This window comes from Barbus barbus, assembly GCF_936440315.1.
Source record: "Barbus barbus genome assembly, chromosome: 37".
NCBI lineage: Eukaryota > Metazoa > Chordata > Actinopteri > Cypriniformes > Cyprinidae > Barbus > Barbus barbus.
Genome location: NC_136715.1, coordinates 18,839,190 through 18,907,331, shown reverse-complemented (window position 1 = coordinate 18,907,331; position 68,142 = coordinate 18,839,190). Strand labels below are relative to the sequence as shown.

Here is a 68,142-nt window from a genome sequence, read left to right as displayed (position 1 = left end):
TTTTCATTTACAAATGAAACACGAATGATTCATTCCTCAACAAAACACTAGGCAGTAGGCTGTAATAATAATTATTAATTTGCAGAAATAAAATGTTAAATTCAACCTTTAAACTGCACTTCCAATAGGGCTTAGGCTATTTACAAAACTAGTCAGAAAATTATGTAAAGATATCGAAATGAAGGGAAAAAAACGAATATAATAATAGGCTTATAATAATAATATACAAATATTACAGAAAAAGACGATTAGTTAATGGACACACAGCTAGCAAGACTGGGATGGATAAAAATGTTTTCATGTAGGTTTATTTGATGTACTTTGTAACATTTATTCATGATAAACTTTAATTTGAATGCTGTTTACGTCGCGTGCAATAGCCTACAGTCAGGTAGCCTGGTCAATATTATAATTTAATTATGTAATAATTTCTATAATTACTTAATTCAAAATAAAATATTAATGAATCCATCTCTGATAATCCCGGGTTGCTATGGTTATGTAGGTTTGTGTATGCATTAAACTGAGAAATGGATGCCGTTCCCTGAACTTAGCATCTCGAGGCCACGACATAATGTGACGTTCCTACGAGTTAATATGCTGTGGCCATGACAAAACTAAGTGAGCCGAAGACGTCACCGTAACCCATTCAAGGAAAGCACCTTCTTCACAGGTTAAAAGACTGCAGCGTGATGCTAAAACCTCACATATAAAAAGTCATGAGATTGGTGTTTTTGAGTTTGTGTTGAAGTTACTGTGGAAATAAAAAATCCTGTCAACATCTGCTTAAAGTGAATATCCTAAATGTTTGCCAGCATCATATAAGCAAGCGTAAATAATATCTATAATCATCACTTAAATGACTGAAACATCAACTAGATGATATTTCTGAACTATGATAGCAATCAGGTATAATATTGTCCAAGTAACTCGGAGCTGAACGTTTTCAAGTAAGATTCCAAATTTATGACAAGATCACATTTATTTCTTCAACATTAAACTTAATTCAAACAGGCAACCTGGCCATTCATATGTCCATATGAGTTTATGGAGGGAAAAAAGGTCAATAACAGTAGCAGTTTTGAGATCAGACACAACCGAGCAATAAAATCAGTTCCAAAGCAGCAAAGTCAATGTTCTGTTCTACCTTTGATTCCATGACGAGGCCTTGGATGCAACAGGGGTTTAATTCCAATCCATATCCACCAAGAAAACAACAGCCGGGCAGAGGGAAAGCTCCAGAAATAAATAAAGCTCTGAGAGGAAAGTATGGACTTGCTCGGTGCTTTCAACGGTTTCAAACGCAAATGTCCAAATCCAGGTAGCTCCTGCTGTCACAGCGGGGCTTTAGAAAATAAGCCACATGAGGCCTTGTTAGCGTTATCATTAGCAAAACGGTAACAAGGATCAATGTTGCCTTAGCATGATGATTTTAAAAGAGTCCAGGGAGATTTTTTGGGGAGGAGAAAGATAGAAAAACGTCCATTGTCATGTGTACCGTGTTCACTTCAGACATTGTGGGCATCACCTTTTCAAATCGGCTGGCTCTTTGGTGAGGGCGGGGCATATGGTGGCTGTGACCGTGGGCGGAGCTGCTGTGGTGGTCGCCGGGGCGGTAACGGCAGCCGCTCGTTCTTTGGCCAGTGTAGTCTGAAGCTCTGCCCTACGAGCCAGAGCGGCTTTCAAATGGCCACGGATTTCCTCGATCTTGGCCTGGAGCTCCTCAAGCTCGCTCTCTCTGGAGGGGCTCGAGGCTCTCACTGAGGAGGAGGAGGAGGCGGGCCGCTGAACAGGCCCTCCGTTTTCACACACTCTGGCCAATAAACTCCCAGCCCCAGAGGCAGAGCTGGCTTGACCCCCCTCCGACAAGACACGGGGCAGGAGTCGGCGCGTATTGAGGGTCTCCAGGTTGAAATGAACCCGCTTGTTGTCTTTGGGCTCCTGCACCGCTTTGTCGCTCTCGTTGTTCCATCTGGCAAAGGATCCGAGGGGAGCAGGTGGAGGTGGCGGATGCGGCTGGGCTTTCTGGATGTTACAACTAGGAAGACCGAGCCAAGACAAGAGATTTTGTTAAAGGGATAGATCGCCTAAAAATGAAAATCCTGTCATTATTTATGGACTTTACATACAATATCATTTTCTGTGTAATGAAGTGAATGGGGACTGGGGCTCTCAAGTTCCAAAATGACAAAAAAACACCATAAAAGAAGTCATCCAAATGACTCGAGTGCTGTATTTGAACTTTTCTGAAGCTTTTTGAGTCACATAGACTATTTTATGGTACTTTAATGGTGCTTTTGAAGCTTGACAGCTCCAGTCCCCATTCACTTTTATTATAGTGAAAAGAGCAGCCAAAATATTGATCAAAAAGTCACAATGTCTTCCATAGAAGAGAGAAAGTCAAGGGAAATAAAAGCTTCAGTTAAATTACAAAAATTACTAAAGCTAAACAGAAATATATAAACATAAAATAAAATGTCAAATACATAAATTACTCAAACTAAAAAATGTTAATGAAAAGTGAGTATATATTCAAAATATGAATAAATCACCCAATATAATAGCATTTATATTTGGGTGAACTATCCCTTTAAATGAGCTACACTCAGGGCCATCTTTAGCCGACTGACTTGCTGTAATAACATCAGCAGCAGCGTTATTACTTAACTAAATAAATTATAAAATATAATAAATTATAAACATTAGATGAAAAACTTAACATTTAAAAAAAGTTGGGAATTTGTCTGGGAAAATAATTAAAATAAGCAAATATTACTAAAAATGAAATAAAAATATATGGAAGCTAAACAAAAATATAAAAAACAAATACAAATAAAAATGACAGCACATAAAATTACTAAAACTTTAAAGTAAAACAAAAACACAATATGAAAAAAAAATTAAAAATGTTAGTAAATATTACAGTATAATATTAAGAAACATTTTCACTAATTGAAATAAAGCTAATTAAAATAAAATATAAATATTAGATTTAAAAAATTAAAAGGAATTAAAATGGGTTTCAGTTGAATTACTAAAACTGAAATAAAAATAAAGCTAAAAAAAAAATTTGTAAAACTTAAAATTAAATTAAAATGAAAACTAAAAATATAATTCAAAATATTCATAAATACTATAGTAATATTTATTTTGGGGGTGAACTATAACTATTAAAAGAGCTCCAATATTATAACAATATCCTCCTCTTTCTATAATAACATCAGCATTCTGAGTAAAAACAATGAAACATCATTTAAACCCAAGTGCATTTTTGACATTCAAAAGGAAGTAAGCTGGCATAAGCTGTTGTTAAAATGAAAAATAGATTAATAAAACAAAGTCAAAACCTTTTCTCTGTGTTCGCCCGCTGCCGTTTCACATCCTCATAAGTCATGTTCAGTGCTCTGTGGATTTTCTGGAAGAAAAAAAAAAGAAAAAAGGATTTATCTCAGCAAGGGATGAATGAGAGAGATCAACATCATGCTTTTGAATCAATATTCCAGAGATGGCAATTACTGACTCGGCTTGGCAGTAATCTCTCCACAAGCCCTCAAAGAAAGAGCTCATTTACAGAGGCAAAGCTTCACCCCACGAATAACAGAACTGTGCCATTCCTAGTCTTAGTTATCAGTGGAAGGAAGAAAGGAAACATTCTGATAGAAGAATAAACTTGGCGACAGCTGACAGCTTTGTAATCATTGCCCAAATACTTATTAAAATAAATAATTATTTACTACACCAAATATACAGATTTAACTGATATATTAGTTTATTAAAATAAACAAGTTTCAGATGAATCACAAAAATAAGGTTAAATATACGGCTCACCTGACTGGTGTGAAGCCAGTATTTGAACTTCTGTTTTCGGCGGATGTGTGGCAGAACCAGGCGAAAGAAGGCATGTTCTCCTGCCAGAGTGAGTAAGGACCCGGTCACACCCACACACAGCAACACAAACAACCCTGAGAAGTGACGAATGCCCATCTGCAGCGTCTGGACAGAGACACAACAAACACAGGAAATGAGACACAACAGTGATAAGGGCCGAAGCAGTGCGATGTGGTATTTATACACAGGAGGGCAGTATAATCCTGCTGACTGATATTAGATTAGCCTGAGAGAAGCCCATAAGCCTTCCCAGTGTGCCTTTGATGGAGAAAGATTCCTATCAACTTGAACTAATTGACATTAAAAATCATCTTATTAAAAGCGAAGCAGGAGCCACATCAATATTAGATGGGGAGAGCCTGTAGATAGCTAGAACTAATCCACCGACTCTAACGGAAACACAAATATCAATCAAATCAAAGAGCTCTACATAATAATGGTGTTTTTTAAATTCATAAATCTGTGGGGTTTTGGAAGTGTTTCACACTGCATTATATGATCAAGATGACTGTAAAGAAAATGTTGAACGTTAAAGGTATAGTAAATGTCTGATTTATTTAGAAACACATTTAGACATATTTTCTACATTTGGACAGTTTTTTTGTTCTTCATGTTTTTTTGTGTGCAGGCAACATTAGAGATGGTACATTTTAGAGAGCCTAAAAATCCTAAAACGGTTCAGGATGGGTCATCGAAATATTTGGTTAATAATCCTGGAAAAGAAAGACTGTAAATTAATAAAATTAAAATTTGTATACTATTTTAAAATTTTGAAAATCCTTCTGAATCCTTCAGAAATCATTCTAATATGCTGATTTGCTGCTCAAGACACATTTCTATTATTATAGATGTTGCTAAATGAAACCCTGATTGATTTTGGACAAATAGCATTATGAATTTCTGGGTTCTGTAAAATAATTTATATAGAAGCAGAGTCGACTTTAAATGAACCACCTGAAGATTTATTTACCTGGAGAGTGTAAACCCTAAGACTTGATTTTCCTAAGCAGTTTGACATAGCAACAGTAGCTCAGCCAATAGAGTGAGATTGGGGCAGAGCTATTCATATGTTTGCAAACCAATAGAAAACGGGGAAGTGTTTGTGGAAACCTTTTGAAAAAAGTCACTAGTTTTGCACATTTGTTTGGTGCAGATGATGACCTGAGAATCTCTTAACAGAAACAGTGGCTCCAGAAAAGAAAGAATAAACATCTAACTCTTTCATGTGTGTGTTTAGACCGCAGGGCACGAGGCCTGTATCTTGTCGGAGAAACTTTTCAACTGCTGCACAACTCTTTTTCGGGTACCTTGTGTTCTCAAAACCAGCGAGAGAGCAGGTGAAGTATTTTACTGATCCACAAGCATGAATTCAATCCTGTAAATCTATGTAAGGCCGCTGTATACTGCCAAGCGGCATTCTGGGAAATAACACATCCTATTAACTCTGTCTCAGACATGTTCACTTGTCGGATCGATTCAAAACCGAGTGTATCTTGCGTAGGTTTTAACCACAATGCTTCGTCCTTCTGTGAGGCTCTGTTGCCACAAGAGCGCCGAGATTTGAAATGGAAATGAGGAATAATCTTTTCTGCTCAGGCAATGGTAATTTTCCCCCTGAAATTAAGAGATGGAAAAAAACATGCCCTGCCGCAAGCTTAAAGCGTTCGGGAGCATGGAGAAATCTGTCGTAGGAGAGAGGGATAGTTCGGCTGTTCTGGATGTCAGCCGATCAGCACGCTCCAAAAGTGTCATTTACTCTGGAATCTTCTGAGGTTTCGAGCAGATCTAACGCACACCTCTGTCAGCACCGGAGATAATGACATGAGATAAGTTAGTGAAGGTACCGAGCCAAATCAATGTGCAAGCACTGAAGCCCCTCCAAAGCAAATATCACTTACTCATATCAGCCTGTCAGACTTAAAGGGGCTCTGTGGAAATGATAAACATTTGAGCTCTCAATAGAGAGGTTTCATATGAAGAATGACAGGATGGTGTCACCGCTGAGATCTCAGGAGCTTTGTTTGATTGGATAAAACAGCGAGTAATTAATTAAAGAAAAATGTAATTTGGTAGTACATGACAGGCTGGAGATTTGGATTTTTAATTGATTGGCACAAAGATTTTATGTCAGCGCTTTAAGAAGGACCCCGTGATATTAGGGTGACCACCTGCTTATTGCTCTGGTGCAGATGTGATTTTGCAGGACAATGCGGGGCATGTGTGAAAGAGATACATTTAGTGCTATTATACTATGTAAATATTGATTTACATTAGTTGGAAAGCCTATCTGCCATTATGTTGGATGATAACATGTTTTAAATCACCTATAAGTTATGTTAATGGTGACCGGTTCTGTGACTTTGGTTTGAGTGATACAATGTAATTTACTCTACAGGACCTGTTCAGTCTGCAAAATATGATGAACTGAGTATTTTCATTTTTGGCTGAACTGGCCCTTTAAGAATGGTGATTTTATTCACCCTTTGTGAAGTCTAATTTGCATGTTTTGGTAGAGATTTCAAAGAAGTAATGAAAGTGAGATGGTAGAAAAATAGTACCTTCCAGAGGCCTTTAGTTAAAACTGAGTTACAGACTAAAAATCGCCTTGGGTAGCAACTAGTTTATTTTCTTATTAGACTATGCATCAAATGCCTTTACTAGGTTCAGTACATCTTGAACTTGTTCTTTTTGATGGATCTGGCAGGTTAAATCAGGATGTTCTTATCCAGCATTTGTGATGAATGATTTTCTACTTGCTAGGTGGAATTAGTGGGAGGGACATTTTCATTCTAGAGAGCATTTGATTGGATATAATTTAGACACGCCCACGAGTGCAAGATGATGTCATCTCAATTTTTAGTCAATTTCCTAAAATGAGTTTACATTGCTTTTTTTTAATTTTGTTTTTATTTTTTTAAGGTTTGACAAAAAAATTGTTATATTAAAAAAAGTTCAATTCATACATACAATGAAAAATATATAATTTACATTTCTTTATCTGATAATTAGCTGTCAAATAAGTGGGATAATGTACGGTTATAAAATAAATATTTTCTTTATAAATTATGCATTATTTATTTGCTGTATCACTTAATAATCTTCATTTATTACGTTTCAGCACATTGCTATCTTCAGTGCAGTGAAAATCATGTAACTATACTTTATCTATGTACTTTATAAGTATATATTAACATTTTACACACTATGCCTTATTTACTCACTGTATCACTTAATAATCTCCATTTCCCAACAATAGGCTATAACTGTAAACATTTAGGTGACATCTAAATGTAACGTACAACTACAAAAATCAAATCAACACAAGCACGCAGCATTTCCATTTACATGGCATGGAGAACACCATCAAACTGCTCAAACGTATGAGATCGAAAAGTGACACCACCAACCATGAATTCATTACATGCTTCCAATCTGGTAAAAAGGATTGAACTGATAGAGGAATTATGCAAATAATAATTTTTTAATTTGTTAATGTTAAAACCAAATTATCCAGTTCTGTTTGGGGCCACCTCTGAAGATTTCTTGCACTATTCACCATCGTTGATTTTTCTTTTGACTTTCAATTAGACTGAATCCTGCTCACCTCTGTAACTGCGAAGACTCTCTTTCCGCACGGCACCACCTTGTACCACTTGTCATGCAGCATGTCCATGTAGCCATCTGACTTGTAACGGCTGATGAATTCAGATATGTTGGAGGTGAGCGGTGAGTTCTGGGGCAGTCCGATCCCATAACCTGAGGGAGGGAAATTCATCAAAACACCTCCAAAACAAACAGAATGTGCTACAAAGCTTCATTAACTTGCCTGTCTCTGAACCGCTAATAGAGTTTCGTACAATTTCTTTCAGTGTTTTATTAGAAACGATCATTACGTGCTCACTGAGCTGAAATAGTGGAGAGACGAGGGAAACAAATACACAACAAACAGCGAATGTTCACCAATTTCAGGTTTTGACAAGCCTTGAGTCAATAATTGACACCTGAATCATGCTAGTCTTACAGGAGTTAGTAGAGTTAGCAAAACACGCTCATAGCTTTTCACTAAAAGCTTCTCAGAGTCTGGAAGGTATGGAAGGTACTATTTTTCTACCATCTCACTTTCATTACTTCTTTGAAATCTCTAACAAAATATGCAAATTATACTTCACAAACAAAGAATAAAATCACCATTCTTAAAGGGCCAGTTCAGCCAAAAATGAAAAATACTCTCTATTTACTCAACCCTCATGCTGTTAATAGTGCAATATTGTAACAGAGGCTTGTATTGTACATCTATTGTACTGTATGCCACTATATATGTTCATGTTTAATATTTCCTGCATGAAGAAATATACTTTGTGTTCAGTCAGTTAACTGTTGTCAGTATACACACTAATCCTACCTGAAAAACCATAAACATTACAGATATCATCTGAAGAAACAGATTAATTTACATACATATGTAGTACAAATCTAATCCCGTGCGACTGAAATGCTGAATCAGGTGATTTTAGGTCAAGGTTTTGGCTGTTTAGCTCAATGATGCCTTCTGTTGGGAATAGTGTTGTGGCCGCTTGAATACTTCCAATAACAAAAAAATTACAGTTTTAATTTTAAGGGAACTATTTCAGAGAATGGATATGTGACTTCAGAGACATAGATAAAAAATGGACATAGATGAAGTGATGTAGTGACAAGAGGGGTGTGTCACTCTGGGCCATCTCATAGGTGAGTTATGATGTGGGCGGGGCTTAAGAGTCCTATCATTCATATATAATTTCATAGACCTGTGTTCCCAGACAGGCATGAATCTAATTGAATCAGCACACACGTGGGAGACGAACTGACGCAAGAAATTGGACGACAGGCATATGATAATTAACGCGGTCAGGAGTCCTGCACGAGCCCAGAGGAGTCTGATTATGCCGAACCTCAATTACTGTTTTAACTCAGATTGCCAGCAGAGGGTCAGGCCTGGAAATGGAGAAATTATAGCTAGGACAAAATATAGGGAAGAACAACTATAAGGCGCAAATATAATACTTGGTCCAATCGGTGGGCTGTTTTCCCTCCAGCTCTCTGCAGTAAATCTTTCACTCACCAGCCCCCAATGGCCCCTAAGTGGCTGACAGATCACAGATATTCAGATGTTGACATCTACGCATTTCATCACGGCCAAGCGGCAGCATATACACACACAAACACTACTGTAACTCTACATTTCAGCCTAAAACGCAGTCTTATATTTTAAGCACTCATTAAAAAACCATGTGCTGAAATAGCACTGCATTGTGTAATTAAATCTTATAAACTGAGCCTTTTTCACAATAGTCAGCGCTATATGTCTGTTTCAATTAACCTCTTATGAAAAACAAGTGCTCTGAGTTGCATTGAATGTGTATGTGTAGTGTGCTCAAAATATTAAATATTAAAAATTGTACTTTCAGATAAGGCTAATGAAATAAAAGTGCACTTAAGTGTGTTTAAAGAGAGTAAACTTTTAGAGTTTCTTAACACTTATTGTGAGTTAATTTATAAAAAGTGCACATTTAAATGTTAAATTGAAAGTTTTAAGATTTTAAAGTGAATTTTTTATTAAAGTTAATGTTTTGACTAATATATTAAAGCACATGTGCTTGTACAAGTGTTTAATTATAATTTTAACTGTAGTGTGTTTTTCGATATTACGTTTAAAGTTAATATATTTTAAATTCATCATTATTATAAACTTGTAATTAAAACATATTTAAATACATGACAAACAAGTTAAATATTTTTCAGTTTTCCACAAATGTTTGTCAGTACATTTGGCAGTAAACTTTTACCATATATTAGTAACAGTGATCATGAAATTATACATAAATAACTACTCAAGTCATACTTAAGTGGGTCAAAATCAAAAGTTAACTGCGTTTAACATAAATTTAAACTATAATGCATTTTAATGTAATTGCAGTTAACATCCAATTAACGTAAGTGTCCAAAAACATTACATTCCGTTCACACGTTTATTCTTTTCAACTATATTATTTCCATAATAAACACTTTTTTTAAAGTATGCTGAAGTGTACTTCTTTTTTCACAAGGGACATTAGTTAGTTAATTTTACAAATTTGTGATTGTCTACATTTAATATTGATGAGAGTAATTAAACAAACAATGGAGAAGACCGTTTATAGGTTTGGTGCGCAGTTTATTTAAAAAATACCCCACTATCATTTTTTTTTAAAGATTAATTTATCAATTGAGTGAAATAATGAGGTTCATTGCTTAGAACACAGCAATAATGATTATAGTAATAATAATAATAATACTATACAATCTAAAAGAAGTAAAACATAATGTTAAAATATTTTCAGTGCCTCTCTGCAGTCATAAATGCTGAGCAATTTTGTGAATGTGACAAATAATTTTGCAGCATTTAAGGGCAGAACTGAAGGGCAAGACCTGTCTGTTAAATTACAGCTGATGCATGCTTATTAATCCATTAAAAAAACATGCATAACATCATCCAGCACGGACACAGAGGTATAATACGTGCTTAGGGGGAATGACCAGACATGAGACAACAGGCATATGGTAATTAACAAGACACGAGCGGGGCATGAGCTCAATTAGCCCTGCCGCCCAGCTCAGGGTTTGGCCTGGGAAATGAAAACACTACAGACCAGACCACAATTATTTTCTCCAGCATACCTTTCAGTGCCACCTTCAGGAAAGATCTGTGCTTCCTGTAGGCAGCCCAGGTTTGCATTTAAATTGGCTTCCCCACAAAAATGCATGACAGCAGGAGAGATCTCTGCCAAGTTGACTTCTTACTTTTTCTCCCCTTGTCAGTTGTGGATTTGTTAATACATTGTAAAAAATGCAAATGTGAATACTTCTAACCAATTTGTCTCTATTTTCGTCTCTTTATTCCCTTCAAGCACAGTATCTTCCTCCTGGTGGCAGTCCAGATTTCTAATGACAGTCATTTTGGTCAGTGAATAACATACAGCAGCTTTCTCCACATCCAGGGAAGAATCATACAGTATTCCGACTGATCTTCCTCTAGCTTTTACATATATTTGATCAAATATAAATCGATTCGTATAAAAATCATGTAATGTATTATTTATAAACGCTGCATTTGCTATCCATTATAACAATGTTCCTTATATCTATCATTCAGATATCTATCATCATGGATGTAGCATCATGCAAAAGCTATATTTTCTATTACCAATAGCAGAAATACTTTATTTGTCTTCTGTGATTCACTTATTTCACAACAGAGGTGCCACCATGATAAAGTCACTAGCATTTAAGGTTCTGTATGCCAGTGATTTTTCAAGGGAGGTAAAGTTGTCTTAATGATAGGAAAAACAAATGCTTATTTAATCTTAATGAGATGAAATGCTTTACATTTTATATTGGTAAATACAATATTACTGTTGTAGTATATCCAGGGCCTCAAATGAGCCCTCTTCAAGCGCCAAATGCGAGTAAAACTTAGTGTTGGCGAATAAATGAAACGGTATTACTCACCAGTTGACCGTTAACTTTTTTTATTAATTATTCAAATTAAAAAAAGTATAATATAAGAATTATTATTATTAATTACAATTGTGAAATACTTTACAGTTGAGTAGAGTATTAGTGATAATTAATATTAATATTATAATAAATATTAATAAGAACAATATAATAAAAATTGCAATGAGATGTTTTCCCAATTCGTTCTGCCTATTTTTTTTTATAAAATAATGCATACATTTTCATGGCTGGTAAAACATATTTAAGGGTGGTAAATTTTCACAAGTTGCCGGCCATTGGCAGGCGTTGAGAAATGTTAGCTTTAGGCCCTGGTTGTATCGTTATTTTGCAACCTGTATGTCTGGTCATGTGATCTCAACATGGCCACCATTTCCACAATGAAAGTCAGTTGTGTCCAAAACAACATAAGGGGGGAGTAAACAATGACAGTATTTTCAATTCTTATGTGGACTATCCCTTCAGTGTTAAACCATAAACTACATAATCTGTCCAATTAAATTGTTCAAAGGGAATTTGTACATTCTGCTTACCTTCAATAGCAAAGGGTTTTCCAACTGTCAGCAGCTTGCAGTCGGCATCAATGGACACCTCGTAGTCGAGCAGGGCTTTGTCCATGATAAAAGCATCAAGTTGAGGCGGATCTGTCCTTCACAACATAAAAAGAGGGGGGCTACAAAGCTACACACACACTCTCTCTCATTAAACATGCACATTATGATTTTCATAAGTAAGACTGTGCATCTCATTCTGGTGCAAATGGAACACAGACATCATTTGTCTGAGCTAAATGTTCATAAACTGCCATAAATCAGCATGTACTCTATAGATGCAAGCTGAATAGAGCCCAAAAAGGACTTTTAATGGATAGTCACACCTTAAGGGCAGCGGCCCACCCTTACTTAATTTAATGATAATAAAAGACATAATTTATCAAAAAGTTCAGCCAGCAGCAAAATTCGAAGTTAAACAAATTCAGAAGCACAACTTGTGGTTGATAAAAACAGTTCTTTTCCATGTATGTTTTGTCAGTACAAATCAAAATGATCATTGCCAAATGAAAGCTTATGAACATTTCACCACCAGTAGTTTCTTTTAAAATAATAATAAAAAACTAACTTTTGAATCTGGAGTACAAATATGACTGCATAGAAACGGCATCAGACAGACTGTGGCATAAATTTAAAAAAGCAAATGTTTCAGAAACAAATTGCTTTGCTGCTTCTCTGCGATACATATGGTCACTGATACCTCTGATCCTCTCAAAATTAAAAAAAAGGATTAAAGTGTTTTCAGCCAATTCAAATACTTCATGGATCTTTGACTCTTTTGAAGACGTTTGTCTCTTTTAACTTCTCTTCCAATTACATTCTGAATGATACATCCAAATAATTAAATGAAGCAACTTCTATGCCATGATTTCAGGCTTAATTCTGCCATCTGTCATACAGACTCAAAACTTTACTAAGGAATTATTGAAGGAAGTGAGACGCGGCGACTCTCGAAATGTTAATATTTTCTGCTCTCCTTCTAAATTCATCTCTGGTGTGAGTGCAAACTAAGCTAGAAGTCTGAGTCCAGCCAAAAACAAACAAACAAACAAACAAACAAACAAATCCTGTTATGTGGTTTACTTTCATTGAAAAGAAACTTGTTTACAAATCACATAGGATTTTTTAAATTCTCCTCCTCATCCTTTTTTTCTCTTCCAGCTCTTTTTTTTTTTTTTTTTGATATAGCCCAAAAATAAAACAATATTTAAATAAATAAACAAAAACACACTCAGAACTTATGCTTCATATGCTTATGCTATCAAATATGCTGAGAGAAAAACTGCTTCAGGCAAGCACCTTATTTTAATGACAGCATTATTAAAAAATTGAATTAATTTGGCCGAGATATTGACACCTGCAGTATTGTATACCAGTGAGTAACTAAGGGGGACTGTTAGAGAAAAGATTCAGCATACGCATTTGCATTGTAATGAACAGGGTGCAACTGCTTGTTTGAATTATTGATCACTATGCACAAGGTTTTTTTCCATGTGTTGTAAATTTCACTTTTTGCTAATAGGGTTTGGCAGTATAACTACACCAGGAGCACTTGCTGCCATCTGCTAGCCAAATGCATTCTGTTGGATGAATTGATCTCTTACTTGAGAGTGGCGACACCATCGGGTGTGGTGGGCTTGTTGAACTTCCGCATGTACTCATACATCTCAGGAAAACTCTTTTTCATGTAATCCTCCGCACTGCTTTCCCGAACAGTGCCGAATCGGAATCCCTGAGATGGGTGGTGGAGCTGAGGCCAAAGGCAGGGAAAAATCAGTAAAAGTGTGATAAATAAATAATAAATCATGATACATTTTCCACGATTAATATAATATAGGCATTTTTATCCACAGTATCAATTTATGCATTCTCTGGGAATGTCACACTGTGATATTTGCATTGCTAGAGCCACGCTCTACTGTTTGAGCTATAGGAGTGCTCTTTGAACTTTGATATATAACAGTTATATATATATATATAACTTCGATATATACAATCTAAACAAAGTCTGTTTCAGAGCCCAAAATTAAATTCCCAGTCCAAAAAGACCATTTACTGACTACCCATGTCAACACCCATTTAATATTTATAAACTTGGCACAGAAGTACTATAAGACTTATTAATGATTACACAGGAGTTTTTAAGGTAGAAGAAGGTAGACTGCTTTAAATGTAGACAAAAACAGTACAGTAGCAACACTTTTTTGTAGAGGTTATTACTACACTACATTCTATCATTTAAGGTACATTTTTATATCCATTGATAATTTTTTTTTCTAACAAATTTCTTCTGAAATATCACATTTTATCCATTAAGAGAATACACACCATAATCGCACACATACTTTGCACACCTTGTTTTTCACTTTGCATGAAATTGCCTTCATGTCCCTTAAATTACAGTTTTTGCAAGTCTTGAGTTCAAAATAATGAATAAAAAATGTTCAAAAAACATTACAAAAATAAATTGACTTTAAATGTAACTTTTGTCATTTTTTTTGTAATTTTGAAATTGTAATTTTTCACTGACAAAATCCATAAATCAAAACCAGCAGTTGTTTTATTGAGAAAACATATTGAATTTACACTTTTTTCCTGATGTGAAATGTACCTTAAATTAAATCGAAGCATCTTAAAAGATCTCACCTTGGCATCATGTATTCCAGAGACCTCTTCGAAGGTCTTTTCCCCAACCATAACTGCAGCCAGGTTTGCAGTGTAACTAGACAAAACCAGTAAGCAAAATATGGCCCACAGGTTCATCAGGAAACGTCCAGTCCAACACTTGGGCGTCTTACTGGAGACAGTGCGGCCGAAGAGGATGGCGTAGCAGAGGTTGAGGGCTGATGAGTAGGAGAAAACCTTCACGCGGTTTCGCCCATGAGGCGTCATGCCAAAGGGACTCTTCCATTCATAGAGGGTGAGGAAGAGCGCCGTAATGTGCAGCGCCACAAAGATGCCCATCCACATAGACCAGTGCAACGGCCACATGAACGCTCCGATGGGTGCTGCCGTGTCCTTACTGCGCACTAGTATTCCCAAACTCGTGGAAAAGAACGGACTGGTGAAGTCGATCACTTTACTGCGAGCTGAGTTGATGCTGAAGCTGGTAACAGCCATATCAGCCACCCCGCTCAACAGATCGCCCACCAACCCCGTCCACTGGCCACCCTTGACTGCTCCATATTTCCCGTCCCCAACTATGTACAGGTCAAACTCAAAGTTCATGTCCTCTGCCAGCTTCTCCAGCAGATCAATACAGTATCCGTAGCAGCACTTGCTGAAATCCGGTGGCAGGAAGCTGCTGTTGCCTTGAGCCCGTTCACCGTATAAGTGGTCCAGGGTTTCTGAATTATTTGTCCCTGCATCCAGACAGTATTGCCCAGCGGGACAGTTCCCATCCTCATCTACCTCTCGAGTGAACACGAACGGGTGCTCCACCAGGGTGACCACTCGCAGACGACTCCCCGACACGGGAAAGCCGGCCCGCCATCTACGACCCAACCGGCCCATCTGGCCCTCGGTGCGCTGCCGTGGGGGCGATCCCTGCCATAATCCCTGCTCCTCTACATCCAACCTACCGCTTTCCCAGCTGCCTACAGTCACCCATGTGGGCTGACCGACGGCATCACGGCGCAGACTCCAAATGTGGACCCTCTGAGAGGTGAGTACACGGGAAAGGTTGCGTTGTACGCTGACAGGGCCCGTCAACCCTACAAAGGACGTATTAGAGAGGAACCTGAGGGTGAAAGAATACAAGAGTCAGATGATGATTGGAAGAGGCCTAGATGGTTTATAACACCTGGAGAAAGCTATGCATTAGCATTCATATTCATGCCAGATTGCTCAGCTGGAGCAGAACTTCCACAAGAATGAAACCACCTTTGCACATGGGTGCCAGAATTGACCCTTCACAAAGAAATTTGTCAACCAGTAGAGATTTTGGACCATCGTCTCTATCGCGGTTACACGCTCATGTGACGCTGCTGTGCTATGTGGTCACAAAAACGTATTGTTTGCATGCGTTTTTAAGCATTGCCGTTTAAAAACAAGTGATTTTAAGCCATTAAAATGCACTTAGCAGCTAAAGAGAACTCATTTCGCTATATGCATGAGCTGTCTGAAAGACAGAGAGGCGCACACACGTGCTTATAGAGTGCGAGAGTATTGAACAAAGTTATTTTTGCCACTTTACATGCCTTGAACAGTTAAACACACACTTGTTTGTGTCAAAATGTCCATCATTGCACGTATCCTTGTAAACACAATAATTTATGTCTTAAGTGAAAACAAACAGCTGAGAAAAATAATTATAATTTACTTAATTTTAAGGCAACGGGTTTCAACATCAATACACACCATTTTTCAATCCACAAACGTTAATCTACTATCCTGTCTGGTTTGTTTGTCAGACAAAATGGCAGATTCGGCGTTATGATTGGTGAGATCGCCTGTCAATCAAACTCCCTGCGAAGGGTCAATTTAAATTTTTAATGGCCATCAGTGAACAAATATGCTTATGATGTAGCTACAACATATACCAGCATGAGCTAATGGGCCTATGCTAATCAGCCCTGCAAAATTACTCAAGGGGAACCCAGACAAAGAGTCTGGTTCAAGTAAGACTAAGTAACAGGATCGGACACAGGTTAAGCTAGCTTCATCCTCTCCAGCAGCAAAGCAGACTGTTAATATGACTGCGGCAGAGGGGGAAGGCCTGGGAGAGGGATTGCCTAGCTGGACGACTGACACGGTCTGGCATCCGTCACACCATAAACTACAAATGTTGCTTTCACAGAGCAATATATTTGATTGTGAAACCCCCTTCCACTCTTCAGAATTACAGCCACTCAGTCGGCAGGCTGCTACTCTGGCGCACAGCTCGGGTCGCTTAAGGAAATGCTTTGACATTGAGCTTGAAGATTAATGTCTGGAGTCATAAATAATAGATATGACATTTGACTAATGCTGTGCTGGTTAATGAAAAACTGAGGAGTAAAGCTTAACATGTAATTTGGTTCTTTTATTCAAGTCAAATGGTCCACCTTAGCCAAACAATGATTGACAGTGTGTATCTAAGTGATATCAAATGAACAGTATGTGTGTTAGAATATGTTGCTATGTACTTAAAAGCCCTCTTTGATTATACTCTTACATTATGATCTTTTATATATTGAGAAGAGAGCTGGCGGGGGGTAGTTTGTTAAAATATTTTTTAGAACTGATGATTAAAAAAAATGAAAATATCCTGAATAATGATTCTTTCAACACTTCATTTCGATAGTCCACTTTAGACATTCTACTTACTATGAGTAACTTTGCAAATACATGTCAACTAACTCTAACTGACTAGAGTATTAGTAGACTGTTAGATTAGGAATAGATCAAATAATTTGACACAAAACTATTACTTCTAATAATCAAATTGTGCACTGTAGGTAAAGCTACTTTGAAATTGTTGTGACTTCATTTAAAGTACTTAATCTTTTCTAATCTAATTTTTTTTTAAAACAGCCAAACTAAAAGCTACCAACAAAAGGTAGCTCAGTACAATGAATATATATTTTGTTACTCCATGATATTAATAAACACCACCAATATTTCACTATAAAAATATGAAATGCAGCACAGGACCTCTGTAAAGCAGGGTCTGTGAATTGTTTCTGCAATCTGAACATATTCACTAAAATCAATCAGACATTTCAGCATTATAAAGGTTTACTCTGTATAAATATGCATGCACAAAAAAGTTGGCCTGTTACTATGTGTATAATGGGTATTGATCAATCTGACGATCTAAAAAAAATCTAAATGTAAGTCTAATCTGTATGTGTAAAATGTCTTGAAAAGAACATAATTTTGAATTACAATAGTCATCCACATTATGATTGAACTGTCATATGTGGGCAAGATAATGTTGACTAATAACATCTCCTCAAGGTAAGACAAATGCATGCATTTACAAAATTATTGTTAAAAGAGCAAAGTTTTCCACTTTTATAGTGCTACAATGCAGGCAAAGTCTTGCGTGAGCTGCAGAGCTATGTATCACTCTCCTGCAGCAATGCCCTCGCAATCGCCCCGGCATTATGCAGCATGGTTGGGTCCAGTTGGCAGATTTTCAGCCTTATCCTGTTGTGATGAGAGGCCCAAGCTTCCCACACAGCCACATTTCACTTCTGTTTGTAGTGAGAATATAGTGGTGTGTGGCAGAGTGCTGGCATGATCCACACAAAATGACGGGCCTGCATGGTAGGCGGGTGCCAGAGCTTTTGATAAGAGTGATCCCTCCTCAGGGAAAGGCAACTGAGGGGAAGTCATAAATAAAGCTTAAAGCTCTAAAGCATGTCTGCATTCCAGCTGAGTGTCTGGGCAAACACCAGTAATTTGCCGCAGCATGAGAAAGTGGCCGTCCGCCTGTCCTTAAGCATGACACTAGCTGTCTGGGACATCTCATCCAGATGGTAGGATGTTCTACTGATGGTTGTTTAGAATAAAACATCAAAGCAATTTAGTCTCTCAAAATATGTGACAAATAATAAAGCAAATGTGATGGTTTTATTCCTATTTAGCTATTATTGATGAATTTTGAGAATCTAATTTGTCTATCCAATTATTTTTTTATGAAATTCCAATCCCTTTGAAAAAGCAGTTCATGTATTGCGAATCTTAGAGGCCACACCACAAAACATGAGGTAGGACAATTGTGGCATCAAGCGCAAGCGTTCACAGGTACTACAGGTAAAAATAATAGCACTATCATGAGCACTAGCTACCCAGCTAACAGGGATCATTTCCACAACTTTGTTTTCGTTTTTTTACAAATTATATAAATGTTAGGACAAAACATTCTTAAAGTAATGTTTATAAAACTTTCTCATAAATTAATATTTGATATAGGTTCTCATAACATTAAAAGAAAATGTTCTTAGAACAACATTCTCATAACGTTCTTAAGACTTTAAAATAACCTTAAAATAATGTTCTAATCAATAAAAAACCTGGTCAATTTAAGGTTCTTAAAATATAAAAATAAATGGTCAAATAATGTTATATTTTAGGTGAAAAAGTTAGTAAAATGTTCTAATAAATGTTTAAATAATGTTATAATCGCAACAAAAAAGCTAAACATTTAAACATTTTAAAACAATTTTCAAACAATAACCTAAATTTGTTACCAAGGTAGTGTCAGGGAACTGTTGTGTGTCTGTCATGTGTTCCTGCCCCTTGTGCCCATATTTGGTTTGTTTCCTGTCCTTGTTAAATGTAATCATTAGTTTATTCGTGTCTAGCCGTGTCTGTTAATTTACCTGTGTATATTAGTCCTGTCTGTTCAGTTAAACTTTGTCTGGTCTACTCGTTAATCCCGGTGTGTGATGTCCTTGTCTGCCTTGCCTTGTCCTGTCCTAGTAAAGTATATTATTTGAAGTTATATCCTCGTCTGCGTGTTCCTGGTTCCTCCCTCGTGTGTGCACCGTGACAGAAGACCAGACCAAAACAGTAAGCGGCGCCCCTTCACCTTGTTTTGTTTTCCGTTTTTGAAAAGTTTTTTGTTTGGTCCAGTTTGTCTGACCCTCGCGGCATGGAAGTCGCCGCTCGTCATCCTGCCTTAGCCTGCGTCTAGTGGGCGTGGGAGTTCGGCGGGATCGCCGCGAGTGCCGCGAGTCCGCTGGCCGCGAGCCCTGAAGTCAAGCCCGCGGGATCGCCGCTGAGTCAAGCCCGCCGATCGCGGGAGATATCCGCCGCTGCCCGCGGCTATCCCAAGCCTGCCGCTCACACCGAGCCCGCCGTTCGCGGGAGTTCACGCCGCCGTCCGCGGCACACCGAGCCCGCCGTTCGCGGGAGTTCACGCCGCCGTCCGCGGCACACCGAGCCCGCCGTTCGCGGGAGATCACGCCGCTATCTGCGGTTCACCCAAGTCCGCCGTCCGTGGGGAAAGCCAACCCACCGTCGGCGGCTTCACCGAGCCCGCCGTTCGCGGGAGATCAACGCTGCCGTCCGCGGGGAAAGCCAACCCGCGGTCGGCGGCTCCCCCTGTTCACGCCGCCGTCCGAGGCTCCCCTGTGCACGCCGCCGGTCCGCCTCTGACTCAATGCCCGCCGGTCCGCCTCTGACTCAATGCCCGCCGGTCCGCCGCTGACTCAAGCCCACCGGATTGCCGCTGACTCAAGCCCACCGGATTGCCGCTGACTCAAGCCTGCCGGTCGCCGATACCCTCTCCGTGGATCAAGTCCACATATCACGGCCAGGAGAGCCGTGTTTGTGTTCGTTGTCAAGTCAAGTCAAGTCAAAGTTTATTTATAAAGCACTTTTTTTAAAACAACAAGTGTTTATCAAAGTGCTGTACATGCAATAAGTAATAAGAAAAATGATACAACCAGTGACACTAAAAAACACTAAAAGACAATAAAACAATAAAAAGAAGCAGCTCTCACATAGCGTTAAATGCCAAACTATAAAAATACGCTTTTAGGCTAGATTTAAAGACAACAAGTGTTTGAGCCTGTCTAATGTAGAGGGGCAAGCTGTTCCAGAGCTTCGGTGCCGCAACTGCAAAAGCCCGGTCACCCCTGCTCTTCAGCCTTGCCAGCGGGACAACCAAAAGCAAATGGTCAGCAGACCTAAGTGCTCTTAATGGAACGTATGGCTTAATCAAATCGGACAAATATGTAGGTGCTACCCCATTAAGAGCTTTAAAAACAAAAACCAGAATCTTAAAATTAATCCTAAAACGGACAGGTAACCAATGAAGGGAAGCCAGAACCGGGGAGATATGTTCCATCGTTGTGCCCACAGGAACATTTTAAACTTACCTTGTCGTGTCATGTCTTCTCCATGGAGACTCGTCTGGGGCAGGCGGCTCCTTGAGTTGTGGCCATGGAGGCCAGTCGCAGCCGCTTGCCCCCCCTGTCGCAGAAGTGGAGGAGGTCGCTGAGGGACCCTGTGAGGGCCCCTGACTCCTCGTCATGCCCAGAGGAAGACTCAGCTTCCTAGCCAGCCCAGGAGGGCTTCTGGTTCCTGTGGGATGTCCTGTCGTGTTTGTCTGACCCTGGAGGGTTTCTGTCGTGTCTTGTACTGTTTTGTCTGTCTAGCCCCGGAGGGCTCCTGATACCCCCTGGATTCCCCATGGAAATTTTGGGGGGGGGTAGTAGAGCTCTGGGTGGAGTGGGTGGGCCGAAGAAGGATGCCATGGCCACAGTTACCACCTGCCATTGCCTCCTGAGCTCCCTGCTCCGCCATGGGTCCTGTCTGTCTGTTCCGCTCTGGAGGTCCCCGTCCTGTGGTCCGTGCCTGACCTGAGAGGCCTCCAGAGCGCCCACCCCCCCTCCCCGATGGAACTGTTAAGGCTCGGGACGAGCCTTTCGGGAGGGGGGAGTTATGTCAGGGAACTGTTGTGTGTCTGTCATGTGTTCCTGCCCCTTGTGCCCATATTTGGTTTGTTTCCTGTCCTTGTTAAATGTAATCATTAGTTTATTCGTGTCTAGCCGTGTCTGTTAATTTACCTGTGTATATTAGTCCTGTCTGTTCAGTTAAACTTTGTCTGGTCTACTCGTTAATCCCGGTGTGTGATGTCCTTGTCTGCCTTGCCTTGTCCTGTCCTAGTAAAGTATATTATTTGAAGTTATATCCTCGTCTGCGTGTTCCTGGTTCCTCCCTCGTGTGTGCACCGTGACAGGTAGGAGGTTGTTAGCTATTTTATGCTCTGTAAATATCTGACTTGTCACAGTAAAGCCAACACACAAAAAAAATGTAATAATAGGGCACAATGTACTGTATTAAAATTAAGGAATTTTTACCTGTATTTTGAATTTTGCACTTACATGTACTTTCACAGTACTGCACTTTTTTTTTTTTTATACAGTGCAGGCTCACTGGAAAAAACACTCCAAAAACACACAACTTACTGGAGTTTCCAGTTGAAATGATCAATAGTGGTAGTGAAACACCAACTAGTTTATTCCTGCTCACACAAATTATGATGAAAGGGGCAGATTATAAAATAATAAAGACCTTTTAACAGTCTCTTGCACAATGCTATGTTATGACCTCAAAACACTTTTACCATATAATGCATGATTTCTTTGTGCTGATGCATTTTGATGTTTGATCACATAATTAACTCTATAGGTATGGATTTTCTGACACAGTAAAATTGCTCGATAGCTCCCCTGGTACAGCACTGCACTTGTGATGTGGCGCTCTTGGGTACGAGTCATGATTAAAAAAAGCTCAAAGACTTGTCGTAGCATGGTGAAATGGCATGGTTACTTAAGCAAATGTGTTTTTATCTTAGGTTTAGACCGTGTTTGAGCAGTAAACTACTGTATAAGCGACACTCACCAGACATTTCATTTCATTTCTGAACTGCCACAATACGTACAACTAAAGTGTTACCACAACTACTAACGTAATAAAATGTTGCCACATTCTTCTGTTTTGGATAAAACTCAACACGCTTTTAATGCTACTCACTGGATATTTAACTTTGAATGTGTCAAGTAGCAACACACTGTAATAATTTAATTGGCTCATAATGGTGTAAGAAGGCCCCCTGCTTTGTGAGTGTGCCGTACACTAATGCATACACCCTGTTCTGACTACAAGCTTACCTCAATACCAAAGCTAAACAGATGTACTGAAATGTATTGTTTCACAAAATATAATAATTTAAAAAAACCTGAAACTGAACAGCTTGCTGTCTTTTCAGTCAGGGTGTAGTGGCTGTAGCTGTTGACAGCTACATTTGAGAAGCGTGTTTCAAAAAATGTTCAGCAGCATATGAATACAGCATGTAACTTTTCCAAAGAATCTATGAACAAATAGATTAATTTATATGGTGGTCTGGGATGGTGCCATTTTGATGCTACAGTAGCCTGTAGACTAGCCTAGTCATGTTGTTTCCATTTAACACAACTATGCAGATATATTCTAAGATATAGTCATTTAAATTTATATAATAATATAATAATAATAATACCACCGAACTGTAAAGTATTCCATGATGTGTTCATTTAAATTTATATAAGAATAATCTATATCAAGAGTATATTTATTTAATACTAATATTTTTTTCTTGGCTTTCGTTAAAAAAGCTTTAGTTTGGCAGCAAACCACAGGGATGCTTCTCTTTGGAAATGCTTCTCTTTTGTTGACAAAACATTTATTAAACATTCTCATTACAAACTTAACACGTTTGATGCATATTGCATTTTCAAATGCATGTTATAACTCAGCACTTCAGATTACATATTTATGTAATTACAGTGCAATTTTTACAATCTGATAATTGTACTAAACCGTATTGTGTTCTCAGGAAATGTCCAAATGAATAAAAAGGCCAACTGACAATTAACACTGTTTTGTATATTCTCCAATGTTCATGTTAATTCGCATTGGGTTCTTGGCGAGTGTTATTTTTAGACCCTGCGAAGTTTGATCGGTGTGACAGCCTCGTGGGCAGCACGTTGACTTAAGGTGTCCCAAATTCGAGTCCCAGCTCATGGACATTTCCCGATCCCATCCCCCTCTCACTCTTCCACTGCGCTTCCTGTCCTCTCTACACTCTCCTATCAAATTAAGGCAAAAATGGCAAAAATAAAATCTGCACCCAAAACAAAACACACCTTTTTAACAGAGAACGGACTGATACAATGAGAATATGGATTTACCTGGCAATGTACTGTCCTGATGAGGGCAGCTCGTGTTTGTTGGGTTTGTCAAAACAGTTTACCATATTTTGGATGAGGGCTAGATCAGGCCGTACAACCGTGGCCGTAGTAACAGCTCGGCTGACCAGCTGCAGGGCATCACGAATGTAGTAGTCCAGCGGTTTGCGGTCGACCTCTCCGTAGGCCAACAGTCCTAAAGGCAGACCAATAGAATGAAGGGCGTCTGGGCTTAGGGGATGTCCCATAATCCAATGTACAGTGGGCAATGTCAGCCCCAGGTCATGCGCACTGCGCAGAACGGAAGAGGCACACTCCGGGTCAGCCCCGAAAAGCAGGACCGAGGCAGGTGGAGAAAGGTCCTGATTAAAGTGCTCAAACAGGAAGTCAGAAATATTAGCCATGTGAGGTGTGCTGTGGGAGAGGTTCAGAGCGGCCCGCAGGTGCCAGTGTGAGGGTCCCCAGCCGGAGCGGCCTTGGAGTTTCAGGAGATCCAGAAGACCAGCGTCCTCCCAGCCTTGGCAAAGCACCGCCATGCTCTCCTCCCAGCCACTGCGCTGCAGGACGGCTAGAAGCAGCTCCACAAGTCCTGACGAGGGAATACGGGTTGTCATCTGCAAGTGGAAGCGATTCTGAAGACAAAAGAGGCAACAGAAAGACAACATGGTCATTAAATTATCAGACTTTGCGGTCACAATGTGACTTATATCTCACAATTGCAACGTTAGAGCTCACAACTTGTAACTGCATCTTTACTGATCTCACAATTGCTACTCTTTATCTTTATTTGTCATAGTTGTGACTTTAGGCCTTACAATTGTGACTTTTATCCAAATTTCTTGAAATGGCATCTTCATTACTTTTAATTGCGACCTTAGATCTCATAATTTGTGACTTTTTATCTTTATTTCACATAATTGCAGCTTTATTTCTTTTGTAATTTGGACTTCATTCCTCACAGCTGTTACTTTTTATTTTAATTTCACATAATTGCAGCATTATTTCCCATAATTGTGACTTTAGTTCTTACAATTGTTGATTTTTGTCTTTATTTCTCATAAATGCAACATCATTTCTCTTCATTTTGACATGAGAATTTAAGTTCCTCTTAAGGTCAAAAACAGAGTAAGTGCTTTGCTTCCTTTATCAGAATCCACATCCTTTCAGCTTCACTCTTCTTGAAGTTCACTCCTTCCTCGTCAGTATGCCACTCACATGAAATAACAGAACATTTCCCGCCATCTTGTATTCTTGGCCACAGTTCTGCATGTCCTTCAACAATATTGCTAGTTGTGCTATTGATTTTGTACCATAAAACCAAAGGCCGTAATAAATTTCCTTTCTCTAACATGATCTTGACAGACAGTGCTACACCAGCAGTTTTAATGCCATGCAGAAAAAAACGTCCCATTCCTCTTCAGCGACTACTTATGTACCGTTAAACACAGATCATTGCACACTCTCAGGATGTGCATCTCAGGATTGACTCATCTCAGAATCGACAGTCTGATTTAAAAGGCCAACGTTTATTCCTTGACCTGTCTGACGCGTTAATGCAGTGGCCCTCCAGAGTCCAGACCGCAGTGGTGGGAGATACAGGCTACTATTCTGAGTTTATGAGTCATAAAAAAAAACCTCTTTCCAAGTTTGTCAATACAGCCGGAGAAAATCAAGGGTTTGATTTAAATTGATGATGCAATGCATTTCAACAAGGTTTACTGAACCAAAGATCAGATCCAAGGCAGAGAAGACCTCCAAGAAGAGTTTAGAGGGTATATTGGGAATACTGTGAGATGCATGATGAAGACATGCACAGAAAATGAAGATGTATAGAGCACTTTGGGAAAAAGAGTTGGGGTAAGATGTGCCATTGGGAAATCTATGGTGGCCCCTTGATCTAGCAAACTTACAAAATAGCCCTTCAAATGATTTCACACTCATCAAAGCTTCTGCAAAGTGTTTTATTATGCCAGTTACACAGAGGAATTATATAATCATAGTACACCGATTCAATGAAACTACCCACAACCCTCACATGTACCGATTTAGTGCATATAAATTACATGTACAATTGCTTTATGATTGAAGCACAGAAACCAAAGCACCTGTCTCTGGATGATGAGGATAAATCGCTCTAGTGTCTAATGCAATCTCTGCACATGCAGCTGAACTGATGGGACCCAAATCAACTCACTCCAAGTCCCTGCAGCTGTTGCGTTTAGTCACTTGAGACTCATCAGCATTATCATCATCAGAAACACACACATATTACAATATCCGGTGCAGCATGCGTATGCATCCCGAAGAGACCACGTACAGTTGTTTAAAGTTTTTTTTTCTTGTCATGGTGACCATTTATTTGCTGTTAATTAAATAGGGTGATCCAAAAAATGTTGACTATGACCAATGCTCAATCAACACAAGCTCAGCACACCTGAGAAATTGATAGGTGCGTAGGAAAAACACTCCAACAACGATGTTGTATCCAATCAATAAAAATAATAATATCCCGCACACTATCAGTCCATGCTAAATGTAGAAAGGTATTATTACAAAAACCGACGATCGTTCACTTGCCCTTAAGTTGTTCCAAACCTCTGTGAGTTTGTTTCTTCTGTTAAACAGAAAAGAAGATATTTTGAAGAATGTGTAACCAAACAGTTTCTGGTGCCCTTTGACTTTCAAAGTATTTTTTCCATAATATGTAAATCAATGGGATCCAGCAACTGTTGCTGTGCAAAATGGACTTCCCAACAGTTATACTAAAGCTACAGATAGCAAGTGTTTGATTTGTAATGCTGAAGTGTATTTTTATAATACTAGATTATGTTGTATTTTAAAATGAGAATTTCTAAATTGATATAAAACAGAAAAAGAATGCACTTGTGTTATTTGTGTTTTCTAATTTAGCAAATTAAAAACTACTTAGAGTAATTGGACAGCAACTGATATTACAATTATGGCATTGAACTTACAGTAATGAACATACAGTAAATCAACTTGGAATTTGGTACATTGAACTTAAATGTAGTATGTGTATTAACAGTCATTTTAAGTTTAATTCACTCAGAAGGTATTAGTACACATTACTTAATTGTTTAAGCCAGTTTCCTCAAAGTAAATTCAGCAGTCAGGTTCAGTGTTGTTTTGTTGAGTCATTGGACTAAAACATTCTTCAAACTATGTTCTTTTCTGTTCCATAGAAGAAAAACCCATAATAGGGCACATTTATAGACTGATTGTCAATCACCCAAAAAATGAAAATGTTGTCGTCATTTTCTCACCTGTCTTTTTTTCCTCTGAACACAAAAGATATTTTTAAGATATTGTAAAGATTTCCATAGTATTTTTTCCTATACTATGGATGTCAATGGCTACCATCAACTGTGTGATTACAATACCAACACTGGTACACAACAGACAAATGAGAACAATCCAGTTTTATAAAGAGCTCTAGTAACTCCCTGATGAAAAATAAAAATGCATAAATTGCCTAAAATGGTTTGCTGGTATTAGCAAATTTTAGATGATTTTTCTTCAGCAAGGTTTTCTGTATTCTGAATGCATTATTTTTTCAGAAATTCATCACAAAATAGGATAAAGATTTGTGCTGGTTTTGTCCAAAACACCAGTTTGCCTAGGGCGTTTCCAAACCTTTGGAGGGTACTGTATATATTCTAAATACGATAGCATATTATTGTTTCAAAGAGCTCAGGTTTCAGTATGCTCTCTTGGGAGGAACTGAACAGCAAGCTTTTTTTATTCTGTCAGGATAGATTTCAATGCTGCTATGTCGTGTAAATCTGACAAGCGTGTTTCTGAATGTTTCTGGAACATTCTGCCATGTACTATATGAATAAAGCATGTAATGGCCTAACAGCACGTATGAAGCAGGAGGCAGCTTTTCTCAAGGAAGCATTCACTACTGCTGGAAGTGATTGCTGAACATACAAGCATTGCTCTTCACCAGTACAGTATATGCTGTGTTTTTAATGCAGATGTGCTGGTTTCCCTATAGGAATCTGAACTAGTATAATCAACAACAAGACCATGTTGGTGTATAAGAGTTTTATGGTAAGCTGGTAAGACTGATTCATTTGTACAAGTCTGTTAAAACTGTCCATTGATGCACTTCGATTTGAATGATTTGTTTGTATTCAGAGAATATCAAAATGGTATGTGATATAAGATTATATAATAATAATGAAATGATAGAGCCTTTTATTAAAAGTGTTTATTGTGTCTTTGTTCCCATTTTATACACACACACACACACACACAAACATATAAGTTCACCTTAACTTAAAATGATAATTTACCAATGAAACTTTTGAGATGGATGTTTAGCAGATGCCTTTTGGTACGGTGTTTATTGGAGGAGATTCATTAATCTTAAAGGAGACAGGAATCCAAAATGCATATAACAACAGCAACCATAAATTTAAATTTCTCCCGTGTCAGACACCTGCATTATTCTGAAGACGTCTCTTGTTATATTGTTGTGTCCACCTGAATGCTGCTGTTATATAGGAGGATGTTCATAAAAAAAATACAATAGCCTTCTAGAGGAACCGACTGTATTCAGAGCATTAGTATTCGTTTTGATGGATAAATATAAACATAAGAGATGACAGAATGCTTACTTTCAATTTATAGCAGCTCGGGTAGATGTATTAGTTTTCTGTTTAGTTGTATATAGTGCCGTTCTCAATAATGATCATTGATATATTATACACTAAAAACACATCGGAGGCTATCAAAACTCATTCTGCTTTCTGCTCATTTGCTCAGTTCTTTCTCACATAAAAAGTGATATATTCAGCCCGAGCTGCAGCAGTTCCCTCCGGCTCTGCAGTATAAATGTTTGAAATCACTAATGTCCAGATAGATACTCAAAGAGCCAAATTACGCAACTATTTTACATGCGATTCAGCTCAAAGGCAGTGGCAAAAACAACTAACAGACTGTGTACCTGTATCGTGACTACGTCAGCCAAACTTGTGAATATGTAAGCAAAAATCTCGAAGTTTTTGTAAAGTGAGATTACTATGGTAATAGACATAGAAAGGGGAATATTTTAATACTGCAGGCTGCCATCATAATGCAAAGTGCTGGCATCATAACGGCAGCTAATCAACATTTATGAAGCTTTACGGCTAATGCAGACTCTGCATAAGAGGAACATACTTGTATCATTTCCCTAGGAAGTGAAAGCATAAATTGTCCCTAAACCTCCATAAAGCCCTGTTTTAAAATTCATAACATGGTGAAGGCAGCCACAAGGAATGGACAAGATGTTTTTTGTATATTGATTATCACGAGGATGATGTATTGAGGAGGTTTTCTTTCGTGGAAGAGGAAATGCTCATCATCAATAGAGACGAGACGTCCCATTTTGGTGTCAGCATCAAATTAAATTTACAAAAGTGTTTTATATACATAGAAAGCATGTTGAATGCGAGTAATGTGACTGCTTTGATGTTTCAAGTAACTTTTGCCAAAATATTGGTATATTTGTATTAATGTAAAAATGAAATGAAAAATACTTATTCACTCTATTAAAGAATAAGTTATACTGAATTTTATTATATTTTAAACAATTAAAAGTGGTTTAAGGGATCGTGGCAAAAAAATGGTGAAGATTTAAAATGACAGGGCTGTGCTGTGATCCTTAAACACAGACTTTTAATATCATCTAATGAATTTTGTTCTAAATATGCCTGACAAATCTTTTTGTTATATGAACTATCGTTACACTGAATAACATTTTAGTGGGTGCCTTCTGTAAATCATGGTAAACACGTATGACAATCATTATTTTTTGCTAAGGAAAAATACAAAACTGGACAATGTAATGTACAAAATCAAAATGTGTATGGTCTCTTTAAACATCATTTAGACGGTCTGCTCCAGTCTGATCAAGTATTCTTGGCCATACGCTGCAATGTGAACCAGCCCTTTTGCCATTCGGTCAAACCACGCATGGCTAACTTGTAAATAGGTTTTTTTTTTTCTTTGGTAAGAAGCGTTTGCCAGGAACATAAATGTGAATTTAAATGTAAATTAATTTCTCTCTGCCAATTCAGACTCTATCCTTCTAAATGCATCATCGTTATTATAAGAATGCAACCCAGGGAGAAAAGTTTAATCAGCAAATACACTTGGATTAAATATTTTTTAGTCTTCAGCTAATTGGGTATGTCAAGAAAATACATTATTTGGAACAGAAGATTCTTTTAGCAAAGTAAAACTACAAAATAGTTCAGAAGCTATAACTGCTCAGTAAGAAGCGCCTATAATTATTGCAGAAAACACAGGCTTCTTCAGCAACTCAGCCCAACATCACCATTCAGTTAGCCTCACAAACAAATAATACCTTCCAGGACAGTCTGTGACAACATTATGAAGACCACCTGGTCTTGCAGATGAATCCAAAATCAGCAGACCTGCTGCAAAACTCATGTATTGTCTAGACCAGAGTTGTAGGTCAATGTCTTTGAGACCCCGACCGGTGAACAGAAAATGATCCAGATCAAGACCCAACACCTAGACTAATACCAGATAGCCTTTGATTCAGACCAGGCCCGGTTCTGCAGAGGTTCTTTAGAGCTCTATCTACACTCAGAGAATGATCCCTCTAGATCATTGAAATTGTGGAATGATCTTCTCAATGCTTATCTGAACAACCAAGTTGGTCTAAAGACACATCATCTAAATGTATTTTTTTTTTTGTTATGCTGGTTGGAAGTCTCCTCACATCCCAAAAGCAATCACTAAGTTATGTGATTTAAATGTATTTATATCGTCTGTGCAAAATGTTTGTGCAATCCCTCAGTACAAGGGCTACAATAGGCTTTGGAGAGTGATTTGCATGCAGGGAGGGTGGAATCTTTTGGGAACTAGTCCGTACCTCCATCACCCTAGCCCCAATTTTGCCCCCCAAAGTTCACAAGTGAAGCCCCTCCCACGCTTAACGGACAGTAGAGACGTTTCGTCCTGTGGATTTCATTCGGAGGTCATGATAGTGTGCAGTGAGGATTCAGGGTGACAGGAGGCAGAGGGCAGCTGATCTCCAGAGACTTCTAATAATTGCCGCGATGACTCTGGAGCTGGGCGTCCCGCGGGCTTGACCGGCGCTGATTGAATTCCTCTGATCTCTGCTCGGTTCTGGCTCAGCTGAGTGCATCCATGAGACAGTGTTACTGGAGTCAGGAATGAAGTATTGATCGATATGTGTGCTTCTCTTTCTGTCCTCTATCGACTGAGATGCTCGCGTTCCTGTTTGTGCAAATCATTACTTTAATTTTTGAGCAAAACATTACTAAACGGCCATGACTGACAACTCAACTTTGTGTGGTGTAAAAAGACATGAATGAAAAAGATCAAATAAATCAGACTTTTATTTTATGTGGCATGCTTCCACATCAAAATGCAAGAAAGATGGACCTAGTGTTTTCTGATGTTTCACAAAGGAAAGATATTGCTTTCTGTCTTCTGTGTCTGAACTTTGTCTTTGTATATTTTCTACAGAGAAAACTTACTCAGACTCTATAATATTCTATTTTTATAAATATGTAAATAAATAGAAAACTAATAAAAATAGAATTGTATTATTAATACTATTATTATTATTAAAGATTTATTCTTGAGAGTTTTATGTTTGCATAAATTATTGTATGTATGTATATATATATATATATATATATATATATACACACATATATATATATATATATATATATACACATATATACACACACACACACACACATATACAGGTATATATAATGATTTTCACTCAAAATATTGATATTCATATTACTTCAAAACAGATAAATGTGCCTTTTTCATCTCAAAGATCTGATTATTTGCCTATAGCCTTAATAGATTCCCAGTCAATGCCATGTCAATCATCAGCTAATTAATATTCATGACAGCCTTCTCAGTGACATCATAACCCACCCATCTTTGTCCCCGCCCACAGTAACACTTCCTCCAGCACTACTGCCACATACACACACTATGCTCCTGCCATGGTTTGAGAGGCCTGCATTTGCTTACCTTATTCTCCCTTTCTCATCCCAATAATTACCTGCCATTCTCTACAATATGTTAAGTAAAAAGAAGCAAAAGCACAAAATAAAAAAGTTAACCCACCAGCTGAGCTCATCTAAACTCACTAGTGACTGAGGAGAAAATGAGATTCAGCTACATCCTCCACTGCAGAAACTGTGGATCTGTCCCACAACTCCCTCAGTATCTCTGCATTATTTGGTACCTGACAGATTGTTTGTGACCAACCACCTGCCACAGGCACAGATGTCCGACTGAAAATGTTTCAAATACGAAGAGTATATTGAAGAAGACCTCCCCATCAGGACATGCTTTTCTCCTGAAGATGCTCTGCAGTAATGGAGTAAATTTTCTGTTTCTTATTCAAAGATTCTACTCTAACCATGATATTACAAGTAAAGGTCCATGTTAAAAAATACATGCAACGCCTTTTGCATAAACATGGCCACAAACAGAAGAACATAATGTCATCAGATTGGACACAAATGTGACATAAATGACTATTTAGGACTGGGTATTTCCTAAACATTTGATATATGGATATGTTTCTTACTAAAATGCATGGATTTGCTACAGGAGGCCTTTATATATTAAGGCATACTGTATAAACATTTAAATTGCACATAAAGTAGTTTTTAGATAAAATTTTACTGATATAAATATGTTTTAACTTCTAATTCTTTGCTGAAACATAAGCATTTAAACATTGGTAATAATAAGCCGTTTTTAAAAACATTTATACAATTATTTAAAATGAATAAATTATACCCAATTCTCACTATTAACTAGCATGCATATTACTAGCATACTGGCTGTTTATTAGTAGACTTATAAAGTGCATATTAATGTAATTTTCAGAAAATAGGAGTGTACTGAGGAAAACGTCAGTTAATAGTGAAAACTGGACCTTAAAATAAAGTGTGATCATAAAAATAATAATCAAGAATAAAAATTATACTCAATATTATGAATAATATTTATAATATTATTATAATTAATATTACATAAGCATTTGAATTGCACACAAGGTCGTTCTTAAAAGTATATTTTTAATGAGACAATTTTGTTTGTATTCCAATTTGTTGAAATATAAACATTTAAACACTGTTTGTGTTAAAAACTTGTGCAGTTTAGGAAAATTCTCCTCTCTGCTCATCTTTGGCACCATCAAAATGGAGAAGCGCTAATTAAAAATCCCCATTTGGTAAATGATTTTGGCCCTCCAAACTATTTTGCGTAACATTTTCATTGCCTTAACTTTGGCGCATAACTTGTTAACGCATAGCATAATCATTTGCGCTAAAGACTTTAAACACATTCTCTCATCTTTGTTCCACACTCAGCAGGCACATCAACCAAATGAATTGATGAAAACAAAATGATGGCCTATATGTGATGGCAGTAAGGACAGAACAGTAATTACTGGATTACTGGAACAGGATTACTGAAAAATAAAGAGTAGCCCATTCATTAGCTCATTACAGATCCAGTAATGAGATTAGTGCAATGCATCGCACCCAAAAGCACGGCTCTTAACACTGTAACACATAAAAATGACTAAATACACGATAAAAAAGTATAGCATAATCTAAAACAATAATATAAAAATATACAATAAAATGTAATTAATATAATTAAAAATAATAATGCTCCCTAAATGAGTTATCATTGCATCCCTGTTGAAAATGATACTTCACATGTGCTTTCTATGACAAATGGAATAAGCAATGACAAATGCATAAACGTTGAGAACCGGAGACAAACGCATTACAGATGATTCATTTCATCTAATGGTTTCTTAACTCAGAAAACAAAGCATGACAATCCCGTCAATGTGATCTAGGAGGAGAGTTCAAAATCTAAAGGGCAAGTAGAACAATGCATTTCACTGAACTGATGAATATTTGCCTCATGCATTAGCGTAAAATCTCTTTAGTCAGGGACACAATTTGACTTTCCATCTTAGAATCTAACTAGACACATAAACCAAGGACTGCACAAGAGATTTACAATAAAGGATGAGCTCTTAAGGCTGGAGAAGAGGGCATGCTTTGCTATGGATGCTCATGGAGAGGGTAACGTAAGGTCAGACTTAATAAGATCATTAGCTCAGCTCTGCGGTGCTTACAGTTATTGGGGCTAAACCACTATTTCATTATGCTTTAAATCATTTGCTGTTAGTTAGTCAGATAATGTTTATTGCAATACTGATGATTTCAGTCAGAACTCAGTCACTATATCAAAAACCTGAAGTGTAAGAACAGCAGATTTATAGATGATTAAAGACCGTATGAAAAGCCATTAAAAACTAAAAGAGTTAATGACATATATAAATATCCCCAATGAAGAAAGGGAACCAGCTAGTTTAAAACATTGTATACATGTTGGTTTCACATCATTTTGGGGGGGAAATAACACAAAACATTTATATATTACAATTTTCAATAATAATAATAATAAATATGTTATTATAATTATATAACAACAACAACAATAACCAACAATACCAAAAAATATATAATATATAATATTATTATAATTCATATTAATATTATAATTGATATTATTAATCATTAGGGTACATAGGAAAAATGTAAACATCACTTTCAAATTAAATTAAAATTATTATTATCATTTTGTATATTATTATTATTAATAATAATATCCAACAAAATAAATAAAAATCAATATTATTATTAATATTTATAATATTATATTATTATAATAAATAATAATATTATAACTGATATTATTGGGAATATGGGCATATTGGAAAAACGTCACTTTTAAATTAATTTCTAATAATAATAACCAATATTATGAATCACATTTATTATATTATTTACCTTTAATTTATATTATTTACCTTTAATTTATAATTTTACCTTTAAATTAAATTGATAATAATAACAACAACAATAATAATAATAATAATAATACAAGTTTTCTTCTCTTTTTTTACAAACTGAATTAACCTTGGCATTATCTGATATTTAAAGAATCTTACTTACCTTGACACACAGTCATAAAGATCTCCTATATTATTCTTTTCTTTTTCTCTCTCTCTAATTTTTTATAGCCCATAATAAACCATGAAGACTGATTCTTTTGATCCTCACTTAATGAAGTACAGCTGTCATGATCAGTAGATCAGACATCCCTTTGAAATAACTGTTCAGCACCTGCTTTCTGCAGGCCGTAGTAGGCAAACATTAATTGCAGGAGGCAAAACTACAGCTGCGATTGGATTCATCTGGCCTGAGCTGCCTGTGCTACAGAACACCAGCAGAACAACTTTTGTCTAAAACACAGAAATATAATGAAATATATGTGAGAAAATTGTCTAGCCTGCAATGGCATTTGCCTGAAAGACATTTTTAGGATTGGACTGAACAAGCCTCTGCGGTCTCTCCTACTTGATGGAAAGGTGCGCTGGACTTTGTTAGAGGTCGTCAGTGTTGGGAAGGTTACTTTGGAAATGTAATAGGTTACCGATTACAAGTTACCCTACTTAAAATGTAATAAGTAGTAACTTTTCAATTACTTTATTAAAGTAATGTAACTGATTACTTTACCCATTGTTCATGATCCAGCTGCACCTCCAGAAGAAGTAAGTCTCACACTTTATATTTTTTATGTTTATTTGCGAATCGCCTTTGCTCTTCCACAGAAGAGAAGGGTGGGGTGAGCAGAGCATGTAAAGAGATAAGCAGCAATACAAGTTGCTGTGAACAGAGCTGTTTTTGACAAGGTAAAAAGGGTGTTGTTTTTCACGACCACTGAGACCATTTCAAGACGACTCTAAAGAATCATACCAACTTGTGGAAAATGGGCATCCGATGTCCCCTTTGAGGCACAGCCACCACAAAATCAGACTTACTTTAAAATCATTCTGAGGTTAAATACAGATTTAAAATCATAACAAGATATAGTTTAATAGATGATACTGTTTTTGAAATCAAATCTTTGCATAGCTATGACGGGAAACACTGGAATCTAACATTGCCTTAGAAAAAATACCTGTTAATCTTAAAAAAATAAGGCATATACATAAATCCATATAGGAAATATAAGAGTTATCGGATAAGCATGTTACAGTATAAACTTCTGAAACATTGGTGTTTCATATTTTAGAGCAGTCACTGCAGAAATCAATTAAATCTGTATGCGAGAGTGTGTGTGAAAAAAATCAGATCTAACCCCCTTTGTAATCATTTTCATAAGTAACTGTAATTTAATTACACATTTTGTCTTAGTAACTGTAACTAATTACAATTACTTTTATTTTGTAATTAAATTATGTAATTCCGTTACATGTAACTAGTTGCTCCCCAACACTGGAGGTCGTTAACTATGTCTTGAGTTCAGATCCTCCTACTTCCACATCACATGCAGAATCCTACATTTGTGGTTCCCATGTTCAGTCTGCTGTCTTCTAGGACACAGGTGTCCAATCCCGCTCCAGCTTCATCGCACTTGCGATGTCTGAAGAGCTTGATTAGCTGATTCAGGTGTATTTAATTAGACTGGAGCCTAGTGCTGGGCAATTTGACAAAAAATCTGTATCATGTTTTTTATGATTCTGGCGGTTTCACAGTTTGTCCCCTTTATATGAATCAGAATGCATGAAACAGTTGCAGAACCACTGCATTTTAATCACAATTCCAACAAAACCTAAGGCAAAAAACTGAATAATGTCAGACAAGGTCTGACCTTGTCTTTGTGAAATTGAAATACATAAAACATAGCTGCATGAATCAAAAACAGCAGACGGGCTAAATGAGAATGCAAATTCACTCTCTGACAGCAGGTGGCGCTTATGGAACAGCAGAAATACAGCGTTTCCTTTGTTACCACTGTAAACAAAGCGAGCTGCACTTTTAACCACTACATTAATATGCATTATATGGAGGTAAGATCAAAAGGAAAGGCAAAGGGAAGTGGTGTGTGGCCAATTATGGTGACCCATACTCTGAATTTGTGCTCTGCACTTAACCCATCCAAGTGTACACACAGTAGTGAACATACACCCGGAGCAGTGGGCAGCCAATGCTGCGGCGCCCGGGGAGCAGATGGGGGTTCGGTGCCTTGCTTAAGCGTCTCACCTCAGTCGTGGTATTGAGGGTGGAGAGAGTGTTGGTTATTCACTCCCCCCACCTACAATCCCTGCCGGACCTGAGACTCGAACCCACGAGTTACAAGTCCGACTCGCTATCCATTAGGCCACGACTGCCCCAGTCATGAAAATACCATCCAAACAATTCTGAAGACAGTCAGTTAGTTCCCCTCAGCGATACATTCATATAAACCCCCACCCCAATTTTCCTCAGATATTTTGTGCATCGTGAGCAGTAATCTTGCTCTGCCTGCCACAGTATTTTCTCCTCTTTGCGTTCGTCTTCAGTGTCTGCGGCTTCTGTTAACGGCCGTTTACTATTAATTAGTTGTGTGTTATCAATAGTTCAAAAAGTTCTCCAACCATTAGTCAGAAATGTATGCTGTTAACAGCAATCCCGTCTCAATTCACAATGCTGTCTACATTGCTTAGCCACTATGCCGTTTAAAAAAAATTAAAAACATACCATGTGCTTAATTCAAACCAGTTTAGCGGTTGAAACAGTATATCTTCTAGCACTAGTGGAGCCCTTGAGGAACAGGACATGCTCTTGTTCTCATTTTCAGGAAGGTTGAACTTCTGGTGATGTGCTACAGCTGTAATTCCCATGGGTGGAGTTATTAACATTGTTTGGCTGCATCACATCTCTTCCTGTTATATCATTTAGTTTTACTCATTATATGAGGTCAAATGCACATAAAAATATCAGATGTTCTATTATGCTATTTCTGGTTGACACGCTGTTAATGTAAAAGTAAAGCAGTGATTGGGGTTAAAAAGTAACTTAGTTACTCAATAAGTAACTTAATTATTCAAATTGCTAATTAGGCTACATCTTAAAATCCCTATAAACCTTGATAGAAATTAAATTACTCTTTATTCATTAAATTTGAGTCAAATATAGAATAGCATAGCCTTTTAGCTTTAAAACAACTGTAATACTTAAACATTTTTATTAAAAAAAATGTAACCTTCTTTGGTTAACAAATAGAAATACTCTGCAAAATATCTGAATAATAAAAAAAGCTTAAAAGTTAAACAATACATTTCAGTTTTGCAAGATGTTCAGGAAAAGCCCAACTAGTAAAATCCATACAGGTTTATGTAAAAATAACACGTTAACTAATGTAGGTAAGAATAAATTACTGAAATGAAATTGAAGTCACTGGTTAAATTGTATTTGACAGTGTTTAAATATTTGACATACAAAAGTTGCCCTTACAAAGGCAAAAATGCCCCTTGAAATCAATTCCAGGGTGCAAATATTGCCCCTTAATGGAAAAGTTCATGTCCTTGCATGATTTTTTGAACAGTAACAAGTAAACTATTAAAGTATAGCAAAATGATATCTGTTGTATTATATCTAATTTATGTAGATATTTATGTGACCAATACACAGGGCTGCAGTGAGCAATTCTTTCTAGACTGAGATTACTTGAAGTTGAAAATAGAAACAGAGGACAGAACATATTGTGCAGTGCATTAGTTTTATAATAAGTGCAATGGCACTTTTTTTCTTACAGAATCACAGTTACCAGTCACTCAGGGAAAATGGATATGCATTCCATAGTGTGTAGCTGACCGGGATTTGAGAGGAGTCTAAATCCCAGAGGATGTGGATTACTGGCACCGACAACTCAAATCACAGTCAGGAAACCAATATAGAAAGACACCGAGCACAAGAAGAGAGACTGAGAGACCAGCAGAGACAGAGACAAAGGCGTAGAGAGAAAACAGTTGATCTGTTGCCGACTGGTGAGGGTTTGCAGGTTGTTCTCTGTATTCAGCCTGTCAGATTTCACACTCTGAGACCCACTGTAGCATATGCAACACCTATTTTTCACAAAAATATGGGCTCAAAAACAGCAGCGCACACTGTGAAATATATCACAGCAAGGAATGCCAACACACTGCCTAACCACCCCAATGCACTCTATACACACACACACACATATAATTATCATTTTCTTAATTATTATTATTTTCAATTCTTAGCATATGAACCCACTGGTTTTCTGCAATAAGTGGTCATAAAATGTCATCAACTCTTCAACAGAGTCACAAATAATGAGCCCCCAGGCTCTTAATGCATTGTGTTTTTCTTCTCAAGCATCAGTAAATGTTTTCAGCTTTTGTAATAGCTGTGTACGAGTCCATCAGTTGTCATCAGTGTGAAAGGATGGATCTTAAAACCATAATCACTGTTGAAAGTGGATCAAATCATGGATCGAATATGCTGGAAAACCACAGAATTTGCAGGGCCGGAAGGATTTGCTGAAGAACAGTAATCAGGGACAAGGGACTCATAAACATACACATTAAACTCATGACAAAAAAAAAAAAAAACATCTTTGGGTCATCCAGGTAGCAACAACAAAATTCACTTAATTTCTTTTTCCACTGCACTGTGAATGTTTAATGGGATGTGTTAAAGATATGATTATAATTGTTTGTGTTGTTAGCTTAAGCACATTGTGTTTGTATATGTTTGTGACTAATTAAAATCAGATGTCATTGAATGACTAATTAACACAGAAAACAGAAATCGCTCAACTCTAAATAACGTGTTTGCAGGGTTTTCAGTTCAACAGTGCTTCTTCTTTAATGCAGAGAATGTGTGTGCTTATGGTTGCCAGGTTGGGGAATATTACGTAAACCGGGCAGAAAATAGGCTTATTGATTTATGAAGAAAGCTCTGATTGAGAGATTGAAACTCTTTAAATCTGGCAACCGCAGCCATGAAAGCTTGAGGAGGCTTGTTGTTGCCAATCCAAAAAACCACAAATTAACAGCAAACTAGAAGGCATATATTGCAGATAATTATGCTTAACAAATCGAGAAATTTAATCACGATTCGCATATGATTTACCCACAACGCTGAAATGTAATTTTTGTATAGAAAAACAATTGTGTTATGTTGTTGGGTCGTCACTTGATGTAAAATCTGGGTTCTGAAGCAAAACTATATAAAAAGTACTGCTATAAAGCTCAAAACTAAACCTATCGGTGCTGTCTGCCATTTCTAGACCCTGTTTTAACAAACAAAGGCAAGTTCATTAGCCGCTGCCTTTCCAGTTTGGAAAAGCGGATCAGTGGTGAATGCTATCTGCCCTCTGACTGCTGCAGCCGCAGAATCAAAACACGCCGAGATTAGTGTGTCTGTTCCACAGCTCTGAGAGACCATCATTCAGAGAACATTTGTCATAGGCCCACAGAGCCACCATAATGATAATGAAAATGACACCTTTTTTATGGATTAAATAATCCATGCCAGACTCCAACAGAGGGGCATAACTACACTTCAAACTATTCATATTATAAAAAGCTACCGAAAGCCAATGTATCAACACGCCTCATCAAAATCCATGAGGGTCAGGTGATATTACGGTCATGAACAGAGCACAGTTTTAACTAGATGTTCATGTCTCACAGGGAACCTCAAACTTCAGATGTAAACTGAGGTCAGAATCAAGAGCGCATTAACATTTTTATATAAACACAGTTGCATAATACTTAAATATTCCTGCATGTTGAAGATAGCCACTCAAAACAGAGATTATTTACATGTAACCATCCTAAAACTAGACCGTTTAAAGGGGACTTATGAAACACGGCATATAAGAACAGTGAAAAATATTGTTTTTGCCCATACACCAGTAAAGATATTTGATTGATATGATTTTAATTAAAAAGTGCATGCACCTGACAGAGTCTATTTTCTGGAAAATGGAATTAAGGAGAAATGCTCTATATACATGAACCAAGACTTACCAATTTCATCACATAAGGCCGGCAATTTGTCACAGAATTTGCTGTCATGCTGTGAAAAATGGCCAATTAATAATTTATGAAATTAACCTGTGGTGATGTACTGCACCCACTGTAGCAATCGAGGGAAAACGTAAATGACAAATAGGACAGATGATATACCTGCTCTATAGAGTTCAAGCTAAATTACATGTCTGTTTGGTAAGTGCAGAGGAGGATAAAAAGACTACCTGTTTTAGGCTTCATCAACCCCATTTCGTTTTTAAAAGCCATGTTTTTTGAGGCTATGAAAACATAATGTAACTTGATCAAAAGTTCAGTACAAAAAGAGCATTTATTTAAAGTGTCAAAAATGACCTGTTTTGAACTTACACGACTCCAGAAAAAAATTAACTACATGTTTCTTAAAATGTCTAAAATTAAGTAACAAGAGGAACATGGCCCAAGGTAGTGAAGTAAAAGTACAGGGTTTTTTTTGTTTGTTTTTTGTCGTTAGAAATGTACTTGAGTAAAAGTAAAAGTGCCTACTTTTAAATCTACTCTTAAAAGTACAAATTTTCCAAAAATGTACTGTAGTAAATGCAAAAGATTAAATATACTTCAGAAGTTCATAATAGCTGTGTGTAGCACCTACTTCTCTGCAGATCCTTCTGTAGGATCCCATTAGAAATGAGTGCTTGAAGTTTAACTTGAACATGATCCTTGATTTAGTTCAGCACGTTTAAGTGCAGATTGCTTTGTAAAAAAAAAGGGGAAGGGGCATTTCTTAAAGGCCCATCAGCAAATAAATGGGCAGTGTTATTCTAAAGGTCAGTGAGAAGATGGGGGGGGGGGGGGCACTACTGTTTTTTAGCACAAAAATAAATTTAAAGGAATAGTTCACCCAAAAATTGAAATTCTGCTGAAAATGTATTCACCCTCAGGCCATCCAAGATTTTGTTTCTTCATTGAAACTGAAGCATTACATCAACTGCTCACTAACGGATCCTCTGCAGTGAATGAGAGTCCAAACAGCTGATAAAAACATCACAATAATCCACATGACTCCAGTCCATCAATTAACATCTTGTGAAGTGAAAAGCTACATGTTTGTTTAAAAAAAGATCTATTATTAAGGCGTTTTAACTTTAAACCGTCGCTTCTGGCCAAAATACCAGTCCATAATAAGGCTTCCTCCAGTGAAAATGTCCATATTCTGTTGTCCTCTCACATCAAAATGCATTGTCATATTTGTTTTGAACCGTTCTGGACTGTTTTCACTTATAAACGGTGCTTGATCAGTGCATATTTTTCTCTTGATTCAGACAAGACATCATTTTTACTGGAGAAAGCATATTAGAGGTGACTCATATTTTAGCAGGAAGCAACAGTTTAAAGTTAAAATTGTCTTGATGCATTTGTTAATCACAAACACACAGTTTTTTGAAACATGGACTGGGGTGATGTGGATTATTGTGATGTTTTTATCAGTTTGGACTCTCAATCTGACGGCACCCATTCACTGCAGAGGATCCATTAGTGAGCAAGTGATGCAATGCTACATTTCGTGAGCTTCCTTCTACGTTACAACTTTCTACGTTAATTTTTGCTCTCAGCAGACATTTTCTCACCACTGTAATTAGCATACAATCCGTAATTAAGTCAATAATTGCTGGGGCATATTTGAAAAGCACTATTACAATGACAGTTTACATTTAGACATTTTTATCCAAAGCGACTTACAAATGAGTACATTAGAAGCATTCAAAACCTAGAGTTTTTTATTTTATTTTTCATATTTCATTTGCAGCAGCTCTCTATACTGTACGTATAGTCTAAGCTATGTGGCTGTGAGATAAATTAAAGCACTTGAGACCAAACACAACTATTTAGAGTCTCACTGAGATCTGTCCATAATCCGGCAATCAAAGGATACACAAAGTAAAAGAAGTCATTTGGTGCTCTTCCTTCCTTTCTTAAGAACTCATCAGCTGAGATTGATTTTTAAAAAAACCTCCCCATCGCGCAAAGCGTGCAGCACACATGGACAGATTGAGACGATTACTTTTTTCTTTCTTTTCTTTTCCCTCTTTCTTTTTTCTTAAAATTATCTTTCTCGGATTGAGTGTGCTCATCCCTCAATGCCAGCACTGACATTCTGGGAGATAAAGGAGATTTAATGGAAGATTCCACACCTTTTTCTCCCTCTCCTTTTTTTTTTTTAATCAGAATGACTATGCTGAAGTGTAAATCCTTTGATATTCCCACAGACGGTGAACACGGGGGTTCAAGGACAGAAGGGCGAGAAAAAGAAATAGAGACTTAAAGCCCTGAACGCAAATACTGGATCCACAGAAAGCCGCAAACACAGCAGAGAAGAATAAAGAGCTTTGCTGGATTATATGAAGTGTGTGTGTGTCCGTGTGTGTGTGTGTGTGTGTGTGTGTGTGTTTGTTTGTGTGTTGTTATGGATTATGATAAGTGTTTTGGAAATCTCAGTCAGGATGACATGAAGTGAAGAGGAAACAAGACAAAATAAACACAACTGAAAAGCATACCTAAATTCATTCATAACATTCAAACAATAGCCTTGTTTAAAGACATGATAGACAAGATTATACTACTTTATGAGATGTTAAGTTTGGGCTTAAATCTAAGGCAGCACTACATGTATGGATGGATAAAACAATGCAACAATGCAGAATGTATTGAAGAGATGAATTCAGTACTCATAAAACAATTGAAACTATATATGCAGGAATGTTTTCACATGTCTCGGAAAAATAAAAATAAAGCAAATATTAAATAATAAAAATTATATAATTAAAATGATTAATTTGATACATTTAATAACATTTATTTCATTTAAATATATTCATATTCAACATAAATAACATGAAAATAGTGTGTAATACTTCCAGTAAAAATAGTTCACACAAAAATGTAAATTCTGTCATCATTTACTCTCCTTCATGTTGTTCCAAATCTCTGAATTCTTTTTTTCTGCTGAACACAAAAGAAGATATTTTGAAGAATGTTGGTAACCAAACAGTAGCCACTGTTTTTTTGTTTTTTTCTCCATACTATGGAAATCAATGACTACCGTCAAGTGTTTGGTTGGGGAAAATGTCTTTTTCCCAAATACAAAGAGTGAAAACCCCATTCACCTCAACACTACTCACATCTCTTCTTACTCATCTGAGAAAATGTTTAATCTTAATTAATCCACTTCCTAGACATTAACGATTAAACAGGTGAAAACAGTAGCCACGGTTTACAGGCCAATCAGAGCCAATTAACAACAAACTAATATTTGACCCAAGGACCTGGAACGATAAAAGAGACAGCCAGAGCCAGCTTTCCAAAAAACAATCTTATGCAACAATGATCTCCGTCAGTGATGCTGCTAACTCAAGGTGAAGGTTAATGACCGCAGAAGTTTAGCGAAACATGCTGTCATTGAAGTGTGTTAATGTGCTCCAGTGGACGAGCAGTTTTACACGGCAGGAGACGACACAGTTTGGACAGGAAAACATACAATTAGAATATCCCAGCATGCCAAAGTCACATCCTTGCTAAATGTTCTGTATATTATTTTAGATCAATTTAAAAGATTTACCCCCCCCCCCCCCTCCCTCAATTACAAACATGTTTTTAGAAAAATAAAAACCTTAGTGTTGATTTTCAGCTGTCAAAACTTTAAAAATGGGTCTATGAAAATAGAAGTGCCCATGACAAAGAAAAGGAAAAAGTCTTTTAATAAAACATACATTTTTAAGTTCTCACAAATGTACTCTTAGTAAATATTTATTTTTGGCATCAATGTAAACCTTCATCTTTCGAAAATTCATATTCATAACACTGCATTAAATGAGAGTTCATTGTTTAATTTTGTAGGAGAAAGAGTATATAAGGTAAAAATAAGGTTTGTAATAATAATAATTTTGGTAACACTTTAGTATAGGGACCAACTCTCACTAGTTATTTGCATGCTGCCTATTATTAACATATTGGCTGTTATTAGTACTTATAAAGCATATATTCTGCATAACCATATAATCATTCCCAATACCAAAACTTAACAACTACCTTACTAGCTATTAGTAAGCAGCAAATTAGGAGTTTATTGAGGCAATGGTTTGTTAATGGCGAGAATAATCTTAAAATAATTTTATTTAACAATACTAATATTTATGGCTGTCTTCATTTCTACATTGATGAGTTCATGTAAAACATAATTTACTGCAAATCAAACCGCTCAGAGATACTGAAAACACTGACTTATGAGCTGCTCGTGTGTAAAAGGACACGAGTTGTTTTTAATAGATGATTTTGCATGATATCAAGGCAGTTGTATCACCCTGACACATCTGACTTAACACCACCGGTGTCGTTCTTTGCAGCGTTTTCTAGCCTCCACAATGAGTGTGCGCAGACACTGTACTGACACTGTGATTGATGAGACCAAAGATCAACCCCTGCAGCCCAACGCTTCATTAGACAAAAGGGGAATCAATCACGACGGACGGAAACCTTGTACCACAGTGGAATGAGAAAGAACCATGTCAAAATTTGATGTAAAGTTTGTCTTAATCAAAGTTCAGTGCAAAGAGGTGATTCTGACTTGTGGAGAATAAAAAATTCATTGATTAGTGAAGGAATCTGCCAGAATCCATGAGCTTTAGATATATTGCATTTGCTGTCATCACTTGTACAGTTGACTTGCGTCACAACGTAGAAAGGCAATAACAAGCGTTCAGTGGACAAGCTGCATTGCTTCGGCGTTGATAACAATAGCAGGATGTTCGGCTGTTATCAGGCATTTAGGGAGTAAAATTAATTATGTTGTTAGCTTTTGGCAACAACAAAATCAAGAAAACGTGTAAAATTAATTTATTACACATGTAAACTGACAACTGACGCTATAAGAGAACAGAGATTGAGAATGCTCAACGGGATTTCATGCCTGCTTCATGAACAGGGTACAAAATAGGGCCAGAAACTGTTCAAAAATGTAGAAAATGGATTACTTAAAATGTTAATTGACTTGCAATTTTCGTTATACTGTAGAAATGCTCCAAATATTTATCATTATTTGCATTAAAAAAGGGACATTTATTTAGAAAACATTCAATTTTTGGTCATTTTGATCACATTGAATGGCATACCAAATCGGTGGATTATTTGCATCTATAATCACATATCCATTCATTATCTGCATGCAAAATGTTACATATAAATACATATTTGGTCATTTTTGATCATTAAAATTTGTATCACAATGAATGCGATACCAACTGAGCGGATAATACGCATCTATACGCATAACAAAACACATTGCTCAATAAAACAAAATATTGTAAATCAGTTCAATAAAAAAATGAACAGAATAAAAAAGACCAACAAATACACTACTGTTCAAAAGGGACTAGATTTTTGTTACACAGTAATTTTGTTTATCAAGGATGCATTAAATTAATCAAAAGTGACATTAAACTTTACATTTATCAAAGGATCCCAAACAAAATGTATCACAGTTTCCAAAAAACTTATATTTAATATCCATTTGTCACGCTTCGGAGGAAGGGAACGAGGAGACAAGGAGTTCTTCACAAACGGGAATCTTTTAATTACAAACTTCAAGAGACGTGGAGCACAGGCAAGACGAACACAGAGTAACACTTTTAGACAGCACACAGAGGCAGGGAAACACAGGGCTTATAAAGGACAGACTAAACTAGATAATTAACAACACACCTGGAACTAATGAACTGATAACTAGAGGGAACGAGGACAGGAACAGGAACACCAAATATGGGCACGAGAGGAGGGGAAACACGAGACACAGTCTGACACCATTACATTAATTAATGTTTTCAGCACTGATAATAATCAGAAATGTTTCTTACAATAGAAAAAAATTCATTTAAATTGCACTAATATTTCATAATGTAACTGTTTTACTGTAGTTTTGATCAAATGAATGCAGCCTTGATGAGAATAAAAGACTTCTTTCAGAAACATTAAAATCTTACTTAAACATTAAAATATGAATTACTCAAAACAACAGAGAAAGGAATAAATTGTCCCCTTAAGAAAACAAAAAAATCATGCTAAAGCCTGGTTAATTTATGTTAGATAATAGTTTATCATACTTACTGTATCAAATAACTCTCAAAAGACTGAGAGATCAGTGTGCATCACAAACATATGCAGAAGATAAAAGCAAACAAGACCTAGAAAAACCTCCATTGTCAGATGATCCAGTCTGTCGACATGAAAAGAGCTTCTGCTTCAGAACAAATGAATTATTGAAAGAAGTTATGAATGAATTCCAGGTATAAAAAAAACATTGAATGCTTAGTACATTCTTAATATAGCTCAAGCGAGGATTTGACTTCATTTACATTTATTTCTTCTTAGCTGAATGCTTTCTTCCTGCAGCAGAGCTAACAGTTTGAGAGGGCATTTTATCACCTGTGCTAAAGGTTTCAGCATCTAGATGGAGGACTTCTATTACTTCCTTTATATGAACAGAAGAAAGTCTATAAGAGTGCACGACTGCAGGAGGGTCAGTGAGAACTCAGTCGCACTAGTCTAATAAAGAGAACTAACGAGCAAATTGGGAGCTATTTGTAGTAAGGACTGGATTTTCTTGGCTTCAGCTTCGCGTTAATAATAACCCTGTTTAAATAAGATGTGTCTGTGTGCACCATCATTATGTGGACTCCTAAGGATATAGATGTGGTTTTCGGAGGACTGCTGGCTCTGATGTGCTTTCATTATCATTGCTGTTGGGCCCTTGAGTAATCCTGACTGCTCTGTAGCTGCTGCAACACGGCATTATCTGTTTCCCTCAACCTCTTGCATTTGGCCAAGGTACAGTGGTCTTTCCAAAGAGCTTAAAGAGGGCTTGTCAAATAAGAACACCAGATTTAGGGTCCAAAGACCCTGTTATTAGGCTCTTGAACAGAACTGGAGCTAGTAGTGGGTGACTTGTAAGGGCTTTTCAATGGTAAATAAGAACAACTCTGTTTAGAGTGTAAAGAAAATGTTAAATAAAACTTATGTTACTTTAAAATATAATATCTAATAATATATACGAGCAATACCATGCTCGTAGCCGTAAGATATAGCTGTATATTGGCACGGCTGTGGCCGTAGATAATCAGTTCGCAATTTCTTGTCGCCATTTAATGGCAGAAAAATGTATTGAATAAAAATATTTAATAAACAACAACAACAGCCATCATAAAAGTTGCTCTGACATACAGCATTAATGTTCCATAAAGTACAACAGATTTTGCTCTCAGCCAGAACTATTTGCTCTGGAACAAATAATAGATTAATGAGACCAAAGACTGGCTGTTAGATTTACCCAAAACTAATTATATCTCATGTTTAACCACTATAGAGACATCTGAGCCATTGGCAAATTCCAGCAGATTTGGCTGAGGTAAGGCGCTGCTCTCAGTGGGTTTATGAACGCTGAATGCCCGTTGACGTCCTGGAGCCCACATCTCTCAAAACTAATTTTCAAACAGACGTTATCTGTATGAACAAACCTCATATTTGAAATCTAAACAAGTACATTCTCGCCTTAAAAACTCTAAAATCTACATTCTGAGACACAAAAACAGTATTATTTATAAAATTATAGTGGATTTGGGCATCCGCCATGACACTTGCTGCGAGAAATACTGCAAGCGGAGTGATACAAATGGTGAAACTGTTAAGAGTTCCTATATCGCTTGAATACCGTACTGCTGGAAATGGCTCCCAGCCAATCAGATTCCAGGACCAGAAAGAACTGTTGCATAAATTATAATACACTACTGTTCAAAAACTTAAAAAAAAAAATCCAGCAAACTTTATTCAACAATACCACATTAAATTGATCAAAAGCAATAGCAAACTTCTATGTTGCCACCAAAAAAAGAAAGAAAAAAAACAGTTCTCAACATATCAATAATAATTCAATTTTTTTCACCAAATAATTATAATTCTGAGAGATCATGTGACACTGAAGACTGAAGTAATGCTTCTGAAAATTCAGCTTTGTATCACAGAAATAAATTACCTTTTTAAAATATATTCAAATGTAAAACAGTTATTTTAAACTGTAATAATATTTCACCATATTAACCATAAACTTGGTGAATTTCTCTTCATCCCAATTTTACTGCTTTTTCCTCATTAGCAAATAATGGTTTTATATTATGTAATATTTCAACCTTCAAGCTCATAACAAATATGGTTTTAAAAAGAGATATTATGGATTGATGCATTACAAGCCAAAATATGTAATCGTGAGCGTGTCTGTCACTGACAAACTGGTTAGAACAGGGAACATATTCACTATTCATTAAGAGTTTTCCTTCAATAAACTCCTAATTTTGCTGCTTATTAATAGTTAGTAAGGTAGTTGCTGAGTTTAGGAGTAGTATTAGGGGATCTAAAATATTGTCATGCAGAATAAGGCATTAATATGTGCTTTATAATTACTAATGTACAGTCAATATAGGCATGTGAATAAGCAACTAGTTAATAGTGAGAAGTGGTCCTTAAAATAAAGTGGCACCAACAAACCAAGTTGGTCATGACCCCGTTACTTTTGGCCTGAAAGTGGAAAACACGATCTATTTAAAAAGGTTTAATCGTTCTTCTGTAAATCATCCAAGCTGGCACGTGTATCATAGGACGCCAACAATCCCAATTTGCCAAATATTTTCTGATTAACCATCACTAGCCAGTTTATTCTGTAATATCTGATGGCTTTGTTGGTGAATCTGCTGGCTTGTGCTGTTTACAATTAGCTTTGCAATGAGAAGAAGCAGACTTCAAATAAATATGCTTGAATAAAGCCTGTGGTCTGGTGAGGAGAGCTAAAAAGACTCATAGCCATAAACCTTTCATTAAAAAACCACAACAAACTGTTATAACGCAATAAACAAACTGCTGTAGCACCACAGAGCGTAAATCGCAATAAACATCTCATCCATATATCGCATTATACAGTACACACAGCACTATAGCACACTAAATGGCACCATATCGTACTATACAGACAGAAGTGAGCACAAAATAAAACACTTTGACTGGGTTTTCTCGGAGCTGAGTTTCTCCCTATCTTGCACCGTGGTATTTTCTGCTGTTCATTTAGTTTGAGGTAATAGGTGCAGGCTTAATTAAAATGATCGCCTATCATGATTTTACACTGAAAGAGCATTTCAGGTCTTCCATTTAAGGTTGAGACTTTCTGCCTTACTGCAGTTGCTAAGTCACATCCTTAATATCTTACTTGCATTAAAGGAATATTCTAGATTTAAAGTCAAACTCACTTAGTAAAAAAGTAATTTGTTTCATACTAAGTATAGTAATCTGTTAACATATTTTCTGACATATCGCTCAAGACTTAACACTTTACAATAAGGGTACATGAATAATCATGTACTAATGCCTACATTAATACTTAATTCATCACATACTAATGATTATTAAAGGAGTTAACGGTAACACTTTATTTTAAGGTCTCTTAGCTAGTTGCTTATTAGCATGCATATTACTATAATATTAGCCATTTATTAGTAGCAATTAAGCACATATTAATGCCTTATTCTACATCCCTAATCCTTCCCAATACCTAAACTTAACAACTACCTTACTAACTATTAATGAGCAGCAAATTAGGAATTTATTGAGGGAAAAGTCGTAGTTAATAGTGAATAAGTGTTCCCTATTCTAAAGCGCACTCTCAGCGCGTAAGGTTAGTTGCTGAACTCAGCTCATGATTTATGTTGTGTTCCATCAAACACACATGTACTAACACTGAGTATTCAGCCTGGTTACGAGATGCTGTGTGGATTTTCAAGAAGTCAGAGACTGGAGGAATAGGATCACGGCTGGGTCTGGATGGACAGTGAACGCTTTCCAGTTTGAGCATTTCTTTAGGAATTGTTCTACAAATGTTCTTTGTGGGTTTTAATGTTTTTATTAATCTGTGTATAAGTCACAATAGAGTGAGTTTAAAGGGAAAGAGAAAAACATGAAAGAGACAAGCTCAATCATTAGTGTATTTAGTATTTTCTACACTTGATGAGAAGGATCAACTAATCCATTGCCACCCAATAATGTTCATGACAAATCTGAAGATGTCAAATGCTCAAATTATGATAGTATTCAATTATTTAAATTAATTTCAAAGTCAGAGTATTTCTTATTCCTTCTTAAAGAGGCTGTTTGATTTAGTTTACCAATAAATGTTAATTAATGCATTAACTATCAAACATTAAGGCTGAGTCCAGTTGTAGTTAAGGATAGTTCATAATTAGTTAACTCCTTTAATAATCATTAGTATGTGATAAATTAAGTATTAATTTAGGCATTAGTACATGATTATTCATGTACCCTTTTTGTAAAGTGTTACTAATACCACTAATATACATCTTTATTTGGAGTACTGCACAATGCACATTTCTTAATATTAAGCCTAAAATGGATTCTATATGTCACTACTAACGGTATGATCTTTGAATAATTTCAGTCTTTCAAGATATTTAAAGCGTTAATGTGTTTAATATATTTAAAGTATACTTGCAATAGTTTTGCTTTAGCACAATCATATAATTCAGTAATCCTTTAGTTGGACTTCAGCACTACTTCTGCACAATTAAAGTGCATTAAGTACAAAATTAGTTGTTCCAATTTAGCAGACTTTACCAGTTCGGTATAGTAAAAGTACAATTGCAGGGTATTTTTATTAATTACACATATGTAAATGTATTTGTAGTATACTTAGCATGAAATAAATGTATTTCAAATACATTGTAGTATATTTATTTTTCACTATAGGGTCAATAGACAGCTAAACTTCTGGTATAATTTTGATTACCACAAAAACATATTTTCCCCCATACATAAATAAATAAATAAATAAATAAAGAGTTACAATGAAGCACTACAATGGAAATTAAAGTGGCCAATCTGTACAAACACACACACACACACACACACACACACACACATATACATATATATATATATATATATATATATATATATATATATATATATAATGTGCATAAGTATGCATATTAGCATGATTTTAGTGTGGCATTGTGATAAGGAAAAAACAAGATGGAAACATGCTTTTGGACGCATTGTGAGTGGACATAACATGTTTGCTACAAAATGTTCTTATAGTTATATAGAATAAAAATACAGCAAAACAGTAATATTGTGAAATACTATTACAATTTAAAATAACTGGTTTATATTTTAATATACTTTAAAAAGTAATTTATTCCAGCAAAGCATAATTTTTTTGCAGCCATTACTCCAGTCTTCAGTGTCACATGATCCTTCAGAAATCATTCTAATATGCTGATTTAGTGGAAAAAAAAAACAAAAAAAACTATTATTATTAATGTTGAAAACAAATGTGCTGCTTAATTTTTTTTGTGGAGACCATGATACATTTTAAAAGAACTATAGTGATTAGAAAGTTCAAAAGAACAGCATTTATTTGGAATAATATATACAGTCCCCTCCAAAAGTATTGGAACAGTAAAGACAAAATTGCTCTGTTGGCTGTGGATCCATTATCCCGTGGATTATATCCATTACTTCTGCATTCTGAATCTTGCATTCGATGATGATACACACAAACCAGGAAGAAAACGAGGGAGCTGACTTTGAGAGAAAAGCAAGCAATTTGGATGCTAAAAGAAAAGAGGAAATCAATTAGAGCTCTAGCAAAAACAAAGGGCATGGAGAAATCAAGAGTTTGGAAACCACCAGAGACACCAGCAACCAACAACTACCTGATCGGCTGAGAAAACAACAGTAGTTGATGACAGACAAATCATAAAAGCTGTGAAATTGAACCCTAAAAGACGTGTCTGTAAAATCACCAACAACTTCCAGAAAGCTGGGGTGATGCTCTGATAATCTACTGTCCTCAGGAGACTTCGACACAGAATTACAGATGCTACACAGCAAGATGCAAACCTCTGACCAGCACCAAAAATAGAAAGGCAAGATTAGAGTTTGCAAAAAAGCACAAAGGTGAGCCAGAAGAGTTTTGTAACTGTGTTTATGGACCGATGAGACAAAGATGAACCTTTATCTAAGTGATGGGAAAGCAAAAATTTGGAGAAAAAAAAGGGAAGTGCAAATGATCCCAAGCATACAGCCTCATCTGTAAAGCATGATGGAGGTGGTGTCATGGCATGGGCATGCATGGCTGTCTCTGGAACAGGCCCTCTCAACTTTACTGATGACTTAATGTATGATGACAGTAGCAGAATGAATTTGGAAGGGTACAAAACCATCTTTCCTACCAATATTCAAGAAAATGCCACCGGATTCATTGGGAAGTGCTTCATATTGCATCAGGACAATGACCCAAAACACCCTGCCAGTTCAGTCAAGGAATTTATAAGGGCAAAGAGATGGAAAGTCTTAGATTGCCCAAGTCAATCTCCAGATTTAAATCAGATTGAACATGAATTTCACAGCTGGAGAGGAGAGTAAAGGCAGAAACTCCCCAAAACAAGCAACAATTGGAATTGTCTGCATTAAAGGCTGGGAAAAGTATTTCAAAGGATGAGACCAAGAGTCTGGTGATGTCCATGGGTCACAGACTCACTGCTGTGATTGTGTGCAAGGGATCTGCAACTAAATAATAGCTTTTCATCTTTTATATCTGCCTTATGTTCAACTGTCCCAATACTTATGCTCACATCAATGACTAGGATGAACTCTAAAAGTGCTGCTCTTTTTATTTGGTAAAACATGTATGTGTTGAAACGGCTAATAATAAAATGTGACATTCTGTAGTTTTGTCTCATATTCATGTTTTAATCATATTTGCAAATGTCTTGACTCCACAGCCAACAGAGCAATTTTGTTTTTACTGTTCCAATACCCTTGGAGGACACTGTATATTTTTTTATTTTTAACTACAAACATTTTGGTGTTTTCTAGCATTTTTCATTCCCCCATTTGCGTTTAGTTGCATAAGCACTGAAAAATATTTTTTTGTCCCACCTCACATTATTATTATCACCAGTTTCTCACTAAAGTTTTCTGGCATTTTGGGAGTCAGCCAATGCAAGTTAAGGCAGTGCAACAGTTTTATTTTATATTTTGTAGCTTCAATTTTGTTTTGTGTTTATATAGTTTTTCATGCATAATTATACCACAAATGCTGTTGCAGAAGCTTAACTTGCATCTAACTATAGCAGTACTGAAAATAAAGTGTTATTTTAGTGACGTATGATATAACAGTGGCATTTTATAATTCATCATACGTCAAATTTCTAAGGGGGTCCATGTCAGCTGTATACCTTTGCCTGGTGTTAAGTCCACCCCTGCTGCCACATCGGTCAGAGAGAAGTGGCTGGTTTGAAATGCTTGTCACAAGCATCTTTCATCAGCCTCTTTATCTTGACAGTCTATTACAACAACTGGGTCAGAGCTGCCCAGTTTAGCACAGCCTCTGTCAAGACCCCTGGCAGACGACAGCCGAAGGCACGTGGGTGAGCCAGACTTCAACACATCAGAACAGAAGCTCAGACGGAGCGGTGTTCAGAAAATGGCGGTCACGACCCAAGCAGCAGGAGCACAACATGACAAAGATTTGGCTAATATCAGAGCGCTGTGTTGGGAGACGAGCCTTTGGCAGGCTCCTCTGCCCTGTTAGAATCCAACCAGGCTCTCGCCTGCCAAAAGATAGTTTGCAGTCAGAGTGAAAAACAAAGGATTAGTTTTAAAGGACGGCAAAAATGCAGAGCCCATCTCACGCTTCAACCTGCCAAAGCCTACTCAGCAGAACTCATTCATAGAGAGAGCAGAAGAGCAGATGAATAAGAAACGGAATCAGTGAGTAATGGAGTAGATGAATAAGAGAAGAAGAGGATACGAGGAATAAGAAAAGGCTCCGAACAGAGAAACTAAAAAAAAATTCACAAATGTAAAAATTCAAAGCAGTCATAGCTTGTGGTTACAGATTAAGGATTAATATGCGGGTTCGATCTTAAAAAATGGGCTGCCAGCTTTTTTCATGCCTTCTTCTTCTTTTTTTTTAATCAACACTAACACAACATTAATAAATAAATAAAATAAAAAAATAACAAAAAGCTGACCCAAGAAGTGGTTTATAACTGTGCAAGCTTTGGGGGTGTTGATGTAAGCGATCTACTCTGTGTCATTTTGATCATTTTGAATCCAATCCGGACATAGTCTTTGACAAAAACGCATGGTTTCTTAGCTGATGACTGGAAACTTTTTTTCAAAGGGGTTATGAACTGCTTTTTTTATTATTTTGTACTGTTCTCTGAGGCCCACTTATTATGTTATCAAGATTTTTACATAAAAATGCATCATTTAGAAGTAATAGGCTATTTTCTGTCCTGTTTTTAACCCCCTCATCAGAATGCTCTGTTTGAATAGTCGTGGCAGATTATAGACTTGGAAGTAACCGCCCACTGCTATGATTGGCTAACAGTTGTGTATTTTTGACAGTCTACACCCAGATGGACGCTGCTGTGATTTAGGTTAAAAACACATAAATACTCATATCAAACGATCTGTTTAACAGACAAAGCAATAGTGATCGTTACACTTGTGTGGTGCTGCATTACTGTCGGATTCAATATAGTCAGCACAGCATCGTCTTTTAGTTTCAATACTTCTGAAAATCCTGCATCGAATTGTGCCTTGTTTGTAAATGAATTTGTGGTCAAATGAAGTGAACAAAGGACCAATTTCTTACTGATGCAGTCTGGAACTAAATAAAGTTCATTCACTCTTTCCTAATGTTGGGATCAGAATTAAGGCAATTCAAGAGTATTTTTTTCCACAGCTTAACACTGCACAGCCTCTTGTTTTCTTCAGAGCCATCTTTTGGTTTCTATCATTTGGTTTCTGCATAGACCTGTGTTTGGCTCTCGTTGTTTTCATTACATGCGTGAATCAGTGTGCGGGCTAAACAGGCAGCGATGTAGAAGCAGGTGTTGATCTTCTTCAGTGGAGGAGGTGTTTATCCACATTATTACATCATAAAGCGGCACATTCCACAAGCTGATGTTTTGGCAGATTGGCTTCAATATAAGCTATTGTTAGAATAACTAAAGTTTTGACTTCTGAAACTCACAGGATGTTTTTATAGCTTATATGTCAAAAGATCAAGAATGTTCGGAATCTGGGTGAATTAATTTAGAACAAGCAAGCATTTATTTAAAGTGTATATTATGTATTCACTTAGTGAATCATTTGCTTTTATTCTAATTGTTACTCAGTTAGCAGAATTCACGTTACCAGCCTATCCAAGTATTGTAAATCACTACTCAATTAAAGGCTAAATAGCTATCACTGATAACCACTTACTCTGTCATGGCCAGACACTTAAAATTGATTCTGACCAAAAAGAAGCATTATGGTGGATAAATGTTTCTCTTGCTCTTGGGTCTTTTAAGGATATTATCAATAATAATTATTACGCTTGTAGATAGCAGTGGGTAAGCAGCCAAATTAAGGATTTTTTTTCTCTCATTTAGCATATAGGTAGTATATCATGGTCATTACAAACCACTTTAATGGCTGAAGTGAAGCCAATTTAAACCCCAAGAAATGTCAAGTCAGCCATGAAAAGGTAAGAAAGCAACATATTTCTAAACACACACACAGTTTAGCTCAATAGCATTTGTTGGATGTTGATTAGCACAAAAAAATTTTTTTTGTCTTTTTTAAAATGAAAAAGGCACAGTGAGGTAATTAAAATGGGTCAAATCATAAATGTTTGTGTGAAAAACAATCACTTACTGTACTAAACATTTCTCCATTGCATGACAATGAAATGTCATAAATCCTAGATCAACTATAAAAATCACAAGAACAACTTTACAACATGTAAGTTTTAACATTATTTCATGAAAGCTGAATAAATAAGCTTTCCATTGATGTGTGGTTTGTTAGGACTGGACAATATTTGGCCGAGATACAACTATTTGAAAATCTGGAATTTGAGGGCGCAAAAAAATCTAAATACTGACAAAATCGTCTTTAAAGTTGTCCAAATAAAGTTCTTAGCAATGCATATTACTGATCAAAAATTAAGTTTTGATACATTTACAACAGGAAATTTACTAAATATCTTCATGGAACATGATCTTTACTTAATATCCTATTGATTTTTGGCATAAAAGAAAAATCTATAATTTTGACCCATACAATGTATTTTTGGCTATTGCTATAAATATACCCCAGCGACTTAAGACTGGTTTTGTGGTCCAGGGTCACATATGAAATAATAACATAATACTATGTGGTAATAATTGATGTTTTTATATTTATACATTACAAAACCGTCCAGATTAACTTCCATTTTAAGTGCCTCACCATGATTTTTGCACTTTTACAATAAAACGAAGACAAGGTTTTTGTGATAATCAACAATAGTGACACCATTGCTGTCAGTAGGGGTTAAAGTTGTGATGAAGCTGAAGTTTTCTTCCATATTGTGATGTACATCCAATTAACAAACAAAAATGTATGGGGATTCTATCCATTGATTGTTGATTGTATTTTGAGATGTGGCCAATGCAATCAAAAATAAATGCAAGCTTGTAGTCAACTGAAGAAAAGGAACAGCTTTAAGGCTTTAAATGATCGGAGAACATGGCATACATCACCAGAGAGAAGTCTGTCATTTCAGGGTACATTTATACAACAGCGACATACTGAAAAACAGAAACCTTTTTTCCCTACAGATGAAAAATTATCCCTATTCCCACGGATTAAGCCAAACATTTAACAAGCATATCCTTTAACAAAGATTCATGCTAATTTGCTCATGTGTTAGGGGAGTTAAAGGAAATCGCTGTTAAACTGGCCCTTTGGGTTCCCTCATAGTGCCAGTATTTGGTTAGTACAGGCCAGAACATTCCCACAGAGGCCACACTGTCACTTCCAAACGTCAAGGGTGAAAATCTCCCGGAGAAGTCTTGTACCCAGGAGGCAATGCTGCCTATCACTGTCTCACACCTGTGCACTGTTATAACTTATCTCTCTACGCCTCTACAGCCTTCTTTTCTGGGACTCCTTAAATTTTTTACTTATCAAGTCACTGCTCATCAAGTCTGCCTCGCGCTGACACAGCGAGCGGTCACCACAGATCCAGACAGTAGACAGAGCATCAGGTAGAGGGGAATTACACAGCCGCTATGGTGTGAGGATGTCAAGGGCACGGGCTGTAATTTGAAGGCTGGTCTGGGACCGTTACAGCAGCACGTCTCAGGTTCTGATGTTAAATGTGTTTCTATTTAATACTGAGTATTTAATGAATGGGTGTTAATGGACGTCTAATGTCATTTACTCACTCATGTCATTCCATTTAGTAGAATATCTGTTACAACAAAATAAACAAAGCACCATCTAATTTGGTCAATCCGGACATCATAGCGTCTGACTAGTTAACATGTTATAGCATTATGTTATGGCATTAACACTGTTTAAAATATAATTCAGAGGTCTGGTCGGAAATCGTGAGATTCACTGTGATTATATTCTATCTAGCCCTAGCTTTTAACAGAACGAAATTATTATTTAGTTAACAGTACAAAATCTTTTTAAACTATTTCTCCTCCTCTGTAATAATACCTGACATTATTTGACACACAATATTCAAATACATTTTAACTAGCCTCTATACGCTCATATCTAAAATGAATAAGTAAATATGCTTTTTTATTTGAATTTAATTTTGTAAACAGCATGTTGTCTTAATATGAGGTTGAATATTTTTCCAGATAGTTTAAATGGGTTTAAACTAAAAATATATAGAGTGCTGTCTGCAGGGATGACATGTCTTTTTGGGTCAAAACCAAGAAAGGAGCTAGTTCCATCGTGTTGAAGGCAATGGGTTTTGGATAAATGCCTGAAATAAGGTCTATAGAGTTAACAAAAGCTCAAGATATTTTTACATTTTATACAACAAAATAAAATACATCAATAATTGTCTTGAAAAGGTTGGTTGCTAACAATTAGGACAAATGGGACTACAGCGGTTGTAAAAATAATCACATTAAACAGGTAAACTCATCTATTTACAAGTCTGCATTCACAGTCTTGTTGTGTTTATAATCACAATCTTGCACCTTTCAGGGAAAATATTTTTAAATAAAGACACTTAAGAAAGCATCTAGTTCATTTATACAGCCTACAGTTAACTTTTTACTTCTGGTGACTGTATTTAGGCTTCAAAATCATCAAAAGTTGTGTCAATTATAATGAAGAACAAAACATGTAAGAATCATAAACTTCAAAACGTCACTTGGTCGCATATTTTCTGCAATAACCTAAAAGCAAATGGAAAATATTGGGTTTTGAGTGACGATAACTTATATTAGCCTAAAAATATCACTGCAGTGCTTTATACCTGCCTTTATATATTAAAAAGGGGTTTCTTTACAAAGAAATAATTATATTTAGTGGTCAGAAAGTTGGACTCATGTAATTAATTCCAAGTTCTCTGTCTTCTGCTGCTCCATTCATCAGCAGCCATATACTGATGACAAAAACACATGAATCAGAAATTCATTATATGACGTTTCACCAGAGTCCAATTTAAGAGGGTTTTAAAACCATGAAATAGACTTATGTTTTTCCCCGTCTGCTGCTTTTCACGTCACAGCTCATGCATTAGCCTGGAGCAAGAGATCTAATGTGCCGCTAGTGAATGACTGGAGACTGTTCTCATGGTGCCATCAGCCAGTCAGATCTGTCAGGACGTCATTTTCCTGCAGCTCAAGTGCGTTCTGTCACATGGCATGTAGGTCATATACTCCCAGGCCGGCTTGTGCCAGCCGAGCAACTCTCTTTGAGATGAATGGGAATGCTAACGGATACTCTCTCTCCAGGTATTTTAGACCTCCTTGATCACTATCTCGTTGAGGTTTAGGTAAGAAGGGTGGATGCAAACAGACATACTTGAAAGCGTAGGAAGATCTCAGACAGTAGGTGAACTCTGAAGGATTCGTGTGTAGTGGATCAGTTCCCGTGCTGAGATACAGGTAAGGTTTGCTCACTTTGCACTGAGCGCTGAGGTCATGGAGTGTGAATATCGGCCAAATTAACAGCTAGTAAAAGAGCACGCTCTCTTCAACAAACCGTATCATCTTGCCCAATAACTGGCTCCTGGAATTTTGATTAAATTCATATCGATTTTTGCGTTCCGCTGATCTCTGTCACAAATAACTCCTGACTCTATTGCAACATATACTGAAATTGGGAGAGTCAATTTAGAAAGAAAATTCAGTTAGAACTGAGAATAAGATTGAAGGATTAATGTTTGGTAATGTGTTGCTTGAGAGCAGCTCTCACTTGAATAACAAACATTGTGGGAAAAAAATCGCTGAAGCTACCATATAAACAGTCTCAAAACATTGAAAAGCCAAAATGTTATCTTGTACTATAATTAAAATGATACTTGTGTTGACCCATAACAAGTAAAGTGGCATCAAACCATGTCTACAAGCATTGTTGAAACTAATGCTGCCTTCGTGTGCTAGTAGAATTATCGTAAATATGAGTTTCCAAATCAGAAATTGGACGTGAACGGCCTCTCAAGTCGTATTTACTACTGGGAAATTCTGAAATAATGTTGATACCAGAGTTTCCGAGTTGGGCAGGTCATAATATTTAAACATGGTGGAGAGGACAACCATTGCTGCTGTCAATGATGTTCTCACAACAACTATATCCCTTTGTCTTGTCACTAAAGTAGTGAATTTATAGGCTAGACATGAACGATCATTCGAACCATATTGTGTGTTTTATAAGCAGTGTAATAAGCATGTATTTGACTGAAATTACAGAATTGTCAGCAAACTGCATGTATAGCGCGGTGAATGTTTATATGATTGTCAACCAATGGGATGCTACATTTGATTCTTTCCGACATTAAAGCACTTGAAAAGGACAAGCTCCTAATCCCGACTTCATAAGTGGGAAATAGGACATTTCCGATAGCACGTGAAGGCAGCATTAATCCACATATAAAAATAAATGAAATTAAATGAAAAATATTAAAACAAACCTATTTTATTTGAACTAGTTTCCAAGGCAACATTTCCCATTTTAATTTAGTTTACATTAATTTACTAAAATAACTCAATCAAAATGTAAAAACTATATATGCAAATTTAAAAACAACTAAATATGAACTAAATCTAGCTAGTATCACAAGATATTGATAAAATATAACAAGTTATTCTATTGAACCACTGGTGCGGTAGCAATTTTGTTTTAGCTAGTAACAGGAAAACAAGTTATATGAAATATAACTAATCACAGAGAGCATAAGCCTTTTATTTTATTCTATTTTATGAAATATTTTGAATTATTCATTAAACAAATGACCTTTTTTCAATTTTTTATTTACATAAAGTGTTGATTTACGGTCTGAGGAAGAGTTTTATGGGGTGGAGTGGGGTTAAAATAAACAATAAATATAATGAAATTTGTGATTTGTACAATTAACAATCTACTGAAGATCTTTGATTAATATCGAAGTGGATTTTTTTTTAAACAAAAGGCAGGTGAAGGTTTGGGACATGTTTTCCCTCTCTAGAATTAGAGAACAACATTACCCAACATAATGATAAGCAACATTACTTTTATCTAAAAGCCTCCACAGTACAGCAATCGCAGGGTCAGTCCCTCTGGACCAGCATGAAGTTAAGCGCTTTGTTCAAGGTCACAACAGTGGAAAGATTGTGATCTTAGTAATTACAGTAGTTAGGTAGCGCATGGGATTCACCTCTGCCTGGGATTGATTTATATTAACAGCTCTGATATTTATCCAACAAAGTTATCAGGCAATCCATGGAGGTTATTTCATCGGATGGGGAAGTTTAGGAAATGCGGTGAATAAGACAAAACAACAGGGCCTGAAACACTTTGAATATTAAGCTCAAAAGTAGCGTAGTAGTATATTTATGGATCTTTCACATCAAACAATTGTGAATCAATTCAACAAAATGGGAGAACAGCAGGAACGTGCATCTTTAAACCCCTGGGATGAGACTTCGTTGGATCTACCACTAGCTAACAATATGTTACTTAAGAAACGTTCACCTTGCAATTATGGTGTTAAAATAAAACCTATTTCATAATAATAAATGACCACTTGTATAAATTGCTGAACGTTGAATGTTTAACCAGCAATCAGCAAAACAGGAAGCACAAGGCTTGCGCTTATTGGCCTTCAAAAGAAGCTGATTCTGTTAAGTGAAGTTTCTTCAACTGTTCAGCAACAAAATCTCCTTGAATTGCATACTTTTTCTTATGAAAGTACCTAGAGTCCTTTGCAATTTCTGGATCAATTTTGTGCTGTTTCAGAAAAGACCTGGATTTTATGATCTATAAATTTATGGAGCAAGTAATAGTCTTGAGTTCTGCCCAAGGGTGACCTTTAAAATCTCACATATTTTGTGTTAAGCAAACTAAATGTGGGACCTTTCACACACACAGTGAGGATTGGGGTAAAATATCTAGATGGCTTTGGCTTAATAATCTTTGCTGGTGTGCGGAGACGGTTTCTAATCAAACACACTTGAATACTGCCCATTTAGCAACTGCCAGTTTAACAATTCTCTCATGGGATTGTGATAAATTTTATAGTGTTGTGATAAACTGTGATAAAATAAAGTGATGTTTTTATGAGCTCTGCAACAGTCAATGGAAGCTCTTTTTATTATGTAGGTCTTTATAGCATACTTCCACAGCCTGACATCGCTACAGCTGTACAGATATAGACTCCACGTAATAAAGAGCTTTGTGTTTTGGGTTTTTCTGTGCACTGGGTCTTTCATTTTACGGCATCCCCTCTGGTAATTCCTTTACATTTCTACTGCAAATTAGAGACAAGAAAGAACATTTATTGTTTTAATTGGATTCATGCAAGCAGATCTGGGATGCAAGGACAGATGAGACAAAGAACAAATTTGTCTGTAATATAAATGTCCTTGGACTTTTGAAGTCTGTTAATCACATATATACACACACACTACCAGTCAAAAGTTTGGAATAATTAGGATTTAATTCAGCTTGGCTATCACAGAAATAAATTACATTTTAAAAACATAACAAAACAGGAAACATTTTAAGTTGTAATATCTCATAATATCACAGTTTTACTGTATTTTGACTTTTTTTTTTATTGTATTTTCATTTTCACATCATAATTATTCTAAACTTTTGACCAGTAGTGTATATAGAAACCATCTGTTTGTCAAATCAATCACATGGTGCAACTATTATGCAGAAAAATACAACAGGAAATTATAATATATAGAAGATCCTTGTAGACCCTCGGGCTTGTGTCTCTTAAATAAGTCTCCTAAAATATATTAAGTCACTTAAAACATAATTTGACCTTTTATGACAAGCTAAGGTTATTTCAGGTCGTAGAAAGTCATGTGGTGTGAACAAAAAAATTGACGTAGTAACAATTTCTGGAGTTAAAGCTTCAAAGTTGATGCGCTAGAAGAACTGCAGGGTCTACAATGAGCTTTCCTGTAGCTCAAATAGTAGAGCATGGCGCTAGCAACGCCAAGGTCATGGGTTCGATTCCCAGGGAAAGCAAGAGCTGATAAAAAATGAAAAAACTGTAACTTGAATGCAATGTAAGTCGCTTTGGATAAAAGTGTCTGCTAAATGTAAATGTAAACTGCAACCACAAAGCAAACTGTGAGGAACAAAACAATGAGAGAAAAACCTCACACTGCAACACTGCCCTGTGCGCATCTCTGCATGGAGCTCAAACAATTGATGAACACAACACAAGGCAAAGCTAGCCTGCTGAAGAACACATATTTCTCCTCAAAGAGCAAGATTAGCAGATCAAGTGAAGCAGGATCCAAGCGGCTCGGAGCTCCAGAGCATCCCATAAGCATTACAGCAGCAGCCAGTTCACAAGCCCTATTATCACCCTGCATTTATTTGTGCCTGAGTGATGTTGCACATAAAGCAGAGCACCGCGAGCTTTTAAACTGATTGGCAGATTACAGAAGGACATAGATGGAGGTTTACAGCCTACACAGTGATATCTATCAATGTCTGATTTCCCTGTGACGCTTGTCCAATGTCAGCGTCATGACTCGAGCATGTAATAATCATTCCACTGACAGTGGACAACATCTTTTGGTGGAATGGCTTCAGCCTCAAACAATGGCTTTGGTAGAATAATGATTCAGTCTGGTCTTATTGTTTATATACCCAAATGACAGTGTTGCAGTCACGGTCCTCTCTGACAAAATACAATAGTTTTGTGTTAGGTATAGAGCAGAATTTAAGTTATTAATCGTTAAGAATCTTATCTTGGTGTGCATTTCTCAGTCTAACGCACATCATCCCGAAAACACAGCATGTCACGTCTGTGACGGAGCAGGCGAGAGCCAATGAGCTTTTGATGCCATTGCCGTAAAACCTGTCATAAAAATTCTTGAGGTGGCCGTTTTAGAACATGTAACAAGTATGGTTGGGTATTGAGAACAATTCCATTGTAGAACCGGTTCCATATAAGTGAGAACAGTGGATTCCATAAGACACATGCATTTCAATTTCGCTTATCAATTCCTGTATGTGTCTTAATATGATTTTGATTCAATCAAGCACATAAAGATGCAAAAGAGAAAACAGTGAGCACACCCAAAGTTGCCTCTCATTTAGTTGAGTTTTTTAAAAGTTCTCTTTCACTTCCGCTTGTGCTTGAATGGACAAATACATACAAATTGGATCCATGCATTCTGTCTTAAAGGGGACAACAGCTTAATATTCCTTCTGCTGTCTTTTCCATTCATGTTAATCAGAGAACAAAAGAAAAAGAAAATCACTCACTGATCTTGACTGAGTAACTCTAATAAGGATTAATCTATAGGCCTATTTCATTTATAAAATGAAAACTATGCAGTGCTATTTTACATTTGATTTCAATTTCTGTACCTGAACTTTATTTATTTGTGATATTGCTAATTTGTTTTTATTTTGGCATTCAGTGGCAACAGTGTTTTGCAAAAAAGACACAGAATAAATGTTCATTAAAAATGTTTGACTTCATCCTTTATACCTCATTGGAATTGAAACTAGGAATCGTTAAGAATCAGAATCACAAAAATTGTAATCATAACCAACCCTAGTACCGAGTGCAGGATTTGATGTTTACGGTTGATGCCGAGGATGGAGATGAAGACAGATGAATAAATGAATGAGATGAATAAAGGCTTCTCGCAGTTGAATGGATTCTGAAGATCTGGATTACAGTTTAAAACACAATCATTTTGTGATTTTATGTTATATTTGTGGTTCTGTTGTCAGTCACAACATGACTCCCATGGCAAACAAAATAAATATTTGTTAAGTGAACAATTTTTCATTTTAAGATTGTAAAGTGTAGTCTTGTTTAACATTATGTAATCCTTCGAAACGAGTTGGCAGCAGAAATCACACAGAACAGAATGAAATGTTATCATTTCACATTAAGTACGAGTAAACTGTTTCAATTTGTACACATTGGTACATATGTACAAGTGCTCATATGTAAATAATTTAGATGCTGTCAGTATGTCAATATTGCATATTTCAGAATCTATGCAAATGTAAGTAAGAGCATGTGTGGTAGAACCACACATTTTAAAATTAAAAAGGTATACATATACTCATGAGCTCAAGTTGAATGATTAGATGTGGAGAATTTCACTGGATTTTCACTAAATATTTGTACAGTTAGAGATTTTAATGGATGGCTATTAAATAAGATAAATGTATGCGTTTCCCCATCTGGCTGTAAGATTTACAGTATTTTCTCCCGTTTTAATTTCTTAAAGTACCTTGTGATGTAAGCACTTTTCAGCCAGTGCTGCATGCCAAATACACCAGCACATGAAGCTTCCCTCCGCAGCCAAGACAGGTGCAAAATATCCAACACACTCAAATGAACTCCATAATATATCATTAGATATGCCAACAATTCAGCATCAAACATGACAACAAACAAACGAGAGAAATACAATTATATGCAAACAACACAGCTGCTTCATGCAAATGTCATTTCAACCATCTAATGTATTCCAGGCCATATCATTAACTCCAGCATTTTAGCAGAACATCTCATTTGACACTGATGTCTGTGAAACTGTCTCGGCATATGACATACCTGACTGAGTATAATGCAATGTGGCATCTATTTCTGCTTGAGAGAACACACCTGTCAGAGAAACATTTTCTCCTATAGAGCAGGTGCATCATAACAGTCCAAACACAAACCTAACACACAAGCTGAGGAGATCTGTTGTGACCTGAGGGAAAGATCAGCTAGTCCACATCAAACTGAATCTCAGAGTGAAGTCAAAATCTCCACAAAAAACTGAATTTACATTGATCTCAAAGAGAATGAAAAAATAACATAAAACTCTGAATCATATTATAGGCCATTTTAGGTAGCACATAAATTGAGGGCATGGTAGTTAATTAGTTAGGTCAGGTCTTACATAAATTGTTTGACAAGCACCTGATTTGGCGATTACACCACATCTTTGAAAATGTGTCTTGTGTCATATATCTAATTACTTATTAATTTTTATAATTAATATTTATTTTGTTAAGTAGATTTCTGGCCAGTCTAGTAGATCCAAATTACACAGGGGAAACATTTTCATTGTCTAGGACAAGCAAACATATATAATAATCTCAAAACGTAAATACATGTTGGGATTTAGCTATGCCTTCAACAGAATATGGATAACAGGAATATGAATACAGTTCACTGAATCATTAGCCTTGTGCTCAAGGTCATACCACTAGAAGACCTGTTTATTCTAAAGAAAGATGACAAATACATTTTACTAACCAGTTGTCTTGCTGTAGATGCTTATCACTGTAGATGCTTTACTTTTTAAGATTGTCACCTACTGATAAATCTAACAAAATATCAAATAAAGTGATCTTAAAACAAGAGGAGAATCTTGTCCTTGAAGAATTCACATTTATCCACTGATATAACCTATTACAGATCAGTACATTTTTCACATTTCAACTATTTTGTTGACAACTATAACGTTTCAAAACTAAAACGCTATAAATAAAACACTAAAAAAGTGATATATTATTTTGTATGCATCTAAAAAGTGATAATGTTTTGTCGATGCAACTGTCCAATAGTAATCTTAATGGAAAGTGCTCGAGCAGTGAACTGATGCTATGGTTACCTCCTGGGGCAAACGCGTCCAAATTAGCGCATTCGGGAAAACTTTTTTGTTATTTAAACGTTATTTGAAAAATGCATATGTAATAAAAACATACATACGGCCCCACAAAGTGCTTTGACCTCCATAAGGGTGGGAATATTTTGGGGAGGGGGTGTATTTCAAGCATTAATTGGGTGGATTCAACCTTAATTATCCTTCGCCTCCAAACCCCCCTAAACTCGTTTCCAGTCAACAGATGCACGAAAGTCGTATGTTTGAGCATAAAACGCGTCACAGATGTAAGTTGCAAGCGTTAAAAAGTCAACAAATCAACATACGTTTAAAAACAGGAGCAGGTTTGCTGCTTAAATGAAACGCGTTACCTGAGTTTTGAGGGGCTCTCCGTGCTCAATGATGCTTATAAAAGGAATTTCCAAAAAAGCGGACATAAATTCCATTTGCACTATTTCCTCCTGCGTCTGAGGGAAGGCGAGCACAGCCGAGACCCCCTGGACCACTATATCCTGACACACACACCTGAAGAGCGACTCGGGGTCTCCGTTCGGGGCTTCCCGAGCCACCACGTCCAGGCTCAAGTTGTACGGAAGAAAGTTGTTGCCGCTTTCGGCGAGACCGCTGAGGGCGAGGTGGAGAGCCGCCCGCACCCGGACCGACTGGCGGGGAGGCAGGAGGGCACCCAGGCGCACGGTGTGTCCTATCCGCGCTAGGATGTGGCAGGGCTGTGGGTGAGAATGAGCGGGCTGGACGAGCAGGGTATGTAGAAGGAATATTTGCGATCCCAAATAAAAGTATGCCAAGAATGTGTAGAAGATGAAATTCATCCTGCTTCACTCTCAACGGTGGTGATGAGGCATTGTCAGAAGATAGCATTGCTCGCCTTGTTGTCTGGTCTTTTCTTTAACGTCCTTTATTGTTTTTGTAATTTTATTTTAGTGCAGGATGGTGTATGAGGAGTGATCTATGGAGTTACTGTGTGAATGCGATACTCTGCTCAGGAGAGGAGGGGGTTTGGCGAAAGGCGGAGATGTCATTGCGTTCACACCCAAAGAAGCGCTGGAGATGCGTAATGGTATCATTAGGAAAACTGCGCGAGAGAGAACGACTCCAGCGCGTTAATACAGGAACCCTCTTAATAAAACCTCTGGTGTTTTTACTGCTCGATCGTCATGTTGTTCGGGATTTCAGAGAGGAAGCCTCATTTACAGCTGATTATAAACAAGATTCCAACTTAGATAAGGACTTATGCTGAAGTCATCCAGGTACACGCACACTTAGACATTTCTATGCCATTCCTTAAAGGA

The 68,142-nt window shown here is 36.7% G+C and overlaps 3 protein-coding genes across 3 annotated transcripts; all 3 read right to left on the bottom strand.

Annotated features, from left to right (window-relative positions):
* Positions 1-967: 967 nt before the first annotated feature.
* LOC306857228 (glutamate receptor ionotropic, NMDA 3B-like) lies at positions 968-4,040 on the bottom strand. Its single transcript, XM_079397057.1, has 3 exons — positions 3,829-4,040; positions 3,348-3,415; positions 968-2,038 (listed from the first exon to the last, which is right to left on the bottom strand). Exons 1-3 carry the CDS (start codon positions 3,982-3,984, stop codon positions 1,525-1,527), a joined length of 738 nt encoding a protein of 245 aa, XP_079253183.1. The 5' UTR covers positions 3,985-4,040; the 3' UTR covers positions 968-1,524.
* Positions 4,041-7,468: 3,428 nt separating this feature from the next.
* LOC306856636 (glutamate receptor ionotropic, NMDA 3B-like) lies at positions 7,469-12,064 on the bottom strand (the record flags this gene model as incomplete). The annotated part of the gene is made up of 2 exons (XM_079395994.1): positions 11,955-12,064; positions 7,469-7,644 (listed from the first exon to the last, which is right to left on the bottom strand). Exons 1-2 carry the CDS (start codon positions 12,037-12,039, stop codon positions 7,469-7,471), a joined length of 261 nt encoding a protein of 86 aa, XP_079252120.1. The 5' UTR covers positions 12,040-12,064.
* Positions 12,065-13,572: 1,508 nt separating this feature from the next.
* On the bottom strand, positions 13,573-67,662 carry LOC306856635 (glutamate receptor ionotropic, NMDA 3A-like; the record flags this gene model as incomplete). The annotated part of the gene is made up of 4 exons (XM_079395993.1): positions 13,573-13,722; positions 14,619-15,711; positions 23,642-24,270; positions 67,204-67,662. The coding sequence occupies 4 exons, from the start codon at positions 67,660-67,662 to the stop codon at positions 13,573-13,575; spliced, it is 2,331 nt and encodes a 776-aa protein (XP_079252119.1).
* Positions 67,663-68,142: the final 480 nt, after the last annotated feature.

Excerpts from the sequence above, each read along its gene's own strand:
- LOC306857228 (XM_079397057.1), bottom strand. The coding sequence starts at position 3,984 with ATGGGCATTCGTCACTTCTCAGGGTTGTTTGTGTTGCTGTGTGTGGGT. Across the intron at positions 3,416-3,828 it reads ACTGGCTTCACACCAGTCAG|AAAATCCACAGAGCACTGAA; the intron begins GTGAGCCGTATA and ends TTTTTCTTCCAG. Across the intron at positions 2,039-3,347 it reads CGGGCGAACACAGAGAAAAG|TTGTAACATCCAGAAAGCCC; the intron begins GTTTTGACTTTG and ends CGGTCTTCCTAG.